The 72089-nt window shown below is 37.3% G+C and overlaps 1 protein-coding gene across 1 annotated transcript; it reads left to right on the top strand.

Moving 5' to 3' along the window:
- The first annotated feature begins 11550 nt into the window (after positions 1–11550).
- On the top strand, positions 11551–50304 carry LOC113352435 (inner centromere protein A-like). Its single transcript, XM_026596253.1, has 6 exons — positions 11551–12120; positions 14944–15237; positions 15532–15768; positions 49020–49163; positions 49482–49950; positions 50000–50304. The coding sequence occupies exons 1-6, from the start codon at positions 11551–11553 to the stop codon at positions 50302–50304; spliced, it is 2019 nt and encodes a 672-aa protein (XP_026452038.1).
- Positions 50305–72089: the final 21785 nt, after the last annotated feature.

Here is a 72089-nt window from a genome sequence, read left to right on the forward strand (position 1 = left end):
GCATTCCGATTAACTTAATCATGGGTGTACTTGTGATTAATTTGATTGAGTTTTTGGATATAGAAAATCATTTATCATGGTTTTGGTGTCCAATAAAAATCCTTTGTTTCTTTCGAAATTAAGGTTGCTCTTGTTGTTCCCTTGGGAATGAAATCTAATGGGGGGGAGTTCTTTTGAACTTGTGCTTCATGGTCATATCTTGAGGGGTGTGCGGCTGTGGAATTTTAGAGGGGTTATATTTTATCTTTAAACTCCTTGATGAATGCTATTAGCTTCGGCTATATGATTTCATCTAAATAAGATGATGTGTATTGTTTTCTTTTAGTCATGAAATGTCTCTTACGGAAATTTCATTATGATCCCGTTCTTGTACCTTTGCCAATTTTATTGACAAAAAGGGGGAGAATTAATATGTAGTTCACACTACAAATACATATGGTTTTCGGATCATTATGTAAGGGGGAGTGGTTTCCATGTGAGATGGAGTATTGACTAAGGGGGGGTGATACATATCAGCATAGTATTATTGTTAAAGTTGCGATACAATTGTTCTTTGACACTGTGTAATAGTACTATGACACTGTATAACAATGATCGAGACCAATGCTTTCTCATTGTTATAGCTACGGATCTTCAAAAACGGTGATGCTAAACTTACAACCTTTGGGGTCATTGGAGTACTTGGAAGGACGAAGATTTCAAGGAATGTTGAAGATTAGACATGTGGAATAGGAACTACTAAAGGTTCATTAAATTTTTTGTATTTCATATGTATTGATAGTTTTGTCACTAAAATTGACAAAGGGGGAGATTGTTAGAGCACTGCTCGGTCGAACTCGCATGCGTTGCTATATCAAGCATGTTTGTCAATGTTAGTGATCAAAATTATAAGTCTTGATTTCTAGTCTATTATAGCCTCGGACTAGGATAGTAAGTGTAGTTGAGATCAAGGACTTCATGGCGATTCATCATACAAGTGGAAGAACTACTCAAGGAGCCGGTGGAACTTCTCGACAAAAAGGTATATGAAGACTTGAACTTATCCGTCACTCAAAAGTCTATCTATTATATCTCCTAATTCTTGAGACAAAAGTCGTATGCTATATATATAGACTTAGATTATACACATTTGGTATTTCGAGATGAGTATACCTCTCCTATCTATATCTCGAAATATGTGTTGGTAAGCATTTCGCTTTGACCATGTTTTTCTTTACCTAGTGATGCAAGTCATGATATGTTTCAGTCATCCTGAAAATTGCTTTGACGAGAAATAGTGTAACAATTATATAACGTTATCTAAGAATGTTTCAATGATTGGAATGAGAGTTTAGATTACATAACCAATGATGGACATAAGTATGTTGTGGAAACACATATGTGCATAAGTCCTATACTGGAAGAATGGCTAGTAACCAAGTCCGCAAACTCAGTACGGGAACTGCCGAAGTTCTCAAATCTGAGAATTTCTGCTGGAGTCAACAAACTGCTTGCGTGAGCCAAGTCCGCGAACTCAGTCCGCGAACCGGTGAAGTTCTCAAAACCGATAATTTCTGCTGGAATTTGTAAACTCTATCTAGTAACTTAAGTCCGCAATCCTAGTCTACGAACTTGAGAAAGGTTATATATCTGAAGATGATTTCTGAACTTAAACTTATAAAGACTAAGGAATGCGTTTGCAAACCGTGGCTATAAAGTTCATGAACCGATTCATGTGAATCAAATCATATTTGCTTCAATTGTGTCTTGTGTAGTACATGAGATTTCCTTGCAATTGAACAACTCTCTAACTAGTTCATATGAGTCATTTGAACTAGTTATGGTGAAGAAGAAAATTGTTGGTATGAAATGCTCAAATGGCTAACCTTGATTTTATATCAAAAGAAGAAACAAAAACTTTAGGGTTTTTCTGTGGGAGACAGATTGATCCTTTGATAGACTTGTCTGTGTGAGACAAATTTGTTTATTGTCAAAGCCTGTGATTTTGGGTCGTAGCAAATCTTAGTTGTGGGTGAGATCAACTAAGAGAATCAAGTGCGTAGTATCCTGCTGGGATCAAAGGCGTATGGGTGCAACTGTACCTTGGTCAGTGAGAGACTGATTGGAGTTCAACTACACTCCAGTCCGAAGTTAGCTTGGAGTAGGCTAGTGTTTGTAGCGAATTAATACAGTGTGTATTCAATCTGGACTAGGTCCTGGGGTTTTTCTGCATTTGCGGTTTCCTAGTTAACAAAACTTCTGGTGTCTGTGTTATTTCTTTTCTGCATTATATTTGTTATATAATTGAAATAATACAGGTTGTGCGTTTATATCAATCAATTGGAGAGTCCTACCTAACGGTTGTTGATTGATATTGATTGATCCTTGGATATTGGTCTTTGGTACCATCCAAGTTTATCTCTCTTTAATCGAGACTCGCAGTTTGCTTGAGTAAGATTAAATCGAGAGATTGAGATATAAACTCTTTGATATATCTTTTTATTGATTGAGTCTAACTGTCTAGTTGATTCTCATAAAAAGTATATTGGAGTTTGTCCATACAGATTGCTAAGCAAAATATTGGGTGGTGTTGTTAGACCCCCGCTTTTTCAATTGGTATCAGAGCAGGCAAACACGTTTAAGACGTTACAAGTCTGTGTTTTTAGCGATCTGACTCTATGGACAAGAGTACTATCTCTGATAAACATTTTACCAGAAATAAAAGTTTTATCTCGTCTAACTCTAATAAAGAGAAGGGTTCTACAATCTCGAATATAGATGAACCTTTTGTACTGACGAGACAGACTAACACTGACATGTGTACTTCCTATTACCCTTCAAATGTGAGCCTCTCCATCAATGAACGGAATTCGGCTGAAGAGAGTGAATTGATTCTACAAGAGAAAGAAGACAGGTTAGCTATTTTTTTTACCATGATTGAAAAAATATCAACCCAGATGGATTTAGTTTTAAAGCATGTCAAAAATATTGATGCTAAGCTCATGAATTTTTTCAAGAATAATAACCAAATCATCGGTAACTTGGAAACAATTGAGGCTAGACTCGTTCCGCTTGAAAATTATTCAGCTGAAGACGCTGCTCAGCCAGGTGATGTGCCCCAAAAATTTTCGGAATCTAAAGCCAGTACTGCGTAGTTTAATCCTCGTTAGTTGATTTTCAGTTGAATTACTTTGAATGGATCTCTAGTGATGCAATTGTTTCATTTTTTATTTTTTTTATAAACCTTTTGTCCATTCTATGTTTTAATGAACAAAGTGTTTTTTTTCATCTTTCTTTTACAAGAGGATTGTTCTTCTTTTTCATCTTACATTGTTTATGTATTAAAATTACTTTTAAGTATTTAATTATTGGGTATCTTGGGATGGCCGAGAGCGAGAATTTCTCAAGCTCACTCTAAAAAATTACAGTTTTACCTCTCAAGGGTATTTCTGCAAAGTTAACAAAAACGGAGGGAATTTCTAGCACTCCCAGTTTCTGGATAGGAAAAGCAAATGTCTTTTCATAAGCAGACGTCTGGTGACTCTAGTATGGTCTTGTTCTCGAAATTTTCGTTTAGTCTAGAGTGTGTATAGACCAGCTAAACTCTAGTCCATAGAAACCTAGAATTCGTCGAGCAATGAGATGTAACCAGGGGTACCAGACACCACACGTTAGCAGCTTTGCAATTGTAGTTTTGAAAGAAGGAATATTCAAATACATTTATCATCAAAAGCAAAACATTTGTCAACTATTCTATGGTTTCTAGACAGACTCTTCAATGGCCGAGAAAAACAAACCCCCTTTCACAAACGCGTGAAGGAAAAAAACAAAGAAGATGAGCAAAGCTGGATATCCTAAAATTCGTTCTTGTTTTGGAATTTACAATTCTCCTCGATATCTTAAAATTCATGGAAATTAGAGTTTAATGGTTTCTAAAAGAGCCGATCAAAGCTCGGGAATATTGTGCATAAATCTAGGTGTATATGTTTATCTAGAAATAGACATTTCCCCAGCAAAAAAGGTTTCAAAGATATGATGTGGTGTTTCAAACCGCAAGCGCACGTTAATATATTCTTCGTCGCACTTATATTATGACTTTTACGCTTTAAAATATGGTGCACAAAAATTAATTACGTGAAATGTGGTGCAACCTACAATTTTCACTTTATTCACTATCTAAACCTATGATTTTCAGTCCTCTATGATAATTTATATTCAGTCCTCTATGCACGTTAATATTCAGTCCTCGTATGTATATATAACTCGGGAAATATCAGAACAAGATGTACATGTTCTTCCTATTTTACTCACAAAGTATACATATGTACACACTGCTTATAATACTGATGTTATCATAAGCACCACAATTATCAATGAAAGCTCGTTTTTATCATCTTTTGAAAGAAAGTTACTAAACTCTATTCATACAACAAGCACCACAGTTTTGGTAAGGTTCCTTTTGATCGTAATAAGTGAAGTGAAATTCTGTAAACATCCATTCTAAGATGATCAGTACAAACGTGACCTGAAGTTCTTCTAGTTGGTTGTTTCCGACCTTGGTTAATTGCAAAGATTGCTGACCTCGGTCATTGCGGAATAAGGTCAAGTGGTTGTGAATCCATTTACGAATAAATATCGACAAATGTGATTGGTAGGCAGAAAATCCAAATTATGTTGAATTAAAATCTCTTCAGTAGTGTAATATTAGTGTAATATTTGGATCCAAAATATCATTCAAATTAAGTAAGGCTAAAAAGTTAAAAATGAAAACAAATCAGAACTCATAAAAAGAATAGAGGGAAAACGCCTTAACCGATAACGTGTGCGGGGTCCCATGAAGGTAAAAACAAAAGAACGTGCGGAAATACTTGTATACTATAATAATAACGTTACTTACTGTGATTCACCATTTTTATAACGTTTGTGTGTGGAAAATTCTTTTTCCACCTATGTTTCAGGTGAAGAATTGCATTTCCACCTTCATTCGACTATTATAAAGGTTAAGAGAAAGGCTACGGAGTGAGGGTTCTTATTCAATATGAATGAGTCTTGTTGAAATTTAAGCTCAAACATGTTGGTAAATAGGCGTGGTTGAATAGTTTGTGGCTGAAATTTGGTATACCTACAAAGTGTGACAGACTTTGTAAAAAAAGGTTATAGCTTGTGGCAGAAGCATAACAAGAGAAAGATCTATGGAGATTTGGTGATGGATTGATCCGGGGCGGAACTACAGACAGGATTCCCCTGGCTGGAACCACCCCCAAAAGCCCAATCATCCATATTTTGACTACCTAATTTTTGGTGGACCTTAAAATCTATGGAAATTTAGGCTTAAGATCGGGGTCAAATGACAGTCAATTCTTATCACTCTTATTCTAATTCTACTATACTTCGATATTAGCCTCTGAAACTGTATACTACCCGCGGGTACCAGACGGGTAAGACCCGGTTGGAACCGTTTACAATCGGGTCTATACGGGTCTACCCGTCTGGGACCCGAAATCACTGATGGGTCTGGTTTGGGACCCAGAACCGGAACCGATTCACCCGGTTCCGGACGGAGGGTACGGGTATTCGGAAACCCATTGACAACCATAAGTTGCACATCACAATAGTTATAATGTTCCAATATTTGAGGTGCAAAACAGAAACATCATAGGAACTAACATACTAGTTCGTGTGAAGAAAGGAAACATCTGTTCATGTGAATTATATAATCTGCACATCACATTAACTAACAGTAATATATGTCGAATTGAGGGTGTTTGTCAGACAAATTCTTTGTACCCATTTTTTGTATTGATGGACGATGTTGTTTTGATCTTTCTGATTCTTAAATACGCTGTAAACCAAAGGTAACTGTCAACTACTCACTCCACTGTAGACTTGAAACTCTCGAATTCCTTCGTTATCATGGTTTTCCATAGTTTCCCTTATAGTTAACAATGTATTCAAGAATCTGAAAGATCAAATGGAAATTTCTCCAGGGCTTTTAAGTGTTCATCCGTCATTAACTTCTTCAAGTCTCTTGCAACACCGCAAAATGGTTCAAGAGAACTCTTATAATAATACTTGGTATTTGAGTTGCTTTTTTTATCCTAATTCAAACAACAATGTAAAAGTGTTAAATTTCGGATACTTTCATAAATTCAACTATTCTTAACAATGTAAGAGACAAAATTCTAACCATTCAGAAACTTTCTCAATCCTCCATGTGAAACTATAAGGTGAAGTGAGGTTGTGGACGAGGTTAACTGCGTGCCCATTGAAGAAATTAGTAAAACAATACTTCATTAAAACAGCATGCTTGCAAAATAAAAAGACCAAAGCAGAAAATGTATACCTTCCATTGGAGGCATTGTACTGTTGCCAGAGATGCGAGGAAGAAAGATAAATATACTGAAGTTTTTGACAATTATTAACAAGTATTAAGATAGAATTTGAACGATTGATGGGTATCCGCAAAGTTGGAAGTTTTGTGTGCTTTCTACCTCTATTGATTAAGAGTAATACATTGGACACCAAGCATTAGTATTGAGAATTCGGAAACTTAGGGGTTTTGTGCGTTTGCTGATGTTTTTTTTGTCTGTGTGGGATTTATGATACAATTCAGTTGACGAATATTGAATTGAACATGAGGGAAATAAAGTAGTAAATAAAAAATTCGACAAGTACGTAACGTGGTTTAACATCAACTACCTACATCCACGCATACGTGAAAGGTAAGCAACAATATGATGAGTAGGTCAGTGAGGGTATTAAGAGGGTATTGAGAGGGGATCACTCACCTCCATGGTTGCTGACCTCTTTCGTTTTATAGGAAAAAAGAGTTTGGATGGTAACTAAAATAACCTTATTTTAACTCTGAAAAACAGAGTCTTATCTGCCCCAAAAGTTTCTTAGGACCCACACATATCCAGCAAATGAAATTAAATATAATAATAAACAATAATTTTCTTGATATGTCTCGTCCCGTCTCGTCAATTGAGAGTGAAGGCCGAGTAGTTCTATACGAACAACCAAAAAAACAACACTAAAATAATTAAAACCGCAAAATAACCCCCATAGTGGAAATGTTGAACCCTTTTTAGGGAAATGGTGGGTCGCAAGCTGAATGCCACGGGACCCAGAGAAAAGTTCTTTGAGTGGTTGTTTTATGGTTGTTCGGTGAGCGGTACATTAAGAATTTTTGGAGAAGGCCATACCGGGGAAAATTATTTGGGACAACTGTTATTGTCCAGATATGGGATAATAAATCCAGACCTTTGATCATTCCTCTCTTCACCCCATTACGAATCCCAATGCTAGAATCATTCTCCTCTCCACCGCTCAGATTGTGCCACGTATTGTCCCATATCTGGAAATCAATCATTAGCAAGGCTGGGAGTACTCACTTACCTTTACATCCGAACTCTCTCAGCATCCATAAAAACGTCTTCGTCTTCAGCCTTCGGTATTCAACTGTTGATGATGAAATTTTAAACTTCGTAGAACCTGGACAATTTCTGATTTTTCTCCAATTTATTGTTGCTTGAATTTTCCTCTTGCTTTTCTTCTTTACCATGGTTTTTTTAAACAAAACTAAAAAACAAACTATAATAACTTTTCTTTCTGATTTTTTTTAATAAACACCACAGTAAAGAAGAAAAACAAAATAATAATTCAAGCAATCCATGGCTTTAGTAATTTCAGTATTTACTTTAAGTTTATATTTGATGATTTTTTCATGTTTGATACTCTTCACACTTGTAGTTGAGTTAGTATTAGATATGAAGAGCGGAGCAAGATTGTTTTCTCTGAAACTAGCTGTTATATTGATGTTACAAACCATGGCTATTTACATCCATCATTCCTCTCTTCACCCCATTATCAATCCCAATGCAAGAATCGTTCTCCTCTTCACCGCTTAGATTGTGCCACATATTGTCCCATATCTGGACAAATCCCCATTGTCCCAGCTGTAGCAAGGTCCCCCATGGAAAATACTGTAGAGTATAGACCTGCGAAACTCAATAGAGTAGACTGTCGAGTCTATCGATCCAATTTTCGCCGTGGGAAGATGGGTTCCCCACACCACATTAGTTGTTGCGGTTTTTTATGACATATGATAAGAATTTCAACTACAAGGAGGAACTGTTGACACTTTTATTCTCACATCATCCTACATATGATATCGAATTTAAATTTAATATTTTGAGGATATTTTCCTCTTGTAAAACTTTACATTGCTAACAAGAATAAGTGCACTGCGTAATGTATAACACCACCATAAGACTTAGATGGGTATCCTAGCTGCCAATCTAGATGCTAGATTAGAACACCATAGGACTTTGCCATGCTAGTTTGAGAATAGTTTTTGGTCATCGGTCATTAAGAGTGTAGAGTCTATGCATAATTCAGTTTCCAACCATCAGACTTCTCACGGATGCTTTTCTCTAGTCTAGGGACAAAACCCTTCTATGGCACGTTCGGCATGCGGAGAGAGTGGCGGAAAGGTCTTGTCAGCAACATTTAATATACTACTTTGTTGTTTTTTTTGAAACATTGTTGTTTAGTATCCTACTTGGTACAAAAAAAAGTCTTAATGTACCGCATAAGAAACAATACATAAACCGCTCTCTCACATAAATTTTTTTACTGGGTCCCACGACATTCAGCGGGGACCCACCATTACCCTTTAAGGGTTCAACATGTGCACTTTGGGGGTTAGTTTGGGAAAACCACAGTATCTGTGTGGTTAATTGAACGGTATGTGTAGACAGACAAAAAGTCTTAATGTACCAAATTAAAAAAACAATACATAAACCGCCCTCTCACATGGAAGCGTAGCTAGGTTAACATTTGCCTTCTTTTTTTTTCCTTAAATGCTAATTACAATGTGGTTTTGGCAGGGGAGGAGCCAGGTTTTAAGAATTGGGTGCGCAAGTTATAAATGGGCGGACATTTAAGGAGGTGCAAAATGGGTAAAAACTGGTAAATTGGGCTAAAATATAAAAAGAAAATTGGCTTGGAAACCAGATGGGCTGGGTGGGCAAGTCCACACCCACCCTTCCATATGGATCCGCGCCCTGGGTTTTGGAATCGTTCTAAAAACCAGAAACCGTGGTTTTCCCGAACAAACCCCTAAAGTACACATGTTGAACCCTTATAGGTTAACGGTGGGTTCCGGCTGAATTCCATGGGACCCAGTAAAAAAATTCATGTGAAAGAGCGGTTTATGTATTGTTTCCTATGCGGTACATTAAAACCTTTGTTTTCTTTCTGAGTGAAGAATTTTTTCTCTCTCACATTTTCTGAACATGTTCTGAGTGCAAGATTTGGGTTTCACCTTGATTTCTTCAATAAAAGTTTAAGATTCATCCGTAAGAAGGATTGCTGGTTTATTTAATTTCAGAATTCTCATTTTAGGTCCTCTGATAATCTCTGTAAATACATTATGAATTTCTTACTTTTTTATTTAATTTCAGTTTCCAATTTTGGTTCTTTCTTATGGACCGTTGTTCTAATGTCTTGCTTGTCTTTGTTTGTAACCTTTATTATAAGTTTCATTTTTATACTCTAATTAAAACTTTAGGTTTTGATTTTTATTTAGTTTAATAGGGAGTTGGACAAAGAGGGACAGAGGACATGGTGACGATGAAACAACACCAGAAAACCCTAGGAAAAAGAAAATAAAAAAGGCGGAAGTTGTCAAGCAAAAGAAAAAAGAAAAATCACATGGAGAAACTCCAAGCAAAGAACCTGAAATAGGTAAATAATATTTTATTTTTTACATAAGATGTAAGTGAAGAAAGATTATTCCACTGAATTTGATTTACTGATAACAAAATTAGCAATAAAATAATTCGGGGTACAAAGACTAAAGGTTGATCAGAAAGAATTATACCAATGAATTTTTGAGCTAGAAAAACTTTATTTATGATGGTGCAAAAACTTTCTTTCATCTTCTGATGGTGCAAAAACCTTTTTTCATCCTATGAGGCACTGTGAAAAAACTATTCACAACTGAATGCAATTTTCTTTTTACTGGTTGTAATTTAAAATTTACATTCTGTTCTGGTACAAAAATCATGCTAACTATAATTTGCACAAAATATTTTTATTAAGAAGATTTGCGGTGGAAAACCACTTTTCAATCCTTCTCTGATAAGTATATTTTTCTGACTGTTGTTAATGTTTGATCTTTGATAACACATCACATCAGTAGCCGAGAATGAGGATACAGTAAAAAGTAGCAGACAGTGGGTATTTAGAGCAGGCTTGGGTCACTTGATCGATCTCTTCGTTAGGAAGGAGGAGGAGATATTAGTGTTGAATGATGTACAACGGGATCTATTAGCTACAACTACTTTTTGGAATTTACTACAAGTGTTTATCAACAACCAAATAACTAAAGATGAGTTGAAAATACAACTCCCTGGGCTAAAGAAATTGACCGAATCGTATATAAAGTCAGAAGACGGAAAAGGAGAATTCCTAGCAAGGAAAGAAGAAGGATATGAATCAACCCCTCAAGAAATGGCTCTGGTCTTTGGAATGCAAATATTGCAGAATGGTAAACAAGACTTGCTAGAGACACAAGCAGTGTGTCCAGGACTTGTGCAAGAAGTATTTTTGTGGAGCTAAAGCCAGTCAAATATCTAATGTTCAAGTGAAAGAATCAATTCTAAAAAGTGCAAAGGCGAACGAAAATGAAGAACTGGTTAGGCTTTTAGTGCTTTACATGTGTTTTACAGTTTTCTCTACCAAAACTGGAGGATCGAGGATGTCTTGCCGCTACCTAACCTTGGTAGAAAGCATAGATGTTATAAACAACATCAGCTGGCCTCATCTTATCCACAAACACATGATGCATGGTATTGAGAAGTCGAGCGGTGATTATATAAAGATAGATGGATGCGCTTTTTATCTCTTGGTGAGTTAAAAACTCTCGATTCACTAAGATTCAGTTGTAACTGATTATTAATATTCGTGTGTTTATTTCTCAGTATTGGTACGCGGAGAGAAGTAATCAGAAAATCAATACAAGAGATGGTTGCACCGAAAGGTTCCCAAAATTCACAAAATGGAGTACAAAGATGATATCAAAGACTATCCACACTCTTGACAGTTCAAAATTTAAAGATATAAAGGTAATATAAAGTTTTATTTGTTAGTTTTATCTTGTTCTTTAATTATGGTGCCAGTAATGATTTGCAAACAGGAAATTTGCTTTCCGATAAACCTGACAAAGGAAAGTAAGTCATTAATACATAGATGCATAGGGTGCAAAAACAATGTTAGAGAATGTGTATGAAAATAGAAAAACAGGTGCAGAAAGAAATATTGACAAAAAATTACCTCTGATTTTTATCTTTACTGTAGCCAAATTTTAGTTGTCAAGTTCTGAATGGTTTGGAGAATAACCTGATAATTGCACTTCGCGTGATGTCCCAAGTGGAAAAGCTGAATGAGAGGATCAAACAACTTCAAGCTTAAGTAGATGATCAGAAACAAAATACAAGTATAATAAATGTAAAGCTTCGTGAAATCAAGAAGTGTTTAAGAGAGGATCCAAAAGAGTTCGAAATAATGCGGAAGATTTTAGAAGATATCTTGGGACAAGACAAAGGGAAGTCACATAGAGAAAAAGAAAATGAAGATAGTGATCCACACAGAGAACAAGAGCATCATATCCATAAACAAGAGAATAACCTAAAAGATATGCAAAATAGTGAATCTGGTTCACACATCGAACATGATCCTATCTTAAGCCAACCGACCCAACAGAGTAAAGAAACACACATCTCGCTGGAGGACACACAAAATGAGGAAGAGGAGAATAAAAAAAAGCTGGAAGAATTGGCTAAAGAAAGGGAGAAGGAAGAAGAGGAACAAAAAAAGCGCAAAATGCGGGAAAAACAAAGAAAGAAAGAGGAGGCACAAAGAAACCGTGAATTACTGGAGCAACAAAAAAGAGAAGAAGAGGAAAAAAGACAACGTTCTATGGAAATACAACAAAGGGAACAAGAAGAACGTGAAGCGTATCGTCAACGGGTTTGGAGTCGGTATAACCTCGAAAAGCTGACTACATGTAAAAAATTTACCACTATACTTCGGAGATTGTGGGCGAGTGTACCTCCGGGGCTCAATATAAAACAAGTAAGTCGCTTCCAAAATATTTACCATAAGAGATAAAGTTGGTGCATTTTTTATTCTAATGCTATTTTGACATGCAGGTTAAACACCTAGTGAGAAAAATATCGGCCGAATGACATCCTGATAAAACCATGAAATTGTCAGTAATGAAACAAAATGAAGCATCAGTGAAACTACGGGTTCTTAATACTTTAAAGTATAGATTGTCTGAGCCTGGTATTATAACCTTGATACTGAAAATTTGGAGAGAGTTTTTAAGCTACCAGAAGAAAATCCGTAGGAAGGAGAGGAAAAAGTTGGAGCCGTAGCTGTAATTGAAGTACATGTTTCAAGAAAAACTAAAGCACATTGCTAAATTGTTAGTCACAGATGATACATGTATTCCAACTTAATCTACATTATCAATCTTCAAATGAATAAATAAGATTTCTTTTGTCCTAAAATACTTGCTACACATCATATTTTCAACCTTTTATCCTAATCTACCCCTAAGCATCTCCAATATTAGGAGTGAATTCATCCCATGTGAAGGTCATATTAACATCTATTTGTTGTGGGTTAAGCATCTCTGGTAAATGCATGTTCTGTTTTTTCATCGGCATTAGTCTTCCCCTAAACAACAAATGCAAAGTAACCCCAAATTTTGTTTCACCAATTCGACTAATTAAAATTAAATTCGAAACAGAAAATCATATTGACACAAAAACGAGAAGAATTACTAAATAAAATCAATGGAAAATGTAATAAATTAATTGCAAATTAAGAGTAATGTTAAAAATAAGGAATCAAATTACATAGCTAAGTTTTTTTTTTTAAAGCATACATAGCTAAAATGGTTCTACTCTCAAAATAATATAGCCCATAATTCAATTCCAAATCAAAATCCCAGGAATCACTAAAAGTGACTTGGTTAAAAATTGATATGAAACCAAAATATTTGGCTTACAAAAAACGGGGATCACATTCATATTTTATAGATTTTTAACACTAAAAATCTAATAGAAATCAGCTAAATCAATGATTTAATCAACTCATGGTAGCTAAGATTTATTTTTGCAGTAGAGAAGGGGAAGAACAACTGATAGAGGAAAGGTCAGTAAAATATCAAAATAGATTTTCACTTTTCACTTTTCAACTCGGGTCGCGGCGCAGCTTGTTGCTCGCTTGCGGCTTGCCTGCTATGTAATTTTGTTCTTTTTTTTTTAGAAAATAATAAAATCAGTTAATGATAAAGGCAAATAAATTTTAACTTTTCAATTCGGGTCGTGTACCCATCTGCTAAACCCGCGTATTTGATGTTAAAATCTTAGCCATCCGTAGTTATGAAATCCGTCGGCTGTATGAGTTTGTGGGAGACTCTATGAGACTTAAGTCTGTCACCCGATCACGCCCCTTCTCCTTTACCCCTTCCTTTCAGATGGAAGCCATGTCATAATTGTCTTTTTCTTAACCACCTGTAGCATTGGAGATGCTCTAATATGGAATCAGGCCCTAAAAAGGAAACCATATAAAAACTAGGAACCTTAACTACTAGCCTAGGGTAATTGTGGGAAAAAAACTATCATTAATTGTGGAAAAAGAAAAATTGTGGAACAAAAACTATCTTCTTTGTGTTTCTTAATGTTCGTTCAAAATCCTATTTTAGCATCTAAACAGTGGAAGTAGGGAGTACAAAAAGAGATACTGAGAATTGAGAATAGACACAAAATTAAAGAGCTAACAATAGAAACACAACGCAATTACTAATAAAAAGCAATTGCAGTATCATTCAACCAACCAACTGAAACTGTGAAACTATTAATCTAATCGTAAATTACAATTTTTAATGGTAGATCTTGTACTTTGGGCTACACATATATACCATCTTGATGATGGGTTTACAAAAGAGAGAGGAACCAAACTTGGGCTCCTCAGAAATTTCCACATTTTCAAATACTTTTTCTTATTTTTAATTTACATCAGGTTGCATCCAATTACACCCTCGATATTTTTAAATTTAAGCCTGGATGAATCCAGGTTCATTCTCGCTATTTTGTTGGTGTCCATTTCACCCATATTAGTTTTTACTCGTCCATTATAACCATGTTTTAAGAATATTTGGGCAATTGACCAAATTTCTCTTATTATTATGATTGTTAAAACAATATATTTTACTTAACCAATATTTAAATTATCATGATTTTTAGCAAGATTGTTAAACATGTCATGACGACGTACCTACTGCCAATAAAAATTGTCTTTAAAATTTTGTATCCTATACTGACAATAAAAAGACATTGAACTTCGTGAAGAGGATGAACTTACACAGATGAAAACATAAATTTTCATTCAACACACGGGTGCAAAACGTACTTTTCAAAGTAAAAAATTCCACTTCGGACAAATCGTCAGTCAAAGGAAAAAAGGCGACGTTCCACTATATTCGGTCAAATACTAATGTATAATAGTTGGAAAGGCATTAGACAAATTCGAGAAATTTCTTCTACTAGTTGAAGTTAGGAACTTGGGTGGTAATAGATTTGCTACTTTGTAAACCGGGGGTGCTATTTAGCTCCCTATTCTCCACCTCCCTGTTCTCTTAATAAAATCGGTGGAGACTTGAGTGGACAAAATTTCAAGAATAAAATGGCTTAGGTACCACTATGTAATAACATAGTATAAACAGAGTTTTGGACTGTTCAGTGATAGAAGGACCTTACTACCTTAGAAAGAAATGGAAGATTGAGAAGCAGGGAAGCAATGGATCAGTTGGATTAGGATCCAAAGAAAGATTGGTCCGAGGTGTTGAGATCCAGAATAAACCGAGTGTTCCATGTTTTACCACAGAGACCTCATTATGCTCCATTCTCAAAGTATCAAAGTTTAACTAGTGATTCAATTAAAAAGGGTCTTGATTTTGGTTTTTATAGTCTTACTCGTATTGTAACTGGTGATTCCATTCATCCATGTACTTTTCTCCAAAATTTAGAAGATTATAGATCAGATGTGTCTGATTTTGAAGAATTTGGTTTCGAAGTCACTAAGTTAAGGGAGATTTTAAGCGCTCGTGAAGATATAGCAGATGACATGAACGAATTAGAGGCCAAAAAAGGGAGGCAAAAGAGATTGAATCTCGTAAACGTGAGTGTGAGAAGAATATTAAAAAGTTGAAGAATAAACTTATTTTTATTGAGAGAAGAAAAACTAAGATCAAGAAGGATTCCCGCGAGATCAGGAAGCAATTTGTAGCACTGGCTAAGGCACCGTGGAATTGAGGAGCAATGATCTCTCTTTATTTGTTTTTCGGAAAAGGACCTATATTTTATTTGTATTTCAGTTTTCGGTGGTATTTCAAGATTTTGATTCTGGTTAAGGTTCAAGTGATTTTGGGTTGTGGATCTTGTTTGTTCGGTTATGTTATTGGTTCTGGTTAAGGCCCAAAGAAGAAACCAGCCGTTACCTTCATCAATACAGCTATTCTTTGATGAAAAAATAGAAGAAGCATCCATTGTATTTCCTTCAGCACCAGCAGCATCTCTACCTAAGCTTTGCAGTTTGGGTCTTTTGTCAAATGGTTGTTTTGATCGGATTTTAGTCGGTAATGTTTTAGATTTATGTGATCCGGTTGTAATAGTTTTGGGTTATTCATACTTGGCAACTGTGTCGGTCTTGGTAAATGTGTTCTTAGTTTTGGGTCTTGGTCTGTTGAATGTTGTTTCAAGATCCTTGGTGATCATCTCTGGCAGGTGAAGGAAATCTGACATCTTTCCGGCGAATTTGTTTACCAACTGAAGATTCTAATTACTTTTGGTCCTTCAGATCTTCTTCCATGAAAGAGGATGTTTTTGAGATTAATTTAAAAATTCCTTAAAAAAATGTAACTAGGGTTTGAATCATGCTCCAAGTCTCCAACGTTTCAAGTTGTACGTAAGCAGACGATACTGTTATTGGTTACTAGAGATTCTGTTACCGGAGATCCTATTACCTGAGATTCTATCATCTAAGATTCGTCACTGGGTCCTGTATGATTCTATACAGTCGGTCATGTTGTATTTGGTTTGTGTCATGTAACTTTCGGGCCTATCACCAATCCTGTTTATTTATTAAAAGAAAAAATCTTTCACTACTTGTTTCCCTAGTCCCTCACAGTCACAGGGATTTTTATGATCTGTCTATAGATTGATCATATATGAGTGTGTTCTTATCGTTAATAATTACGATTTAAAGTTGGCTTGTGGTTACATTTGCTTCAAGATTAGTCTTATTTAAATAAATATCCAACAGTAACACGACAAAACAAAAAATCCACCAAAACATATTTGGAAGAACCCAAATCACAAGACTTCACAATATGTCAATACTCCATCCATGACGCTCTTTTGGTAAACAGGTCATTTATAAATAGTGTGCATCTGAGTGTCCAGTGATCTTCCCTCTATATCTTGGACTGAGGGAGATTATTTATACAGAGTATTATTATTAATTTAATATATTTTACGAGGAGAAAATAGAACCCCGGGGATGGGACCAATGGGTGGAAGTTGGTTTTTCACATCTTTCAGTGCAAAATTCCTTTTCCACCTGTTTTTAAAATGTTATCTTTAAAATGTTTGCTGCTTTATCCTAATAGGCAATATCCTTGTAATTGTATCTTGTACTTTTATTGTGAGGAAGAGTTAACACTGGACTAGACTATTTCAACAATTTATTAGCTGCTTTAAAATTTTCACGATACATTTCTCAAGTCGACTCTCAGGCTATCTTTATTCATTTCTTATCCCAACGTTAAGTTATCTGCTTTATCGGCCAATACTATACATGAAAAACAGTTTTTGGTCAATTAGGCCTTAGATTTAAGTTTCTGGTCTTAATGAATGAGGATAATTTTCTAAATATTTTTAAAACATGGTTCTAATGAACAAGTAAAAATTGGTATTGGTGAAATGGACACCCAAATAATAGAAAGAATGAAATTGGATTCATCCTGACTTAAGCTTATAAAATAACAAGGATAAAACTACATGTCAGGGGCTTATCCAAATCTTGGGACATGATGTGGCACAATCTAAACGGTAGAGAGGGGAATGACTCTAGCTTTGAGATTAATAGTGGGATGGATATGGGGATGACTCTAGCATTCACATGATGTCCCAGCTTAAGAGTTTTCCTTTCGCGTGTTAACTGTCAAGAGTAAAGAGGCTGAAAAGAGACTGACAGTCAGAAAAGCAAATGTCAGTTACACGTCTTTTCGAGATTGGAACTAAGAGTAGAGGCTAGAGGGTAGAATATGTTTTTCACCGTATATTTAAGTAAGGTGCTTCATGCTTGTGTTTGTGGTTAGGGTATAAACGTACTGGAAAGAGAATGTGTTTTTCACCGTAGTCGAAAAGACTTCTGAATTCTACTCGAGAATACTTGGGTACATTAAGACTTTTTGTTATTACTAAGGGTAAAATAGGTCGAGAGTCCAGGATTAGTAGTAAAGAATAGGATAAATAAAGCAAACATATTTTCATACGGACTAGTGAGGATGGGGTTATGGGGTAGAGTGATATTGGATGAAAAAGCAAACGTCTCGTCTTGTCACATAGTGGTGTAGGGTGTAGCAACAGTGAAGGGTGGTTATCAATGCCACATAGGGGTGTATCTATCCGGTGTATAAAACCGGTAGAAGGAAGTGGGGGAAGGCTAGAGTAGAGAGTAGAGGCTAGAGAAAGAGAATGTGTTTTTCAACGTATATTTAACGTGGGAAATCGTTCATCGCATGACAATGAGTTGGACAGACAGATACTACGTTCCCCACGGAAAACTCTATAACTTGGACAATTAACATAATCCGGATATAGGACAACTAATCCAGACCTTTGACTATTCCCATCTTCACCCCATTACCAATCCCAGTGCTAGAATCATTCCCTTCTTCACCATTAAGATCGTGACACGTATTGTCCAATTTAACAAATGAATGAAAGTTCACAAATTAACAAAGGTGAAAGAAGAAGTTTCCAAACAGAAACTTTATGTGGATGGTGAAAACCTTATTTTTCACCAGATAAACTTACACAAATGTAAACAGAAAGTTTCATTCCGGAGTCCAGAATAACTCAATTTTTCACTTAAAAACAGGTGACAAACGAATGTGATAGTACTGACGATAGTTTCCTTCTACATTACAAAACATTCCTTCTACAAACATGGAAAGAACCCGCTAAACCCAATAAAAAGGAGAAGAAAATTTGACTCTGCCGCTTAGATCTAAAGGTACAGGTATGTTTCTAAATGGTTCCTTTTCAAGTTTAACAAAGAAAAAGCCTCATAAATCTAAAGCTCCTAACAAAGTGTCCGCAGATAAACTCGTGGGGTTTGGTTCTTCATTGGGATTAGAATTTCCTCCTTTGAAGACTTATCGTGAAGAAATGTTTAGGAAACTAGAAAAAAACCACGATGATTTAATTTTAGAAGAAATTGACAAGTATGCTATATGACTTTAGGCGGTGGTCCTTTTTGTAGTTTGCAAGTTGCTCTTTTCACAAGTTGTGTCTTCTTTTGTTGAAACTCTTTGTTCTCTTAGAGTTTTCTTTGTATTCTACGTTTCTATGGGCTTTTCGCTCTTGGCTTTTGTATTCGGCCGCGAACGGCTTGTGTGCATTTTAATCTATCCTCTTTGATCGATCAAATTTTTGTTTGACTTTTCCGCCATTATCCGCACCCCCAAAGACAATCCAATAATGGTTTCATCCTTTGCTTCCTCTGGTTAATGTAATTCACATATACCAACAACATAAGTACCATAGCCTAGGGAAACCATGGTTTTCAAATAATTGCTTAGCCCTGTTGATAAAAAATGATCTCCCGCATATTTATTTTTTTACTTTTTGGTGCTTTAGATCATATAAAATACCCTCCCCAGGTATCCAGAATAAAATCTCACCACTTTCAAAAATTAACGCCACGCGTAGGGGTAAAAGTAGTGATTCCAACCTATGTAACGAGGATAACCAACAATGGTTTCATGGGTAATGGCGTGAAACTTACACCAAGAATACCCAGATCCATATCACCCACACATCAACGAGATTCATTGGAACATGTACTGACAGTACAATTACACAAAGGTGCAAATCCATTACTCCTATACCCTTCAACACATGGCCTTGACCCCAAGATATATTTGGTAGTTGCATCTCTCTGAATACCTCTTCATTGATATCCCACGATAAAACAAACTTAGAGTCTTTGTTATACATTCTAGACTCCCAATAGAAAGAGCCATTAAGAAACACCCCACTACGAGGAGATTGGATGATAACATATGGGACGATTTGAGCGCTCCATGAATTTGCCGTAAGTTGAAGATGCAGAAGTTGGAACCATCATCTTGGTCGAACCTGAGCAGAAATAATACCAGTTTAAAATTATCAGTCTTGTGATCATAACCGAAACTACGAGCCCTGAAGTCACTGTCGTTGTACTCATAATCTGATTGCAAATCGGGTAACTTCATATACTCTGTTGTAGTGGGTTTCCAAAGAGAGAAGAAATGTTAAGAAGGGATATCTTCTTCTCTATCCACTGAAAGGATATTTGTAAACAACAGGCAAACCAGACCTTGTGATGAACCCAACATGGTGACTTTAAACTCTGAATTTATGTAAGGGACATCAGATAAAATAGTATACTCCATAATATTTGTGGATGCCAATACCCAATCGTAAGCTACTGAGAAATTTTTTTTTGATATTAAAAATCCAGTATGAGCTGATATATTCGGTTCAGCGGTAGTAAAAAGAATTTTTTGGTTGTTTTTCTGGACGACATGAGCCGTGTGTAATCTAGCAAAGTTAGTATGTGAAATAAAATCACGCATAAACTTGCACACACACTTGCAAACGAATGTTGTTTTTACTGGAACCTTTACAAGGATCTCAAACCATAGAGTTCCGGGTAAGGAAGACATCGCTGCTACTGCTGCTTCTGAATCTGCTTCTACGATTTACAGACAAAATCTGTTGGTGATATCGTGTCTATCGGCCTTTCTAATTCTCCGTAGGAGTAACTGGAGATGGCTAGAAGATGAGCATATGTAAAAGTTTTTGTATAACCTCGCCAAATGAATAACGTTAGTTTTTGTATAAGCTCAAGATGAAATGGAAGACTCAAGATTCAATCTATATATCTATTTGTTATATGTATTTTGACTTTTAGTTGTTCCAATGTGCCACATTCTCTCTTTGATCTATGGCTATGAATAATTATGCATTATGATCTAAGTGGCGAGAGAGCATTACCATAGCTAATAAGAAAATCGAAAAGTTTTTTATACATATCAAAATTAAATTGTAAAATCAACGGTTTTAATATACAGTATTACTTTGGTTGTCCCATGTTTCACTTTGGGTTTGGAAAAAAGTTACTCATAACTTCAGCAAGAATTAAAACAATTCTTCTACTTCATCAGTCACAACCACTGTTGCCAAGACTCCTAAGACGATTCAGTTCGTTTTGTCCGGATCCAAACCGCTAAAAATCGATTCAGGTGACCTTTGTTACGTTGGAAATTGCCCCAGTTACTGCTCTTGTTACTTAGATTTAGGTATATATTGTCACTTTAAATACATATCATGTTACTTGATTGTACATGATTTTCAGAATTTTGGGTTGTCTTTAATCAAGTCACTGCTTTATGCAGTAACACAAATTGATTTTGTTAAAAAATCAATTTGGCCCTTTGTTGAGGCTTGGACCTCTTAGGATTCTGAAATGATTGGTATGTCTGGATGGATAAGATTGTTCAAGAATTGGGGGGAGACACTATAATCCTGATAAATGTATGATGAACTTGAAAGATCTCTGTAATGTTTCCGATTTTCACAATCGGTATTATCAATATATTGTATGAGCTTCGCCTCTTTTCTGGAAAAAAAAGGTTAATTAGGGTTTATAGATACATTGTAAGTATGTGATAGACACATTTTTTTGTCTGAATTGTCCTCAGTGTCTCTATTGCTTGTGCTTGATTTTGTACTTATTATGGTGTTTTTATGTTTGTGTAGGTGTTTTTGGAGAAATACACTTGTGTGGAAAAAGTTGCTCAAAAAGTGCTATTTGGACCCCAGGAGGACACATGTTATTCGGACTCTCAGTTTTCGACAAGGGGCACCTAACTGATAAGGGGCACCCCAGGGAACCAACTGCTAATCGCACCCCATTACTGGTTAAGGAAGCTCCACCTTCTTCCTTGATTTGAAAAGAAAAAATTGGCGGGAAATTTGGTTTCAACGGTAAAGGATTTATTATCTTTAAGATAAGAATATTTTCTTGCCTTACAAACATGAAGTTTTGAAGAAAAATGAAGTTATCTTGTATTAAACAAGAAAGATATCCTTAGAAAATTTATCTTATTTTATTCTGCGAATTAAAGAAGATATGGGTTTAGTAAAGAAATATATAGAATAAAGAGAAGGAAAAATTCTGAAGATATTTTTAATTAAAAAGAAGAAGATTTTGGAGTTATGGAAGAATATATTTGAGTGATGTGTATTTGTGTGTATAAATAGAGAGCTAGAGAGCACATTTGGGGAGAGTTTTTGGGAGAGAAAAGAAAATCACTGTTTTATCATTGTTTCTCCCATTTCATCTTTGTAAACACCTTTTGAGCAATAAAAATGAATTTTGAGCGTGTTTCCATGATGATGAGCTAATTCTCGCGCAACCAAGGCAATGGATGAAGCTATTCATGCATGAATGATTGGTAACAATTTTATTTTCTCTAATTTACAATTGATAATTCATTCAATCACCGCTTTTGCGGAGTTCAAAATGTTCATATAATTTTCTTAATTACTTGTGATTCAATTTGATAGATTATACTTTGTTTAATTGATTGATAGTCTATTCTTAGGGAATACAATTAATATTGTTTGATTATGTGTGAATTAAGAAATAAAGGACTTAAAGGATAGTTAGAGTTTTGAAACATATTTGGTATCGTTCATTCATGTGTAATAGTGGAATCTAGTGTCTTGGTTACTTTTAATATCTTGAAATCAATTTTGCAATAAGTTTTCTATTTTTAAGTTTTATAAGTATAAAATCTTTTGCTTTCACAAGTCTCAACGAACTTATTACTACAACATCATTGAAAAACATATCAATTTTTGGCGCCGCCGACGCGGACTTGTCTTTAGGCTAGAATTTTTAGATTTTTTTTAGGTTTTTATTTGTTTTTCATTTTTATTTTATTTGTTCTTCTTTACGTTTTTGAGTTTTTGTGTTTTCCTTACAGATTTTGGAATTTGGAGCGAAAGAAAAATTTTCCAAAGCTTTTGGTGAATACCTAAAGATTTGGAGTAAAATCAAAGCGAAAGGAGCGAAAGAAAAGGAGAATAAAAATTAATTAAAAAAAGAGAGATAGAGAGACAATTTATTTATTTATTTTAGAATTTTTTTTTAGATTATCTTTTTCTTTTGCACTTTATTTTTGGACTTTGGACTGTGGACTTTGGGACTTTATTTTTTTAAACCCTACGGAAGGGTAGTTTAAATATAAACTGTTTGCAAAGAAGGACGGCGATTACGATATCGCCTCGGCCCCTCGGGTTCGTACATGACATAGGAGTCGTGGCCCGAGTCGACTTCAACGGTTCATCCCCCGTCTGGTACGGGAGGTAAGTTTTTCGAAACACTCGCGAATCTCCTGTCAGTGAGTTACTGTATTCCTTCGTTTGCATATATATGTCGAGGATTTGAAAACGGATGCTTTAATTTCCTAGTAAAGGGAAAGGACTTGCCATACAAGATAAGGGTTCGGATTTCATCATCGTTCCCTTCTTGCCCTCTTTAGGAAAACGAAACCAAACGCGAACCTAAGCCTAAAATTTGACTAGAACGATACCTATAGGGTAACGCACCTAATAGGAAAGTCATTCGAAAAATATTGGTTATTCTTTTAAGCATGCTTCAAAGTTCATGATGGTTTCTGCGAGTTGAATACGCCACCTGGTAACGCCGGTGAGGCCTCGGGTATCAAAGCTCCATTGAGCTTCCCTCGTCTCGATTCAACTTACTTAAACTCGGATTGATTCCAGAGGGGTTTTCTTAAATTGTAACGAATTCCCTTTCGAAGGATTAGAAGCAGGTCTAGAAACAATCTAAGTGGAGCCATCATGCTTTTTATTTGCTATAAATCTTTAGGTTTGCTTTGGTGGAGTCAGCCTGCTTTGTGTTTGCATAGAACTTCTCTTCCTTTTAGGATTTCTTTCTTTATCTTTTGTTTTTCTAGTGTATGCCCAAGGTTATTAAAGAGCGGTCTTGGAAAAGAAACACTCTAGGTCGTTTGATTAGTGATAAACCTAGTAGTTATTCTTGTGAAGGCGGGGAGCTCGAAGACTCTTCTTTTGAGATCCCTGTTTTTGGAAACTTCGGTTTTGAGAATCTGTCTCTTCGTGAGGAAAATACCCTTAGTAGTTCAGCTGTGCCAGCAATGACAACTTTGAAAGATTACATGTTCCCAACTAGGTCCACCCGAGCTTCGTGCATCAAATTGCCAGCCACTACGGCTAATTTCGAGATAAAACCTAGTATTCTGCAGATGATCCCTATATTCTTAGGAAAAGATGATGAGAACCCTTATTTTCATATTAGGGACTTTGAGGAAATTTGTGGGACAATTAGAATAAAAGACTTTACTGATGAAGTCTTGAAACTTAAGATGTTTCCTTTTTCCTTGAGAGATAAATCCAAGACCTGGCTGAACAACCTACCATCTGAATCCATTGAAACATGGCAGGAACTTATTGCTTCTTTCTATATGAAATTCTACCTTAAGCATAAAACTGTGTCTGTTAGGCAGAAAATTAGTGCTAGTGTACAACAAGAGGGAGAGTCTCTTTATAGGTTCTTAGAGAGATTCAATGATCTCCTATCCCAGTGTCCTCACCATGGATTTGATAAAATGAAACTCGTAGAGATTATTTATGAGGGTTTAGACTATTCAACCAAAGCCATGGTTGAGTCTATGTGTGCTGGTGAGTTCACTAGTAAAATTGCTGATGATGCTTTCACCTTCTTAGGAGATGTCGCTGAAAAATCCCAACAGTGGGAGTCTTGTGTTGAATCCCCCAAAAGACTCTTGGTCAGTAGAAGTAGCACCAATGTGGTAGATACAAACTTCGGGTCTAATGCTAAGTTTGCTGCTTTGTCTAGAAGGTAAGAGTCTTTGGAATTGAATCATCCTAAACATAAGTCTCTTGTTGAAGCTGATGATGGGTTTAGAGCCTCTCAAGTGTCTAATTGTGGATTAGAACCCAATAACTCGTTTTGGGAAGGTCAGGTTAGTGAAGAGCAATCCCATGTTGTATATAACAATGCTAGGTTTGAGAACCGTCATAAGTTTGACCCATACTCAGAGATTTACAACTCTGGTTGGAGAAACCATCCTAATTTTTCTTGGTCTAAGGGTCAGAATCAAGGACATCCTAGTAATTCTCAACCTCCCCCAGGTTTTGGTTATGCTAAGAACTCTTCAGGTCAACCCTAGTTTCAGAATGAGAAAAATATCTCCACTTTAGAAGAAACCCTTACTATGTTAGCAAAGAACCATGAGATGTTATCAAAGAACCACTGTGGTTTTCAAGAAGAAACCAGGAAGAATTTTAAGAATAATTCCCAGTCTCTTTCTAACTTAGAACTTCAAGTCGTCCAAATAGCTAAGTTTATTAGTGAAAGAGAAGATGGAAGATTCCCTAGCCAAACTGATCCTAACCCTAAAGGAGAGAAATCGTATAATCATGTGAATTCTATAACAACCCTTAGGAGTGGAAAGAAAGTTGACAATAAGGTTGCAATGCCTGATAGTGAACATGTTGTAGTTCACCCTTCTGAGCCAGAAAAGGAGCAGACTGATAGAGTCTCTAAAGAGACCGACGAGGGTCCTGCTGAGCCCGGCTTTGTTCCCAGAGCCCCGTTCCCCTGGCTGCTAGTTCCAACTAAGAGGGAGTCCAACGTTAATGATATATTAGAGGTTTTTAAGAAGGTTACTATCAACCTCCCAGTGTTAGATGTGATTAAGCAGATTCCCGCTTATGCCAAGTTTCTTAAGGATATGTGTACGCGGAAGCGAAAAATTAGAGTCCAGAATGATAACAATGAGTTAATCCCAACCCGGATGACCACGGGTTGGCGTGTCTGTATTGACTATAGGAAATTGAACAAGGTCACTAGGAAGGACCACTTTCCCCTTCCCTTCATCGACCAAATGCTAGAGAGATTAGCTGGACGTAGCCATTATTGATTTTTAGATGGATACTGCGGTTATAATCAGATTGTCATAGTCCCAGAAGACCAAGAGAAAACCACTTTTACCTGTCCATTTGGTACCTTTACGTATAAACGTATGCCTTTCGGGCTATGTAATTCCCCTGCGACCTTTCAGCGTTGTATGTTGAGCATATTTTCTGACATGGTAGAACGGTTCTAGAGGTCTTTATGGATGATTTTTCAGTGTTTGGTTCGTCTTTCGATGAGTGCTTGCATCATTTGTCATTAGTTTTGACTAGGTGTAAGGAAAAGAATTTAGTGCTTAATTGGGAGAAATGTAACTTCATGGTTCGTTCAGGAATTGTTCTAGGGCATATCGTATCTTCGAAGGGTATAGAGGTAGATAGAGCCAAAGTTGACCTCATTAAAACTTTACAGGTCCCAAAAACCGTAAGAGATATTAGGTCATTCTTAGGGCATGCAGGTTTTTATCGTCGATTCATTAAGGATTTTAGCTTAATTTCTAGACCTCTTTGCAATTTGCTTGCAAAAGACGTTAAGTTTGTATTTGATGATGCTTGTTTAGAGGCTTTTGAGAATCTTAATAATTTACTCACTACCGCCCCCATAGTCCAGGCACCCAACTGGAACCTACCCTTTGAGATCATGTGTGATGCTTCAGATTATGTTATTGGTGTTGTTCTAGGTCAGCGAGAAAATAAGTTACTTCATGTGATTTATTATGCTAGCAAAACTCTGAATGATGTCCAGTTGAAGTATACCACTACGGAGAAGGAACTATTAGCTATTGTGTTTGCCTTAGATAAGTTAGATCCTACCTCTTAGGTTCTAAGGTCATAATCTTTACTGATCATGATGCTTTGAAGTATCTTCTTTCCAAGAAGGATACTAAACCTAGATTTATTAGATGGATCCTATTGTTGCAGGAATTTTCCTTAGACATTAGAGATAAAAAAAGGTGCAGAAAATGTAGTAGCAGACCACTTGTCTAGGCATGTTGTGGATACCCTTAATGATTCTCCTCCTGTTAGGGATAGTTTTCCTGATGAACAACTGTTCTTTGTTACCCAAGCACCTTGGTATGCGAATATAATAAATTATCTTGTTACCGGTCGAATGCCCCAACATTGGGGTAAACAAGATCGTTTTAGGTTTTTAGCCGAGGTGAAGCACTTCTTTTGGGATGATCCTTATTTGTTTAAGTATTGTCCAGACCAGATTATTGGGAGATGTATACCTAAGAGTGACCAGTCCAGTATTATTTCCTTTTGTCATGATCATGCTTGTGGGGGTCACTTTAGTGCTAAGAAGACTGCTGCTAAGATATTGCAGTGTGGATTCTATTGGCCTTCGTTGTTTAAAGACTCCCATAGTCACTGTGTTATTTGTGAGCGTTGCCAGAAATTAGGAAGAATTTCCCGTAGGAACATGATTCCCTTGAACCCTATTTTAGTTGTTGGTGTCTTTGATGTGTGGGGTATTGACTTATGGGTCCGTTTTCTAATTCTTTTGGTAACTTATACATCCTTGTCGCTGTAGACTATGTCTCTAAGTGGATTGAGGCGATTGCGTGTAAGACTAATGACCATAGGGTTGTGATTGAGTTCTTGAAAAATAATATACTTACACGTTTTGGTACACCGCGAGCTATAATTAGTGATGGAGGGTCGCACTTTTGTAATGGACCTTTTAGGCTTTTGATGAAGAAATATGGTATTACACATAAGATAGCTACTCCGTATCATCTACATACTAGTGGTCAGGTAGAGGTTTCCAATAGGGAGATAAAGCGTATATTATAGAAAACAGTTAATACTAATCGGAAAGATTGGTCGTCTAGGCTTACTGATGCCTTATGGGCTTACCGTACTGCGTTTAAGACCCCCATTGGAATGTCGCCTTATCGGCTTGTGTATGGCAAGGAATGTCATTTACCTGTTGAGTTAGATCATAAAGCTTATTGGGCTGTTAAGCAGCTAAATTTTTCACTTGACAAGGTAGGAGCCCATAGGAAACTCCAGCTCAATGAGTTGGAAGAGATTCGTATAGATGCTTACGATAGTGCAAAGGAGTATAAGAACAAAATGAAACTTGTGCATGATAAGAATATTTTAAGAAAGTAATTTTCTCCAGGTCAAAAAGTTCTTCTGTATGATACCCGCTTGCATCTTTTCCCTGGGAAGTTACGTTCTCGGTGGACGGGTCCTTTTATTATTCGCACTGTCTTTCCTCATGGAGCTGTTGAGATCGAGACACCAGATGGTAGTAGTTCTTCGAAGGTTAACGGTCAGAGATTGAAACCATTTTTAGAGCTCTTTCCTACAGGTGATGTTGAGGAGGTCCCTTTGGAGGACCCTGTTTACCCTTGATTGACCATCGAGGCGATTGTATGTTGTATATTAGTTTTCGATTTCTCTCTTCACCCAGGTACTATCTTTCCGACTTCTCTCTTTACTGATTCCTCATGTTACTTTGCTTTTTGGTATTGCTCTTTCATTAGAAACATTGAGGACAATGTTAGATTTAAATTTGGGGGTGGGGAAGAAACTTTTTGTTAGCTTTTAGTTGCAATAAATAAACTCCAGAGCCTATAAATGTATGCTTATTAAGGTTGGCACTAACCAATCTAAGTGGATGGGAACATCTTGGTTGTAGGAGTTGAGGAACCAATCTGATTAGATGGAAACATCTAAAGAGTCTATTCACAAAAGCACAGAGCTCAGGTGTTAGAATCAAAAAAAAAAAAAACATGGTAGTTTCGCCATAACTCGTTGAATCCTAATCCCTTCTGTTTTTATTTCTTAAGTGATTTGGTGGGGAACACGACTCAAGTTGTTACCATTGCTAGGTGAAATAGGGTGATTGAGATACCAAAAAAAAAGAAGTTTGAGACCAGACCATCAGACCAACCGGAATAAATTCAATAAAGTCGACCACTGGTGCCCTTGTACATGCCAGTTGTGTTGACCTAGAGGTAGGTTTATCGACTACTGGTCCCCTTGTATATGCCAGTTGTGTTGATATTAGTCAGACTGGTATCTCAGTCCATTAGGATAGGCTCATCTTGGCAAAGGCCTTCAGAAAAATATGGGAAACACCGTTCACTTTTACCATCTATTTTCTCTTTATCCATCTTGTTAATCTTTCCATATGATTGGTTGACTCCGTTTATGATGTCTAGAAACTATCTGAGTAGAGCTCTGTCACTTATATATGAATTTTAGTATGATGAGTGCAAACTCGTGTACAACAATTGGAATTTCGCATCAGGGTACTTCCTCCTATAGTCAATGATTGTATGCCAACCAAGGAGATTCTTTAGTGCCTTCCAAGGTTCAGCGTAGATAGCTAGGGTCTGGAGTAAAGGTTTTGTGGGTACACCTCTGGTAAACCCTCCGGAGACAACACTCCGCCGCTAGGGCCACCTAGAGGTTTAACGGCTTGCTGCACGTGCTAAGTGTAGACATTTTATATTAATTTGCTCGAGGACTAGCAAATAATAAGTTTGGGGGTATTTGATGGACACATTTTTGTGTCTGAATTGTCCTCAGTGTCTCTATTGCTAGTACTTGATTTTGTACTTATTATGGTGTTTTTATGTTTGTGTAGGTGTTTTTGGAGAAATACACTTGTGTGGAAAAAGTTGCTCAAAAAGTGCTATTTGGACCCTCGGAGGACACATGTTATTCGGACTCTCAGTTTTGGACAAGGGGCACCGCAGGGAACCAACTGCTAATCGCACCCCATTACTGGTTAAGGGGGCTCCATCTTCTTCCTTGATTTGAAAAGAAAAAATTGGCGGGAAATTTGGTTTCAACGGTAAAGGATTTATTATCTTTAAGATAAGAATATCTTCTTACCTTACAAACATGAATTTTTGAAGAAAAAGGAAGTTATCTTGTATTAAACAAGAAAGATATCCTTAGAAGATTTTATCTTGGATTTTATTCTGCGAATTGAAGAAGATATGGATTTAGCAAAGAAATATAAAGAATAAAGAGAAGGAAAAATTCTGAAGATATTTTTAATTAAAAAGAAGAAGATTTGGAGTTATGGAAGAATATATTTGAGTGATGTGTATTTGTGTGTATAAATAGAGAGCTAGAGAGCACATTTGGGGAGAGTTTTTGGGAGAGAAAAGAAAATCACTGTTTTATCATTGTTTCTCCCATTTCATCTTTGTAAACACCTTTTGAGCAATAAAAATGAATTTTGAGCGTGTTTCCATGATGATGAGCTAATTCTAGCGCAACCAAGGCAATGGATGAATCTATCTATGCATGAATGATTGGTAACAATTTTATTTTCTCTAATTTAAAATTTATAATTCATTCAATCACCGCTTGTGCGGAGTTCTAAATGTTCACATAATTTTGTTAATTACTTGTGATTCAATTTGATAGATTATACTTTGTTTAATTGATTGATAGTCTATTCTTAGGTAATACAATTAATATTTGAGAATATGTTTGATTATGTGTGAATTAAGAAATAAAGGACTTAAAGGATAGTTAGAGTTTTGAAACATATTTGGTATCGTTCATTCATGTGTAATAGTGGAATCTAGTGTCTTGGTTACTTTTAATATCTTGAAATCAATTTTGCAATAAGTTTTCTATTTTTAAGTGTTATAAGTCTGAAATCTTTTGCTTTCACAAGTCTCAACGAACTTATTACTACAACATCATTGAAAAACATATCAGTATGTTTTTAATTAAAGTTATTGATCGACCAAATATTTAAAGGAAAAGAATTCGTTGACATGGTTATCATTTTTTCTACCAAATTCAACCGTCAAGGAATTTAAAGGTAATATTTTTGCGACATGTTCCTCGCATAAAACTCTACATTCCTAGTAAAAATGAGAGAATTCTGAAATACGAAATTTCATCATCCAAAAATTTTAATTTCAACCGTTAATCTTAAATGGTTGATATTCAAAATGGTATATGGTGGTCTTATACATCTCGGAATGCTCTCATTTTTGATGGGAGTGTAGAGACTTATAAGAAGAAAATGTCATCAAAAAATTAGCCTCAAATTCATTGCCCGTTGGATATAGTAGAGAAAATGGCGCTAAAATATCAAGATTATGTCATTATAACCATGTCAACGGATCCTACCCCATATTTAAATGGTTTAAATACGGTTATTGACCAACATTTTCCAATGGATGAATATCTAACTTTTAGTCCATATTCAGTAGTGGAACACTTCAGTTTAAATTCCAAATCGTTCAAATTAAATGAGTCAAATTTAATTTATTGACCAACAATTTCTAGGTAATTTATGATGTTTTCTATTTGTATGCTTTTTTCCTATAGATATACTATCTCCGTTCCATTTTACTTGACATTGTAGAGTTTTTTAAGCAATCCGTTGACATGGTTATAATGACATAATCTGTTGACATGGTTATCATTTTCTCTACCAAACCCTACCGATAATGAATTTAAATCTAATTTTCTGGCAGCATGTTCCTTATATAAAACTCTACATTCCTATTAAAAATGATAAAATTCCTAAATACAGAACTTCACCATCCACAAATTTTAACTGCAGCCGTTAATCTTCAACGGTTGATATTCAAAACGGTAGATGGTGGTCTCATATATCTCGAAATGCTCTCATTTTTAGTGGAAGTGTAGAGCCTTATAAGAACAACATGTCATCAAAAATTTAGCCTCAAATTCATTGCCCGTTGGGTTTGGTAGAGAAATGACTCTAAAATGTCAAGATTATGTCATTATAACCATGTCAACGGATCCTAACCTATTAAGAAAGGGGAAGGATACATTGACATGGTTATAATGACATTATCTATTGACATGGTTATCATTTTTTCGGCTTTTGTTAACTTGTATACCCGTATACATGTTAAGGTTAAATAAAGAATTATTTTACTTCATTGGAAATTGTGTTTTTTTTGTCTTATTCTACTAGAAATTGGTTTTTCTTGTCTTAAAAACAATAAATCTTGTTTCCAGTGTAAAGAATTGTTGTTTTTATTGCAACAAAACAAACAAATCTTCTTTCCAATGCAAAAAATTGTTATTTTAATGAATCTTAACATGTATACGGGTATACAAGTTAACATGACCCCATTTTTTCTACCAAACGCAACCGGCAATGAATTTAAAGCTTATATTTTGACGACATGTTCCTCTTATAAAACTCCACATTCCTACTAAAAATGAGAGAATTCCGAAATACGAAACTTCACCATCCACAAATTTTAATTTCAACCGTTAATCTTCAACGGTGGATATTCAAAATGGCAGATGGTGTTCTTATACATCTCGGAATGCTCTCATTTTGGTGGGAGTGTAGAGACTTATAAGAAGAACATGCCGTCAAAAAATTGGCCTCAAATTCATTGCCCGTCGGATTTGGTAGAAAAAATGATAACCATGTCAACAGATTATGTCATTATAACCATGTCAATGGATCCTACCCCATTAAGAAATAACCCAGATCTACCCATATTGATAGCTTCCTAAAAATTTAAAGCACATAGTTTTTAGTATCTATATTTAGTGTATATTACGGATTCCGTTACAATTTACTTGGGATAGAGTATTTATCCTCCATGGAGTGGATTTAAAAATTAGATTAATTATCCATTTACTAATTTCAATGAAAATTAATGGTATGGTATGATTCTAAAGCAAGGGCAAACTAGTGAGAATTTGGGAAAAATATCTAAACACTCGTCTATTTTGGAACATAAAAAAAACCCTAAAAAATAAAGCAAAATGGAACGGAAGGAGTATAACAGAAGAAAAAAATCGGGAACGAACCGAACCACGTTTTATTCGCGTATGACCGCAACCCCGACCCTAGTACGCGGTTTTTTGGGATTTCTGAATTATTCGCGTACTATTCGGATCCGCGGATAATGCGCCTAATTAGTTCGGTCGTCAATTTACCTAGTTGGGGTGAGTTCAAATTGCAATACCTTCAAATAATCTGTAGTTTTTTTTGAAAAGGAATAAAATATGTATTAATAATGTCTTAACATACTAATTAATGTACGCCGAATTTTGTATGACGAATTCATATCTCTAAAAAGATGTATAAATGTATGTGTGCCTTTCCTGAACTATTGTCGAATCACGAACCGTTGACCGAATAATGGACATAATTTAGAATACGTAAAAGCGAATAATACACGTATGTATGCCGTCCCGAACTTTCCCCATCCACCGGATTGCTAACTAGGGCCCCGACTCCCAAGGCTATTAGACCTGGATACATCATGGTATCATACTTTTGGATTGGGTTCAAAACCCAAGAAAAAGTTTATTTTTCCACTAGGAAGTCAAACATGTTATGTTGAGAAAGGCAAAATATTCCAAAAATATATTGGTGAAAACAAAATTTTCACTCAATTCAAAGTGAAAGGGAATGGAAAAAAACATAACAAAATTTTATATATTCAAGAGAAATATGAAATTTTCACATAAAAGGGGTGGAAAACAAAATCTTCACCTAACATGGCAATGGAAGATTAAACAATACAGGTCTATAGGACATGATCGTTTGTCTTTTTGCTATAATTTTTATTCATGCAAATGCTGAATTCATGAATATATATGTTGTACAGTGAGAATAACGCTTGCTTTTCCCTAACCTATGCAAACTGGTCATTGACAGGCTCAATACTTTGGGAGTTGGAATTACTAACATTTAACCTCGGTTGATGATTTTTTCAAGTAATATTTATTTTTTTCATGCGTGATGCCTATTTAATGCAACGGTTTAAGTGATTCCCATTTAATGTTCTGCAAAGTGCTTTGCAAGAGAGATACTGCCTACTCTATGCTTTACCTTTCCCCCTCCATTCATCTAACTCCGCCAGAAACCAGATCTATTACACTAGAAGATTCCAGCGTATATTCTATTTTCATCAACAGGCTTCCTTGTTTATTAATATCGCATTTTAGATCTTCAGGTAATTTATAAGTTCAAATTGTTCAATTCGATTGTTCTTCCCTTTCTTCTACGTGATTGTTCTGCTGTCTCAAGGTTCTTTTTTGTTCTTTGTCGTTTGGATGTTTTAAGATTTTCTATATTCGCTCACTGTAAACTAAATTACAGCGTCATTTCTGATTTAGTTTGATGGGGAATAATAAGAGGCGCAGAGGAGGTTCCAAAGATACAACAGTAGAAAACTCACGGAAGAAGAAAAAAACAGTAGAAAGCTCTCGGAAGAAGGAAAAAACAGTAGAAAGATCCAGGAAGAAGGATACATCAAACAGAGAAAGAGGTAGTCCACTAAACTGTATTTACTATTTATTAACTTAGCAAAGAAAGTATTTTTGGCGTAAGGATTATCACGAAAATATTGTGCTAACTAGGTGTTGCACTTGAGAATTTCATTCTGCATTGGTGCAATATAAATATTGCATTTGCACAGGCAGTGCAGCAAATATGTTTCACCATTTTAATTTTATATTGAAATCAAAATTCATTAGAAAGGGTAAATCACACGGCGAAGGCAGTTTCCTCTGAAATTACATCAGAAGGAAACACACACCATTTCTTAGTTGCATGATTTCTTCGCGCTAGTTTCGCTAGAGCATTTACCTGTATATTACATTACTATTTACAAACACACAACGAGATATTACGAGGAAATCCAATTCTACACCTACTTCGAAATTATGAACAAGAGAAAATTCTGTCCAATGCAGTGACACCTTGCTACTCCAAATTGTTGATTAGATTTTTATCAAATGATTCTGCACCATGCAATAATAGAATTATCCGACATAGATGAATCAACAAACATTAAATCACAATCTGCTTTAGTACTTAACATATCTTTTGATAAAATATATTGAAGTGACTGGAGTCTTTTTAAGAATATGAAACATAGTACTTAACATCAATTTGGGAATGTATTCTTTCTACAAATAAAAATTGACACAATTAACACCATCACTCGATTATTTGTGCCATTATGGCATTCTGACCTAATTGATGCTTAGCAAGTTTTTTCACATTTTGTTGATTTTTAAATTTTAATGGTACAACTTAATCATGCCCTGCAACCATGGTACAGAAAACGAAGTCAGCCGTTTTGCATTTAGGGCAGGCTTTGGTCTGTTGCACGAACTCTTTGTTGGTGACAAGAAATTAGTGCTGAATGATAAACAACGGGGTCTGTTATCGACAACTCCTTTCTGGAACTTACTACAGGTGTTCATCAACAACCAAATAACTACAAACGAGTTGGGAAGACCAAACGCTGAGATTAAGAAATTGACTGACACTTATAAACACTTAAAAGATGGAAAAGGTGGATTCCTAGTGCGTGAAGAAGAAGGATATGAACCAACTCCTGAAGAAATGACTCTTATTTTTGGAATGCAAATATTAAAGAACGGTAAAAAAGACTTGCTAAAGACACGATTAGTGTGTCCAGGTGTTTGAGGGTGAAAACGATTCCTGCTGATTTTGGTAATTTCGGGTGTGTGGGTGAGAAACGAGTTTAAACCATAAACAATGTACTGCAAGGGAGTACTTTAGATTCGGGAGATCAATCTGTAGAAATCCAGCCTAAACTAAGAAATGTTCATTCCAGACTTGCTTCGGTCACAAAGTGAAGGAGAAGGGTTGGTTTTTGGGAGGGAAGCGAAGAGAGTGTTGAGACCAGAATAGTTGATTCTGGAAGAGTAGTTGTTTCACGACTTGTATCATAAAGTGGGAAGCTAACAGATGGAAAGCTAACAGATGGAAAGCTAGCAAATATTTTCTGAGTGTTGTATCCTCCTGACCTGAACTTGTAGTTCGGTGGAAATAGGTAAGACCTATTTATACAAGTCGAAGTGAAACGTACTCTGGTCTCGTAAGAAATGGAAAACATATGAGTAAATGGGAGGAGGTGGTAACCGGTAACGCCTGGAATTGATGTTCCATAAAAGAAAGCGTTTCACCATTACTCCCTGTATTTACTAACCGCCTCATCCTTATGACACTGTCTTATAACGGCCGTAGTGTACACCGCACGCTGTAAACTTCCAAACCAATACCCAATGAGCATCCCCCAGTTTTTGACATGTGTTGATGTCTCGAGTGTTTTCGTGGAAAACATGTAGCATGTTTTTGTTCGGCAAGTTGAGCTTGGGAGACTTTCCGGCTCAGTGGTGACCTTCGACGGTCGAGATTTTGCATCTTGAGAGGAAGGGTAGCCGTTGATTATTGCAACCCTTCATTTGGTAGACAGTGGCATGAAAGCATGGACGGTACGGCATTAATATGGCCTAGTTTAGGCGCGGCCAAAAGTTAGGGTTTTGGCTTTGTTTGGGCGCGACCAATGTTGAAGTAATTTTCGTGAGGTAAATAAGAGTTCGTTGCTCGGACTTGTAAAGATTTAAAAACATAAAAATATATACAAACTTTTGTCACAGGATCAAGAGACACTAGGACTCAGGATTCCACCATTAATCATTCACACGATTCATATATTTATTCGAAACAATTATAGCTCAAATCATAAGGACTCTCATTCTTGCCAAGGTAGATTTTTAGAATATTTATTGTATATCACTAGCATGATGCATCAAAAGCACTACGACCAAGCATACATCATCATACGATATCACAACCAATTAAGAAAAATCATAAATCGATTAATAAAAAGTGCAAGTAGTCAAAAAAAGAATTAATATAATTATCATATGCGTAAAGAACGGCTTCCTCCATCATCCCAGTGTTGGGGTTTAGTTAATCATAATAATCATGTTTTTAAAATATATAGTTGATGCTCAAAGTATGATTAAAAGAGTGAAAAATATAATACAGTGAAACTACGACCCTCTTTAAGCGTCCAGAGAAGAACGATAAAACACCACTGCTGTAAATAACGATACCTCACTCCTGCTGTTGACGTTGTTCTTTTAAGACCCTCAGAAGCAAGTCGTTGTCACTGTTGATAAACGACTGTCTTATGCAGTCTGTTCTTCGTGTTCTTCGTGCTCTTTAATGGCAGCAGCAACAGCAAAACTCCTCCTTCCTGCAGCTCCCGTTCTTCGCTCCTCTAGCCTCTCTCTGGTCTCTGCTCGACCCCAAACCTCTTGATAAACCTTCTCTAACTTCTATCCACCTCTTATATACTTCACAGCTCAAAGAAATCCCGATAAAATCTCTTTTTTTTCTTTCTTCCAAAGTCTCGGAAAATATTTCTCAAAGCTTCTCAAAGCTATTCGTACGCGTCTGTTAGCTACAATCTTTCCACCAAACTCTTATCAAGACTTGAACATGACCTAGTACGTAACTATCTAGCGTAGAACTCTCACAAAATCTTTCATAGAAATCCTTGAAACTGGACAGAACAATACGTATCCTGTTTGGACTTTGATCGCTTCTCCCAGCCATTCCAGACCAAGTTGATCGATAAAATCACTTGCATACGGTCTGTTTAGTCTTAACATGCCTAGACCAATTGATTTCAGGGATTTAATCTCCCTCAAAACTGCCCAGAAATCCAACAGCAAATTATCAGACGTGAAATTTAGTTTTCCCGCCAAATTCCATTATTTGAACTTTGAATGTGGTGTCCCCTTAACCAGACTGGGAGTCTCTTTAGCATATGCCTTGAAATGGGGTGTCCCTTATCCAAATTAGGGATGCATTTAGCAATTCTTTTGGGATGTTTTCCGCACTTTTTCAGGGTTCCTCCGGGGTATTTCCGGTACACTTCTGGGACATTTCCGGTACACTATCAACGGCAATCCAAGGGCCACATTTTTAGCCAATTTTTGCCGCAAAGCCTTATTTATCCGAAAACACCTACAAAGAGATTAAAAACCAAAATAAGTACAAAATGGGCACTAACAATATACACAATTGAGATAAATTAGACACATAAATGCGTCTATCAAATACCCCCAAACTTATTATTTGCTAGTCCCGAGCAAATCAAATAAAAAATAAAATCCTAACTCACTGTCGCAGGCATCGTCGATTGCATTTAGCGTATGCAATAAGCCTTTAAACCCCTAGGTGGCCCTAGTGGCCGAGTTATAGTCTCGGGAGGGCTTACCAGAGATATACCCACAAAACCTGTACTCCAGACCTTAGCTATCTACGCAGAACCTTGGAAGGCACTAAAGAATCTCCTTGGTTGGCATACTTATTGACTACAGGAAGAAGTACCCTGATGCGAAATTCCAATTGATGTACACGAGTTTGCACTCAAGCATACTAAAATTCATATAAAGTGACAGAGCTCTACTCAGATAGTTGCACTATGGACATCATATTCGGAGTCAAACTAATCACATGGAAAGATTAAGAGATGGATATAGAAAAACATAGATGGTTTTGATGTTTACTAAGTGAACGGCGTTTCCCATATCTGTCTGAAGGCCTCCGCCAAAATGAACCTATCATAATGGATTGAGATACTAGTCTGACTAATATCAACACACTGGCATATACAAGGGTATCAGTAGTCGATAACCTAACTCTAGGTCAACAAAACTGGCATATACAAGGGTACCAGTGGTCGACTTTATTGAATTTTCCTTTTGGTCGAATGGTCTGGTCTCAAATTTTTTTTTTCAACTTTTTTTTTTTCAACTTTTTTTTTTCATGGTATCTCAATCACTCTAATTCACCCTAGCATTGGTAACAACTTGAATCGTGGGCCCCACCTATCACTTAGAGAAACATAGTTTAAAAACAAAATAAAATAAAAATAGAAGTGAAAAGGACTCAACGAGATATGGTGAAACTATCATGTTATTTCTAACACCTGAGCTCTGTGCTTTTATGAATAGACTCTTCTAGATGTTGCCATCTAATCAGATTGGTTCCTCAACTCCTACAACCAAAATGCTTCCATCCACTTAGATTGGTTAGTGCAATCCTAAATAGGCATAAATTTCTAAGCTCTGGAGTTTATTTATTGCAACTAAAAAGTTTCTCCCATACCCCCAAACTTAAATCTAACATTGTCCTCAATGTTCTAAAGATGAAATTAAAAGTATGAACAAGGAGAAACTGTTACCATTTGAAGCAAAAGAGATAAGGAAAGATATTACCGTGTCGCATGAATATTGGGTTACCTCCCAAGAAGTGCTAAGTTTAAAGTCTTCAGCCAGACTAAGCAAGGATTAGTCAACTCGAATCATATAGTAACATTCGAAATAACTGTGGGTCTTCAAAACCAAATAGAGATGACCAAAGGAAACTGCAATAAACCAAGAAAATGAACAAGACTAGCAAACCCTTACCTAGTTTCCTGATTAAGATATCTATATCTAATTGTGGTTCAGGTTCAGGTTCTATAAAAGGGTCTAAATATATTTCTTTAGGCTGCAGCTCCTCAAAATAGAGATCCGAATTATTAGGTCCTAGAGTCTGTAAATACTCAAATAAGAACTTAGAAGCACATAATAATAACCTAAAAAAATTGAGGATCCTCTAAGTCAATCAGGTTTGACTTACATAATTGACCACAGTGAGAGTAGTGGTCATTCTTAAGAAAATGTGTCGATTCTAATATCCTAAAGCATTTAGGTTTAGTCTCACAACTTAATATTCGATACATTTGGAATATAAACGTTCCCACAGTTGGAAGAAAACTATTTGGTGGGAAAACAAAGTCAATCTGGGGATCATAGCCTGGGCAAACCACATCAACCAGAGGATGGGTTTCTAACGACTGAACTTCTTCCTGGACATCATTAGGCTCGGGAAAACGAGTATGAAGGTAATCTTGTAAAATGGTCGAGGCACAGATATCAAGTCCTAAGTGTGGAGACTTTCTGAGAGTTAAAGGTAAGGCACTAGGGAAGTGATAATCACCCCCAAACTTAGAGTTTTCAGTGTCTCTAGATAGACCTCTAATTATTTCTTGAACTTCCGTATCTTCAGAGTCCTTAAAATATTCAAGAGATTCTTCTAAGTTATTATCAAGTAGTGCATCTTTACTCATCTCTACGGGTCTATCTTCTTCTTCCAAGACTATTGTTTCTAAGTCGCTAGACTCTAAAACAGTATTTTCGAAATGAACCCGTTCCTCTAAACCACTATCGTCTTCGTAATCAAAAGGAAAAACTACATCGTCTAAAACGGTGGTATCCCTAATCAAATCCTCGTCCTTTTGAATAGGTGAATAATCATAAAAATTATTTGGATTTGAACTAGAAATAATATAATCACTATACAGTTCAATTGGATTACTAGACTCCTGATCACTATGCCTACATATTTCAGATTCTTCATTACTGCTATCCTCATCATCATAGTACGAAGATGATTGAACCTTATCTAAATAAGTAGTGTTACCAATTATAACCTCGTTATCTTGATTATGTGAAAAACTATCTTCATTCTCAAGGGTATTATTGGATACACTATATTGGAAATTCAAGTTATTTCGAGCAATACTTTTGTTCGTTTCTAACTCAAGTCTACGTGTCGACTCAGCTATCCTCTCAAGGGTCTCTTCCAAAGAAAGTTCCCTTAGTGTAGGATCTAAGTTTTGAGTTAATCTATTGAGGATATCTTTTACAGATTCAGTTGTTGTTGCAGTTCTTTCGTCCATAACTACATTATTCACCTCATCTAATTTATACGTCGATTCAGCTAACTGACGTGATGACTCAGCTAAATTCCTGAGAGTCTCTTCTAGAGAAGGAATAGGAACTGAAGGATCATAATAAGGACTACTTTTCAATAGTTTGATTGTATCCTCTAAAGACGAAGAACTAGTATTATAATCTTCTTGCTCGTATGACTGATGTGCGTGCGGATAGTAATTGGGCTCACCATGGTATGAACCATAACCTTGAAAAGGTTGGCGTCCCCAGCCACTATTCTCACTATGGTCATAATACTGATGATGTCCATATTCAAATTCAGGTCGATATTCATTGTATTGGCTTCTATCATACCAGTTCGACATTCTTAATTGCATGGGAATTCTACGCAACCACAAACAAGGCCGACTCGACTCCACCAAAACAAACCTAAAGATTTCTAGCAAAAAAAAAGCATGATGACTCCACTTAGATTGTTTCTAGACCAGCTTCTATCTTTCGAAAGGGAATTCGTTGCAATTTGAGAAAACCCCTCTGGAATCAATCCGAGTCAAAGTAAGTTGAATTGAGGCGAGGGAAGCTCAGTGGAGCTTTGATACCCAAGGCCTCTCCGCTATCACAAGGCGGCGCAGTCACGCATTCAACTCACAGAAACCATCATGAACTTTGGAGTGTGCTTAAAGAGCAACCAATATTTTTCGAACGAGTTTCCTATTAAGCTCGTTACCCTATCGGTCTCGTTCTATTCCAAATTTTAAGCTTGGGTTCGCGTTAGGTTTCGTTTTCCTAAGGCGGGCAAGAAGGGAGCGGTGATGAAATCCGAACCCTTATCTTATATTGGCCAGGCCTTGCCCTTTACTAGGAATTTAAAAACAGTCCAAATTCGTCCTCAATCAATGAATCACCTTAAGGAATATAGTAACTCGCTTACAGGAGATTCGCGAGTGTTTCGATGGACTTACCTCTCGTACCAGACGGGGGATGAACCGTTGAAGTCGACTCGGGCCACGACTCCTATGTCATGTACGAACCCGAGGGGCCGAGACGATATCGTAATCGTCGTCCTTCCATGCAAACAGTTTGTATTTAAGGATACCCTTCCGTAGGGTTTAAAAATAAAAATAAAAATGTCCAAAAGTCCAGAATAAAGTCCAAATAAAAAGTCCAAAAATTAGAAAAATTATGAAAAATAAAGCCTATTTACAAATTCTAAAAAAAATAAATAAAAGCTATATACAAAAAAAAATAATAATAATAAAAATTAAATCCTAAAAAAAAATTATGTCTTCTTTTTTTTTCTTCTCTTTTAGCTTTTAGCTTTTAGCTTTAAGCTTTTTGTTCCCAAGTCCTTAGTATTCCACTTCGAACCTGTAAATCAAAGACATAAAAAGAAACGTAAAAAGGAACAAATAATAATAAATAAATAAATAAAAATTAAACCTAAAAACAAATCTATAAACAAGTCCGCGTCGGCGGCGCCATTTTGTTGAAGTAATTTTCGTGCGGTAAATAAGAGTTCGTTGCTCGGACTTGTAAAGATTTAAAAACATAAAAATATATACAAACGTTTGTCACAGGATCAAGAGACACTAGGATTCAGGATTCCACCATTAATCATTCACACAATTCATATATTTATTCGAAACAATTATAGCTCAAATCATAAGGACTCTCATTCTTGCCAAGGTAGATTTTTAGAATATTTATTGTATATCACTAGCATGATGCATCAAAAGCACTACGACCAAGCATACATCATCATACGATATCACAACCAATTAAGAAAAATCATAAATCGATTAATAAAAAGTGCAAGTAGTCAAAAAAAGAATTAATATAATTATCATATGCGTAAAGAACGGCTTCCTCCATCATCCCAGTGTTGGGGTTTAGTTAATCATAATAATCATGTTTTTAAAATATATAGTTGATGCTCAAAGTATGATTAAAAGAGTGAAAAATATAATACAGTGAAACTACGACCCTCTTTAAGCGTCCAGAGAAGAACGATAAAACACCACTGCTTTAAATAACGATACCTCACTCCTGCTGTTGACGCTGTTCTTTTAAGACCCTCAGAAGCAAGTCGTTGTCACTGTTGATAAACGACTGTCTTATGCAGTCTGTTCTTCGTGTTCTTCGTGCTCTTTAATGGCAGCAGCATCAGAACTCCTCCTTCCTGCAGCTCCCGTTCTTCGCTCCTCTAGCCTCTCTCTGGTCTCTGCTCGACCCCAAACCTCTTGATAAACCTTCTCTAACTTCTCTCCACCTCTTATATACTTCACAGCTCAAAGAAATCCCGATAAAATCTCTTTTTTTTTCTTTCTTCCAAAGTCTCGGAAAATATTTCTCAAAGCTTCTCAAAGCTATTCGTACGCGTCTGTTAGCTATAATCTTTCCACCAAACTCTTATCAAGACTTGAACAGGACCTAGTACGTAACTATCCAGCGTAGAACTCTCACAAAATCTTTCATAGAAATCCTTGAAACTGGACAGAATAATATGTATCATGTTTGGACTTTGATCGCTTCTCCTAACCATTCCAGCCCAAGTTGATCGATAAAATCACTTGCATACGGTCTGTTTAGTCTTAACAGGCCTAGACCAATTGATTTCAGGGATTTAATCTCCCTCAAAACTGCCCAGAAATCCAACAACAAATTATCAGACGTGAACTTTAGTTTTCCCTCCAAATTCCATTATTTGAACTTTGAATGTGGTGTCCCCTTAACCAGACTGGGAGTCCCTTTAGCATATGCCTTGAAATGGGGTGCCCCTTATCCAAATTAGGGATGCCTTTAGCAATTCTTTTGGGATGTTTTCCGCACTTTTTCAGGGTTCCTCCGGGGTATTTCCGGTACACTTCTGGGGCATTTCCGGTACACTATCAACGGCAATCCAAGGGCCACATTTTTAGCCAATTTTTGCCGCAAAGCCTTATTTATCCGAAAACACCTACAAAGAGATTAAAAACCAAAATAAGTACAAAAATGGGCACTAACAATATACACAATTGAGATAAATTAGACACATAAATGCGTCTATCAACCAAACTAGAGCTTGGCGTTGGGTCAAAGGTTGTCATGCGTTAGCTGGTAACCTTGGACGGCTAAGATCTGCATCTTAGATGGAAAAGTGGACATTGATCTTCGCAAGCCTTTGTTTTGGTATCCGCATAGGGAAGGCCGACATGGTTTGGCGCGGCAGGTGGTTGGCATGCCATTGGCACATGTGGCATGGCTGGCATGCCTTGGCGCGGTTTGGGCGTGGCCAAAACAAAGGTTTTGGCGTTGGGCCAAAGGTTACCATGCATTGGTTGGCGACCTTGGACGGCTAAGATTTGCATCTTAGATGGAAGGATGGTCGTTGATCGTCTCCAGCCTTTGTTTTGGTAACTGCAAAGGAAAGGACGGCATGGTATGGCGCGGCAAGGTGTCTAGCATGCCATTGGCACATGTGGCGTGTCCGGCATGCCTTGGCGCGGTTTGGACGTGACAAAACTAAGGATTTGTGCCAAAGGTTACTATGTGTTGGTTGGCGACCTTGGACGGCTAAGATTTGCATCTTAGATGGAAGGATGACCGTTGATCGTCGCAAGCCTTTGGTTTGGTAACCGCATAGGGAAAGCCGGCATGGTATGGCGCGACAAGGTGGCTGGCATGCCATTGGCACATGTGGCATGGCCGGCATGCCTTGGCGCGGTTTGGGCGTGAAAAAAATTAGGGTTTTGGCATTGGGCCAAAGGTTACCATGTGTTGGTTGGTGACCTAGGAGGCTGAAATTTGCATCTAAGATGGAAGGGTGCCTGTTGATTGTCTCACATCTTCGTTTTGACAACCGTGAAGGGAAGGCCGACATGTCATGGCTTAGGCGTGGCAAGGTGGATGATGCGACATGCCATTGGCACATGTGGAATGGTCGGCGGCATGCCTTGGCGTGGTTTTGGCGCAGCCAAACTAGGGTTTTTGCGTTGGGCCAAAGGTTACCATGGGTTGTTTGGAGACCTTGGATGTCTAAGATTTGCATCTAAGATGGAAGGGTGGTCGTTGATTGTCGCACACCTTCGTTTTGGCAGCCGTGAAGGGAAGGCCGACATGGCATGGTTTAGGCACGGCAAGGTGGATGGCGCGCCATGCCATTGGCACATGTGGCATGGTCGGCATGCCTTGGCGTGGTTTAGGCGCGACCAAACTAGGGTTTCAGAGTTGAACCAAAGGTTACCATGGGTTGTTTTGCGACCTTGGACGACTAAGATTTGCATCTAAGATGGAAGGGTGGCCGTTGATCATCGCACGCCTTCGTTTTGGTAGCCACATAGGGAAGGCCGGCATGGTATGGCGCGACAAGGTGGTTGGCATGCCATTGGAACATGTGGCATGGCATGCCTCAACGCGGTTTGGCGTGTCCAAAACTAGGGTTTGGGACAAAGGTTACCATGTGTTGTTTGGCGACCTTGGATGGCTAAGATTTGCATCTAAGATGGAAGGGTGGCCTTTGATCATCGCACTCCTTCATTTTGGTAGCCGCATATCGAAGGCCGGCATGGTATGGCGCAGCAAGGTGGTTGGCATGCCATTGGCACATGTGGTGCGGCTGGCATGGTTGGCATGCCTTGGCGCGGAGGTGCGGCTGACATGGTTAGCATGCCTTGGCGCAGGGGTGCGGCTGGCATGGCATGCCATTGGCGCAGTGGTGCAGCTGGAATGGTTGGCATGCCTTGGCGCGGAGATGTGGCTGGCATGGTATGCCATTGGCACAGTGGTATGGATGGCATGGTTGGCATGCCTTGGCGCGGTAACGTGGCTGGCATGGTCTTCCATTGGCACAGTGGTGCGGCTGGCATGTTTGGCATGCCTTGGCGCGGTAGCATGAGAATTAGGATTTGGCATAGATGATGTCAGTCAGTGTTAAGGGTTTTGCCGTGGAACATGACCAATGTAAAAAAAAAGGTACCCCGGTAGTTCTTACGTAGGAATGATGATTGATTCAATAAATGTGTTAATGGTCATAGTGACGTCATGTCAGATGTACAGTTTTACGATTTTGACCACGACTTCAACCCTCCATATCTGGTTCCTCATCCGGATCATGTGTTGATCGGGGGATTTAACGTGCCAGCCAAATACGCGGCGCTATACACCAAGATATGGGAAAGCTACGGACATATCGCCACGACCAAGAAAATTACTAGTTGATTTGTGTTGGTTAAGCGTGTGGAGGAAGCTTTGTCTTCGATTGGCGACATGTGCAACGTGACTGGTAATACTGTTTCTGAGGATGTAGTCTCGAGCTGGAGGTTCCATCGTGACACGTGTGTAAACTTCGAGTTCAATGTTCCTTGGTTCGTTGAAGGTTTCTCTGAGGCTGAAAAGTTGTTGGCCGAAACATTCGAAGGTCCTTCTGCGGGTATGGTGAAGAAGCAGAAAGCGGAAGTCGAAAAGTTGTCCAGAAAGCTGAAGTTGAAGAGGGCGGCTCTCCAAAGCAAGAAAGAGGTTTTTGCCAAGAAGAGCAAGCCATTGTTGAAAAACTTTCCTTGAACGCATTTCTGTCTTCTGAACTTCTTATTTTAGGTTTTTTTTTGAAAGGCAAATGAAACGCCTAGTTTACGGTTTTGATTTCCTGGATTTTTGGTTTGACAGACAAATGTTACCTTGAGGGTTTTGGATTATTATTTAGAACGAAGTGTTTTTAGAATAACGATGCTTTTTGTTTATGATTGTGAATGGTGCAAACATCCCAGGAAAGCCACTGAATCGCGAGCATTGCTTGTCGACAGAGAGCATGAGATGAAACATAACATGGCTATTGGTTTCATTATTCCCATGAAAACCTGAAGTAGTAAACCACGTATTTTGTCTAGGAAAGACTTACTCGGTTCTTGGATCTTTTGGTGAAAAAGGAATCTCCCGGATGTAAGACCGAGTTTTGTGGGAAACATCGTCGTGACTGTGGAAAGTCCCCAGTCATTCCTTATCGTGCTGCCGATCCCTGATCGGATCGTTTTCTTATAACCACTCGGAAGTCCCCAGTCGTCCCTTGTCGTGTCACGTCTGGTAATCGAGCCGCCTCGTAGATGAGTCGTTGATTCCTGAACGGATCGTTTGATTATACTGTCCTGACGTCTGGGTCGAGGTATGAGATCGAGGATTGAAAATTGACATCGTGACCGAAAGATCAACCTCCCACTGTGGTCGCCAATTGTTTGAGGGTGAAAACGATTTCTGCTGATTTTGGTAATTTCGAGTGTGTGGGTGAGAAACGAGTTTAAACCCTAAACAATGTACTGCAAGAGAGTACTTTAGATTCGAGATATCAATCTTTACAAATCAGGCCTAAACCAAGAAATGGCCGTTCCAGACTTGCTTCGGTTACAAAGTGAAGGAGAAGGGTTGGTTTTTGGGAGGGAAGCGAAGAGAGTGTTGAGACCAGAATAGTTGATTCTGGAAGAGTAGTTGTTTCACGACATGTATCATAAAGTGGGAATCTAACAGATAGAAATCTAGCAAATATTTTATGAGTGTTGTATCCTCCTAACCTGAACTTGTAGTTCGGTAGAAATAGGTAAGACCTATTTATACAAGTCGAAGTGAAACTTACTCTGGTCTCGTAAGAAACGGAAAACAGATGAGTAAATGGGAGGAGGCGGTAACCGGTAACGCCTTGAATTGATGTTCCATAAAAGAAAGCGTTTCACCATTACTCCCTGTATTTACTAACCGCCTCATCCTTATGACACTATCTTACAACGGGCGTAGTGTACGCCGCACGCTGTAAACCGAGAAACCAATACCCAATGAGCATCCCCCAGTTTGTGACATGTGTTGATGTCTCGAGTGTTTTTGTGGAAAACATGTAGCATGTTTTTATTCGGCAAGTTGAGCTTGGGAGACTTGCCGGCTCGGTGGTGACCTTCGACAGTCGAGATTTTGCATCTTGAGAGGAAGGGTAGCCGTTGATTATTGCAACCCTTCGTTTGGTAGCCAGTGGCATGAAAGCATGGCTGGTTACGGCTTTAATATGGCTTAGTTTAGGCGCGGCCAAAAGTTAGGGTTTTGGCTTTGTTTGGGCGCGACCAAACTAGGGCTTGGCGCCGGGCCAAAGGTTTCCATGCGTTAGCTGGTAACCTTGGACGGCTAAGATCTGCATCTTAGATGGAAAAGTAGCTGTTGATCTTCGCAAGCCTTTGTTTTGGTAGCCGCATAGGGAAGGCTGACATGGTATGGCGCGGCAAGGTGGTTGGCATGCCATTGGCACATGTGGCATGGCTGGCATGCCTTGGCGCGGTTTGGGCGTGACCAAAACAAAGGTTTTGGCGTTGGGCCAAAGGTTACCATGCGTCGGTTGGAGACCTTGGACGGCTAAGATTTGCATCTTAGATGGAAGGATGGCTGTTGATCGTCGCCAGCCTTTGTTTTGGTAACCGCATAGGGAAGGTTGGCATGGTATGGCGCGGCACAGTTGCTGGCATGACATTGGCACATGTGGCATGGGCGGCATGCCTTGGCGCGGTTTGGGCGTGAACAAAACTAGGATTTTGGGCCAAAGTTTACCAAGCGTTGGTTGGTGACCTTGGACGGCTAATATTTGCATCTTAGATGGAAGGATGGTTACCTTTGTTTTGGTAACCGCATAGGAAAGGCCGGCATGGTATGGCGCGGTAAGGTGGTTGGCATGCCATTGGCACATGTGGCATGGCCGGCATGCCTTGGCGCGGTTTGGGCGTGACCAAAACTAGGATTTTGGCGTTGGGACAAAGGTTACCATGTGTTGGTTGGTGACCTTGGACGACTGATATTTGCATCTAAGATGGAAGGGTGGCCTTTGATTGTCGCACGCTTTCGTTTTGGCAGCCGTGAAGGGAAGGCCTGCATGGCATGGCTTAGGCGCGGCAAGGTGGATGGCGCGGGTGGCCGTTGATCATCGCATGCCTTCGTTTTGGTAGCCGCATAGGGAAGTCCGGCATGGTATGGCGCGACAAGGTGGTTGGCATGCCATTGGCACATGTGGCATGGCATGCCTTGGCGCGGTTTGGCGTGGCTAAAACTAGGGTTTGGGCCAAAGGTTTCCATGCGTTGTTTGGCGACCTTGGACTGCTAAGATTTGCATCTAATATCGAAGGGTGGCCGTTGATCATCGCACGCCTTCGTTTTGGTAGCCGCATAGGGAAGGCCGGCATGGTATGGCGCAGCAAGGCGGTTGGCATGCCATTGGCACATGTGGTGTGGCTGGCATGGTTGGCATGCCTTGGCGCGGAGGTGCGGCTGGCATGTTTGGCATGCCTTGGCGCGGAGGTGTGGCTGGCATGGTTGGCATGCCTTGGCGCGGAGATATGGCTGGCATGGTATGCCATTGGCACAGTGGTTTGGCTGGCATGGTTGGCATGCCTTGGCGCGGTGACATGGCTGGCATGGTCTGCCATTGGCACAGTGGTGCGGCTGGCATGGTTGGCATGCCTTGGCGCGGTAGCATGGGAATTAGGGTTTGGCATAGATGATGTCAGTCAGTGTTAAGGGTTCTGCCGTGGAACATGACCCATGTAAAAAAAAAGGGTACCCCGGTAATTCTTACGTAGGCATGCTGATTGATTCAATAAATGTGCTAATGGTCATAGTGACGTCACGTCAGATGTACAGTTTTACGATTTTGAACCTAAGATAAAAACCACCATCAACACCAGGAAAAAATAACTTGTGCAAGAAGTACTTCGGCGGAGCTCAAGCCAAAGAATTGACAAATATTCAAGTGAAAAGAGCAATTGTTATAAGCGCACTGGGAAACTATGAAGAGGAATTTTTTCGGCTTTTGGGGCTTTACTTGTGTTGTACTGTCTTCTTTACAAAAACCGGAGGATCGAGTTTTCCTTGTAGCTACCCAGTATAGTAGAAAGCATAGATGTTATAAACAACATTAGCTGGCCTCATTTAATCCACAAACACTTGATGGATAGTATTGAAAAATCTGAAGGGGATTATAAGAAGATAAATGGATCCGCTTTTTATTGTTTGGTGAGATAAAAATTCTCATTCATTAAAATCATTTGATTTTATTTGAGATAAATAGATAGTAACATTCTTGTGCTTGTTTTACAGTATTGGTATGCCGAGAGAAGTAATAATTTGATCGAGAAAAGAGAAAACCATGAAACAAGCTTCCCAAGATTCATGAGGTGGAGTCCACATAAAATATCAGGAAGTATCCAGACTTTTAAGAGTTCTTCTTTTAGAAATATCAAGGTAAATTCCAGTTTCATTCTGCACCTCACGATTATTAAAATATTTACCGTGGAAAAAGTACTTATGTATTAACCAAACCTAATGACGTATCTATTTCATATTTTTAAATTCCAAGTAGGATTTGCGTGATTATTATTGAGAACATACTAGGAAATGCTCCTGCTCGTGTTTCACTCCTTCAAGATCACAAATTTGAAAACAACAAAATATTATATTTTGATGTACAGTTTATTTCACCGTATCTTGTAACTCCATTGTTTGAAAATTGACGAACCCTTATATCCTTATTTACTTTTATATTAATTTTTCTTGTTGTAGTCAAATTTTGGTTCTCAAGTGGAAAATGATTTGGAGAAAACCATGATAACTCCATTTTACATGAAATCACAAGTGGAAAAGCTCCAAGAGAAGATCACAGAGCTTCAAAATGAGGTAAATGATCAACGACAAAAACAAATGGTTGTAAATGTAAAGCTGTGTGAGATCCAGGAGTCTCTAAATGAGGATCCGGAAGGTATGGAAGTTGTGAGGAAGATTTTGGAAGATCTCTTGAAACAAAGCAAAGAACAGCCACAGAGAGAACAAGAAAAAGAAGATAGTCATCCACACACAGAGAAGGAGCATTCCAATATATATGGATCACAAAATGCACAGCATCCTAACTCAAGGCAACCAGCACAAGGAAATAATGATACAAATCAGCATCACCAGAATAACCAACAAAATGAACCACACCTGCAGCAGGAAAATAACCAGAAAAAGAGGGATTTTTTAGACACGGAGTTGGGTACAAATAATGAAATGGAAGAGAAAAACAAAAGAGTCGTGAAATGCAGGAAAAACAAAAAAAGAAGAGGACGAACGAGTAAAGCAGGATCTGTTAGCCAAAGAGTTGGCTAGAAAGGAGAAGGAAGAGAAGGAACAAAAAATTCGTGAAATGCATGAAAAACGAATAAAGGAAGAGGAACAAGTAAAGCAGGAAAAGTTAGCGAAAGAAGAGTTGGATAGAAAAGAGGAAGAGGAACAAAAACTACGTGAAATACTGGAAAAGCAAAATGAGAAAGAGGAACGAGTAAAGCAGGATCTGTTAGCGAAAAAAGAGTTGGCTGGAAAAGAGGAAGAGGAACAAAAACAACGTTAATTGCAGGAAGATATGGAACGAGCAAAGCAGGATCGGTTAGCCAGAATAAAGGAAAAGCAGAAACAAGAAATACGTGAACGTCAGGAAAAACGAGTAAAGGAAGAGCGTGAACGACAAAAGCGGATACCGGAAGATGCCGCCGAAAGATAAGGAATTCAGGATGAAGTGGGAACCACAATCCTAGAAAGAATACGGGGCGGTAATGATTTAGCCTCAGTACTTCGTCGATTTGGATTCAGCGTTCAACATGACGCAACAAAGCAAGAGGTAAGTCACTGCCAAAATACCATGATAGAGATCTAACCGTCCACTGTAGTTCCATGTTTTGCTTTCAATAATTTTTTCTAGGTTTTACTCTAATGAAAATTGATGATTTATGCATGCAAATACTAAAAATAGTAAAGCGAGTAGCATATAGGAAGCTCCATCCTGATAAAACGATTAACCTTCCACTCTGTGAAAGAATTGAAGCACAAGAGAAAATGAAGATTATTGAAGGTATGCCAAAGCTTGAAAGTAGTGACTGCCGAAGCACAAGAGAAAATGAACATTATTAAAGATATGACAGGATTGAAAGTGGTGACTGAACAGTACTGTTTGAAGTAGGGAAGCATATGGTGACATATTTTTTTGCTCATTAGAAAAAATGTAAAAGCCACTTGTTATATTGCTCATTAGAAAAAATATAATGTGCATGTGGGATTTCTTTTTAAAAATTTTATTTTTTTGCATGAAGGGCATTACATTTTTGTGTGACATACATTTTTTTTCCAAATATCAGGAATGGCCATTACATCAATATATATAGGCTTAATAATTCACACATTTGTTTGTTTATAAACAATTCACTATTAATGTTGTTTTCGTCTTCTACCGGTTATTATTTCCTGAAGGGCTTGGATCAGCTTGTACTTCATTTATAAATATCTCTTTTTTGATACATTTCTAACATCACAGAAGAAAAAAAGAAAGCTCATAATTGGAAATAGTGTTGGGTGTTTTTAATCATGTAAATGATGTATAATATTTAGATAGAATATATGCAAATTCTGATTTCTCTATATTTGGAGGATTTTTCAAGGAAATATGTTTTGTTTGAGTTACAAGAATTTATTTGCATGACTAAAACATCCGATGTCTAGAAACAATACTCTAGAAATTCATTGAGCACCGGGTTGCATATTTTGCGTGACTGATCATTTTAAAGTCCACTTCCACTTGAGCTTATATTGGTGATTAGTGTGATTAGTCGCCTAAAACCATCAAGAATAGCAGGTATGCTGTAACAGTGTATTTAACGAATACAAAAGGAGAAACGGAAATTAATAAATAAAGTATAAGTATTGGCATCGTACCTTTCAGTAACAATTAGCTTTTCCGTTTTTCTACTAAATTGACACGGTCATATGCATTTCATGAGCAGATGTAACAAAGATGGAGAAAAAACATACTTAGAGCTTTTAGCCTGGTGAGAACTCTAAAAAGAAGTAACAACCAATCTTTCACTTTCACCCCAATACGAAAAAAAATATATTGTATGATATAACCATATCAGCACTAGTATTAGGAATTTGTACAAGCTTGATTGGATCGATCAAAAAAAGAAGTAAAATCTTGATTGAAAAAGGTGTGAACAGAAAACCGGTCACACTTTCGTGTTTATCAAAGTAACGAAAGAAAACTAGACAACAAGACTTGAGCAAGAAACTGGTGCACGTGTTTTATGGAAAAAAGTTATTAATTTGTAATCCATTTTCGATTGTTGCTCACCTGGAAAATAGATGTGCGATCCTAAGATCTTGTAAACTCTTACTGGTAAAAAACAAAACCAGAAACAAAACCCGAAAACAGAAAGAATTTAAACCAAGCTGTTATTCTCCGAACATAACTCTGTCTTGCCTTAATGGAGACAAAGTGACAAATCATTGAATGAATGAGGATTTCGCCTGTAACTAAAGAAAGGGTGCAAGCCCGAGTTAGAAGCCAACAAACATATATAAAAACTGCAAAATAAAACTAACCAATACATGAGTATATTGTTACCGCTCGAAATTGGGCAACTGATATATGTTTTGTTGTAACGGATTCTTGTGTTGATTGTGAGACAATCGAAATAACAAACGTAAAAAGATTCTTTTGTGAAAATGAAACGTAAAAGAATCAAGAGAAACCTAATACAAAATCATACTGTTAGTGTTTATAAAAAAAAATAAATCTAATTACTGTGATTAGAGCTACGTTATGATGAAATGGTGTAAACCAGAGAAAGAGAAGCAGATAACACGTTAATAGAGGTGAAGAGAAGAGAGAAACTCTTATTAACGTGTAGAAACTGAAAAATAAAATTAATAACCGTATTAAGTTGTCTAACACTGCCTATAATTTTATTACACTGACATCTAGGATTTATAAAAAAAACATCTAAAGAAAACAAATAAAATATACTCCACCTCCTTACTTTGCTCCCTCCCATGACTTATTATACGGAGGAATAGAATTGGGAAGTGAATAAAAACTTTCACTAAAATTACGTCTTATTATAATTGTATCTTTATTTTCTAAAATTCTCGTTCTTTTTTTATTTTCACGTCAATTTACCTATAGCAATGGGAGTCGGTCCTATCACTCTGGTTCTTCCACTCCCCTAATCCAAAATCCCTCTTCCTGTAACAAAAGTGTTTCCCAACAGCAACTCCCCACCCTACTGAGTTTTGTTTTTCTCTCTAGTTGAATAAACAAAGTTCTATAATGGTAGAGTATTTTTCTCCCCATAGGTGGAAAGTGAAAGAAAAAGCTTATTATTTTTGTATTTTAATTTATTTTTTGAACAGAAACAATAATGAATTGTCCAGACACAAACTTTCTAGACCAGGGATGGAGCCAGGATTTCTCAGTCCTGGGTCGAAATGAAAAATCTTAACATTCACCAAAATTTTTTTTGAACGATACGTAAATCGTTTAGAGTATTTACCTGTTGATACAAACACTAGTCCAAATTTAGTGTCACCACCTGGAGTGTCTTAAAATTCAGCCTCTTGTCACCTCCTGTGAACGAAAAACAGGCTAGAGTGAGGTTTGGTTTATATACCAATACATTGACACATCATTGTAATTAACAGAAGTGCAAAATAATAATGCAGTCTATATCATATTACTGCAATCCAGTGAATATGTAAAGCTTACGAATAAACAAAGATATAAAAAGCTTACCGTTTTTGCAGAACTTGATGAAGTCGTCCCGACCACCAGACCATTTGGTCTCCGGAGGGAGCATGCCAACCACCAGACCACTTGGTTATTGGCGCCCTAACCAGATTATTGTGGGATGTATATCATTTTCGCGAGTTATCTATTCATTAACTGAACATACCCAAAAGAAGGTTTTCTCCTTAAAGAAAAGCATTTTCAGTAAAAACCCCGTGGAATTATTCCATTCGAGACGCTGTAGTCTATAGACTCTATACTGAATCATAGCTAATCTATGATATCGATCTGCTAGAGTTAAACTCTAAACAGTTGAGATTGATAAATAAGTGTAGAGGGGAATGATCAAAAGTCTGGATTTGTTGTCCCAAATTTGGCTTATATTATTTATCCTATTTCTAGAGTTTTCATATCCTAGGGCCCTAGACTATATTAGTTATCCTAGTTTTAGAGTTTTCCAATCAGCTACCCCATTAGTTTATTACTCTACTCATTCTATGACCCTAGAGTTCAGCTAGTCTACCCTCTAGACAAAACGATAACAAGACGTGACGGGACGAGAGTCACGAGACGTATCGAATAGTCATAGACCTCTAGGGACGTCACCCTTCTTTACTCTACGAACTAGAATAGCCTCTAAGGATAAGACCCTTCTTTACTCTACGAACTAGAATAGCCTCTAGGGATAAGACCCTTATTAATTTGGTATGAACAGAGTGTGGAGTGTTTTCCGTGGAATGTATACAGAGAGACTGAAAGGTCTTGTCCGCAACATTTTATGGGTAAATATCATTTCAGATTAATTTACCTTAACTTGTTGGGTTTCCATGAATAGAAAGTTGTAGGTTAACTTTGATACTTATGTAGTATTTGATTTTTGTATTTCTAAACCTAGATAGAGATAGAGAAACCCATTTCCCCATGTATATTACAACAATAAAGAATTTGTTTATATAATGGACTAGTACAACTTAAAAAGAGGAACTTCCCAGTGTGGGACTAAAAAGTTTCATTCACAAAAGAAAAAAATCAATTTTTTTCCATAATCAATTGTTTTAAAGATCAATTCACAAAAGAAAACAATAAGTTATTATTTTTAAAAACAATAAGTTATATTATTGTTTCCAACAATGTTTGTGTGGGTTTGCCTTTCAGTTACACTGAACATTAAAACTCTATCAAGTTTCAACATTTACATTTGTTCCCAAAACCGGATAAAATTGCGATATCCGATAGCTTATCCTTAACCCTATCGATATAGAATTCTTGGATTCCGCCGGATATTATTGCATACCGAATATACGATAAGCCTTAACCTTAACCTTAACCTTATCAGTATTGTCAATATCCGGCGGATTTTATCCGTTGCCAGTGCTACCATCACCCCACGTCGGTACCAGGCTTCGGTTGATCTAGAAATAGCAAAGTTGTTTTATTAATCTAACAAACCTTTTTTTTTATTTTACATTTTTGAACGAACGAACTATACATATATGATGATAATAAATACAATATAATATGGATTGTGGTGCAGGGCTAAGGTTTGGTTTGGTAATGCTTTTTCTTTCCCAAGGACTTCAAAACCTATATATGTTAATTATTTTTGAAATGGGTGTTTGGTAAAAAAAATCAAAGTAAATATCCTCATGGAAATCCAATGAATTGGGTCAAGCCTGATGGAACGACAACATTTCAGTGAAACACAATTGACGGACAAAATCGGTTGTCCATTCTTATTTCTTAAGTTACAGTTTTTCCTTTCAATTTTACCCCTCAACTATAGTTAAGAACTCAACCATAGTTATCTGTATCCACATTTTTCCCGACTGAAGCGTGCTTACCCATGTATATTTCCTTAAAGAGCTGCAAATCACCGGTCTTCACAGAAGTCCAAAGTTAAGTATCATCAACAATTGATGGAGAAATCCTAATTGAATTTTTTACTACTGCAATCTTGTATGGACGACGACAAACGGTTCTGTATGATTGATAAAGTATCCAGATTTCAAATTGTTTCTTGCAGGTTACAGATTTAAGTGAAGTTTATTACTGATGAGTTGATGTATCCGCTGAAGGAAACAATACTAGTATCTGTAAAATTTCTGATTCATTTCAAAGCTCCACAATTCAAGCTTCCACTAATGTAAGTTTTTGTCTTTATTTTTTTTTTTTTTTTATCCACTCTTCTTGTCCAAACTAAAACCTTCAATTAATAGTTATAGATATGAGTCTTATTACAGGGATTAACATACAATTACAAGATGATCATGTGTGGTTCATATACTGGGATTTTCGTAGAATCATGGTTATGGATAAATTTGAAACACATAAGAATAACTGTCCATTGCTCAAGAAGTGTTTGATAAAATTCCTGAAAGAAGTTCCTTGAAATTGATTATAGTTTTAGGATTTTTAAGAGATTTTGATCAGTGGGTATTTGTTTATATGCGATTTTAGAGTAATGGGTCCTTGTAATATGTCCTTTACATACGGTTTTCAGATATTTATTGTATTTCTACTTTATGTTACAGCCAACATTTCTAGAATCTTTATGGAGTGTGCTTGTAATGTGTAGTAAAAGTCATACTAGTGCAATTTATACAAGGAATGAGATGATGAATTAGTTAAGGTATGAACCGTATATTAACTGGATAAGAAAGGAAAATTGATGTTATATGTGTACTACGGGTGAAATAACTTTGGTATTGTGTGTTTGGGTGTTCCTGAAATAAGTGTCTTGCTAGATTGTGGTATGTTTTGTGTAACAAGTGAAACCTGTTGCTATGTACTAACCAATTTAATGATGGTAAAGATGGGTTTTTCTTCTTTCGTTTTAATGCTTTATGAAATCAGTCTCAAACTTATTTTAGATTAGCTTAGTACCATGTTCATGTCATACACACTTTCATAAACTGAACTGAAATGTTTGTGATATACATGGTTGGAAGGGAGTTTATGTATTGTAATGCCGAAAGGATGATTCTTTTTGGTACATATGTTGTCTAGCCGAAAGGATGATTTTTTTTAGCCTGTGTATGAATAAAATTAAGTGCAGATGATGTTATTCAACTGTTTGTGGTGTACGAGATCTTTTCGCTGTTGGTACGTCAAGGCTGATTATACATATTGAATTTGAAATGGTGATGGTGATGGTGCTTGTTGCAATAAATGTGGTTCATATGAATTTTTAATAATCAGGTTCATTTTTGCCAAGGGTGTGAACATTTTTATCTGCTAGTCTTTCTTTGCTAATGGAAATGATACCTAATCAGTAATCATCTAACACTGTCTAATGTAGGTGATGCTGGGACCATTGAAAAGGATAAGAGAGAAATTGATGGTTACATTTAGGTACATACACCTATATGAGTGACCAGCAGAAGATGTGCTTGGATTGAAGAAAGGCCCAATGAAAAATCGCCTGAATAATGCTCTATCAGGACCCGGAACATACATTAGTAGGATATTATTTCAAGATGTGTGGGAATTTGTTTCCCCTTCTTACAAATTAGGAGAGCATGAGACAGATGTTTTAGACTTGGAACTGATAAATCAAAGTTATAATATTACATTAGTTTTGTACAAGGAAACAACCTTGCTTAATTTCAACACAACCTTACTGAATTTTAACACTCTGAGAATGAATTACTCAAAAGCTTCACCCAAATACTTTGAGCAGTTAAACGTCTCACACAAGAAATAACTCCAACTACTTACAAACTTTAGTTTAGGCAATAAAGATATATTATTCCACCAAATACTAAGGGTGCACAGGAACCGAGTTGGACCGAGGAACCGTCCCGGAACCGGCGAAACCGAGCCGATATTTGTTCCGAACCGAGGAACGGGGTACAGGTACCGGTCCAGAAAATAGGAACCGAGGCTGATGAGGTATAGGTACACGGTCATGTATAAGTTTCGTACCGTCCGGACCGAAAGAACCGACCATTCGTAGCCATTAGATTTAGGGGTACTGAACAAATATAGCCGTTAGATTAAGAGGGGGTATATATAGTACCTTAATGATAGGGTTTCTCTCTTTCTCATTTTCGTTTTTCTTTTCCGTCTTCGAGTTCGACTCTTCCCTCTGAGAGACTGATATAGAGAGAGAACTGAGTTCTTGAGTCTCTGATTCTCCGAAGTCTGAAAGTGAACTCCATTAATCAGTGAACACGGAACACCGAACAACACCTCTCGATCCAGAAGAAGAAGGAGAAAAAGTCAGTGATTTCAATGATTTGATTTGTGTAAGTTTTTTTACTTTTTTTGCTTTTTTTCTTCTCCAATTTTAATCCTAGGACTATGGATTTCTATATGCAGTCGAGTTCTGGATGATCCTAGGACTTTTGATTAATTTAATTTAGGGTTTCAGTTTCACAGGGTAAGTTATCAATCATGTCAGGGAGAAGACGAAGGGAAAGGATTCAAGGAAGAAGCTGAAGGAAACCCATTAAGGTACTTTGTATTTCTTTAGGCTTTTTATAATTTTTTTAATTAATACTGTTTGAGTGTTCTTTTAACTTCTTTGAGATCTTTGGAGCTAACCAATTTTGTTGTTTTCAGTTTTTAATTTTATGATGTTTTGAGTTTTTAGTTTTATGATGGTTGAAATGTTTCTCATATTTGTCTGTGTAAAAAGTTACACAACTTTCATTCTTTCACATTAACATGCATATATAGTGCTTCCTACTTAATCTAGCAGCTTGCTTGTGTAATGTGTGTGTGATAGTAATTATGGGCTATGCCATTTACTTCATAAGTTGTTCGATGAACCAAATGTGTCTAAATTTTATCTCAATGCTCCTTGAATTGCTATGTTGCATACTCAGTTTTGAGTAATTTTTGCTGTATCTTTTTGTTATCATTAAAAGTCTTTTCTCTTGTCAGTGATGGAAATATGGCGCCATTTCACTCGGAGAAATGTTGAAGAAGCCACTTGCAATTATTGTGGAAGGACTTATAGGGCTAACATGTTCAGAAATGGAACTTTTGCCTTGTGGAAGCACTTTAAAAGACGCCCCATCAATCCTAATCATAACAGAGCTCACATAAATAATGCTTAGAATTTGTAACTTATGCAGTTATGCTTAATGAAATTATGCTTAGAACTTATGCAGTTATGCTTAGAACAATGTCCAGTTCTTATGTTTTATAACAGAGCTCAATGCTCCTTGAACAATGTCCAGTTATGAAGTTCTTATTTCTTCTTCATTTTATAAGTATGGAATATGGATGGATCAAGTTTCTTATTTAATTTTTCAGTTGAGTTCTTATTTCATTTCAGTTTCATTTCAGTTCTTATTTAATTTTTCAGCACTTAAATTTGTTGCTGCTTTGAATGAGAATTTGTTATATAGAAAAAACAGATAAAAAACAGGTAAAAGAAAAGGCAGTCAGTTTTTTCGCTGAAAAGGTACCGACTGGTACCGAAACCGAGGTACACGGTACCGGTACCGGTCCAAAAGTTCAGTACCGACCTCTGGGGATACAGGTAGTCGGCAAGAATCGAGCCGAACCGCACCGTGTGCACCCTTACCAAATACTGGAGTCTGGAGAATGAAATGTATAATTGTCAGAACCAGTCTTCTCTGCTTTGAAAACTTACAAATAAACACTACCGTAAATTTCCAAGATTTCGCATTATATCTTTATATTCATATACATTGAAGAGGTTGGTGATCACAATCTGCTGCCTTCATATTTTTACTCAACTCTCTTACCAAGGAATAATGACAGGAGATGCCTTTATATTTCCCATATACCGGGTTTCCCTTCCTCACAGCAGACCTGCCTATATATAAGAAAAGAAATGAGTTGCAATGCGCGAAGAGATAACACTATAACACGGTGATAAACATATACAAGCTGATGTTGAGACAAATGGTTTGGCATGCTTGTCGATTTTAAGGTTCGTATATATTCTACATAGAGATTCACTTGATACCGCTAGGAAAATATCAAAAAAGCTAGTTACTAAATAGAACTCCAGAAAAATAGCAAAGACACGGGACTGAGACCATTGAATGACAGCCCAATTTATAGAACTATAGTCTGACCACAATTATAATGACACATAATAAGTCGGAGCATCCAAAAAACACAAATGCAGAAACCATTCAAGCCTAGGCTTCATCAATGTATCTATCTTTCATGTTTCATCAATGTATCTATCTTTCATGTTTGTACATGATGAGTGCCAAATATTGTATATATTTATCCCTTTTTGTTGGCATTTTAACTCATCTTTTATGCATTAATTCTAAATTTTATCCCATATTCTGTATTTTCATTGTTTTCAAGAATAAATATTTTTATTAATTAATTTTGCATTTTTAGGTAATAAATAAAGTTCGGATGAGTCGCGGAGCGAAAAGAGCAGAAAAGTAGTGAAAAGCCGGGAGAATTTACGCAAGGAAGCCGCGAAGAATGGTGCGCACAACCTCATTTTCTACACACAAAAGCGCCTCCGTTCTCAGCCATCAGATCAGTTCTCAGAAACATCCGACGGTCGCTCCTTCATAGAGCATCAAAATCGGAAGTCTCTGCCAAGCACCACAGCGCTGAAATTCCAAGCCTTCAGATTAGATGGTAGTTGAATCCAGCGGTCACCTCATCACTGTGCATCAAATCCCGATGATTCCGCCTTACACTACAGTACCTAACTCCATCTGGTGCCGTTAACTTCGTTGCACCTCAGAATCCGACGGTCGCTTCACACATCCTTCCATCTATCCGTTCGATTCCACTCAGATCTAATGATCCAACATCTAAGCTTCGCAAATATCGAACTCGATGCAGCCGCTTCACACCCTAGCACCGAACCCATCCACCCCAAACAAACAGACCCTTCTCCCATTCTTCTCCCGAGCTCTTCTTCCCCTTCTTCCCAAAAAAATTGCAGAGCTCTGCAACACCACCTCCTCCTCTGTCTCCTCTGCCGCAACCATTCCCTCACCACCACCGGTTCCATCACTGCCACCACCATCTCCAACACCCGACAACACCCTAGCCTAGCTATTTTCTTCATCTCACAACCTCTGAAACCCTAGGTTTTGGGGTGAGTAAAATAGCTAGAAATTAGGGGACAATAGGAGCAGGAAGAGCATCAGAGGGACATCAAGAAGCATGGGTCGAGCAATTTTTGGAGTTTGGAAGCCAAATTTTGGGTAATAATTTAAACCCTAATTGTACTGTGTATTGATATTTTTGGGGAAATGTGTTTAAACCCTAATTTGTTAATTTGGGTATAAATAGGACTGATGTATGAGATGTAAAACTTGTTCTTGGACTAGCCAAGTTTCCACCCAATTTGGGTTAGGTTAATTCCAATGTTAAATTGCACTGTTAGTTTTTGATGCTCCTGTTAACTTTCATTGCCCCTGTTAGTTGCATTTTCACTCTTAATTGCATTTGTTGTTATGTTAGTTTGCAATGTTATGTTAGTTTACTCACTGTTAATCACTGTTATGCTCAATGTTAGTTTGCCTTGTTACTCACTGTTACTCACTGTTATGTTGTTTGTCATGTTCTAAACTATCATGCTAGGGACTTGATGAATCTCTAATGTCTTATTGTGTAGTACACTGATCACATTGCTTTAGAAGGTTAAGCAGGTTTAGGAAAAACTTGAACTTAGTTCATCATCACCTCACTTTCACAATGTATGCCAAGTATACTTTGTAGTTAGGTTCATGAGCTGTTGAGAAGCTGCAACTCAAGCTGAATTCATAATCCCTTGACTAGTTGTGCTGTAGAAAGACAATTAGTGCTTTGGAAAGAATACCATAGTTGTGTTTAACTTTCTATAGGAGAATACATAATAAAAGTCAGAGTGAATTCAACCCCTAGTTCCCATCCATAATCAACCTTCCCTGTCATCCATAAATCCATCTTCAACTGTTAGTCTTGTTTTCTTTCACTTGTTTGTTTTACCTGCATTTTCTGTTTTGCATTTTCTTTACTACTTGCTTCCCCTCCTGCCACTTCTGTTGCATTTCTTCTACTGTTGCAATTGCTGCTGCAGCACTTGTGCTGCTGTGCTTTCCCTTGCTGCTGCCAATCCACTTCTGTGGCTGTTGCATTGCTGCTGCTTGCTTTGCTCTCCAAGGCTCACTTCACAACTGAGTCCAAGGCCCTAAGCCCAAATCACAGTTGAACTGTTGAGCCCAAAGCTCAAATCAGTTCACTGAAACAAAGCCCAGCTTTCAAAGATCAAGCCCAGTTTCTAAAACCAAAGCCCAATTACTGTGAAAGACCATTTCACTGTTAAGGTGAAATTGAGCCCAAAGCTCAATCAAAGGACCAAAGCCCATTTGCACTTCAAAGATAACTGAGCCCAAGCTCAGTTCATTTTATCTTTAACAAACTCACTAAGCCCAATTCATTCAAAGGGCATTCAAACCCATTAGCACTCAAAGCCCAATCTAAGCCAAAAGGCTTCTAAGCCCAAAGCAAACTAGAAACCCAATTAGCTAAAACACTTCCGAAACACACCCGATCTCTGTGGATCGACCCGTACTTGCACGAGCTACAACTGACGACCGTGCACTTGCGGTATTACTGTAGGCCCGCGTTTCATTACGCTCAATTTTATACACATCTCCGGGCCCACCAAGTTTTTGGCGCCGCTGCCGGGGATTGGTGCTGTGTTTTATCTGTGTTTTTTAGCTATTTTGTATTTCATTTCATAGCATTTGCATCTGCATCTGCTTCATTTCATTTGCTGTTGGACCTGCTGTTCTGAACCTGTTTTTCCTCTGCTGGGACGCCACCAAGGAAAAGAACCAAAACCCAACTGGGTTTTTGCAACAATATCAGAGCAGCTGGGCTGTGCTAAAAAGGTAAGCCTAAACCCATTCATTGAGAGAACCCAACCTGTGGGCTTCCAAATTTTTTAATTGTGGGCTTGTAATAATTAACCCAATTTTTTGGGCTTTTTATTTTTCTATTTTGGGTTTGTAATAATTTATTTTTGGGCTTGTTGTTTAATTTGTGGGCTTGTATTTATTTTGTGTGGGCTTGTTTAAATTTTTCCATTGGACTTGTATTTTGGACTCTGGGTTTAAACCCAGCTGATAACCGATTGTGGGCCGCAGCCTTCCATTTCATTAGAGGCTTGCACAGTGGGCTTGCTCCCATTCAAAAACCAAATTTTATTTTCTTCTTTTATTTAAAAAAAAAAAAAAAAAAAAAAAAAAAAAAAAAAAATTTTCTTTTGCTCCCATTTTAAACCAAATTTCTTTTATATCCCACCAAAACCAAATTTTTCCCAAAAATCCAAACCCATCAAAAACCAAATTTTTAAAACCCATTAAAACCAAATAGTGGGCTTTGTGTCATTTCAAAATGGGCCAACCTCGTGCTCTCCATGAATACATGTATCCATCAATACAAATTCCATTATCATGTATTGTCTTACCTCAAACCAATAACCCTTTTAAAATAAATGCAACATGATACAAATACTTCCTATATTTCGAGGGTTCGATTCTGAGAACCCCTATACTCATGTAAGGAGTTTGAACAAATTTGTCGGACTATGCAACCTGATCATTTGTCCGAAGACTCTCTGAAATTGCGTTTGTTTACATTTTCTTTAAAGGAAAGGGCCAAAACATGGTTTTACGGTTTGAGACCACAATCAATCACCACTTGGGAACAACTCACTAATCAATTTTTCCAAAAATTTTTCCACATCATAGGACCATCGCTATTCGTCAAAGTATCAATTGTTTTGTCCAATTGGATGAGGAAACTGTTTTTCACTATTTTGAACGTTTTAATGATTTGTTGAGTGAATGTCCGCACCATGGAATTGAGAAGTGGAGACTTGTCGTCATCCTCTATGAGGGACTAGACTTTAAATCTCGAACCATGGTTGAGTCTATGTGTAATGGTGAGTTTATTGATAAATCTGTGGATGATGCATGGAATTTTTTAGCCGAGATTGCAGAGAAAACCCATCAATGGGAATCCGTTAGGGAAACAGGAACAACACCACATGATATGAGTCATCCCCATGAATTAGAGTTTTATTCTTGTAATAGCTCCGACCTTAGGATTGAAAATTATCCTAGATTGCAAAATGCCTATCATGATGATGATGATGATTATGATGTTATGTTAGAAGAACATGTCTATACTGAAAATGTTATGGAACCTTTGGGTTCAAATACATTAGGCTTCTCTGCCCCGACCTTAATGCATGATATTTCTTCTAGTATTCCATGTGATGTTTCCCCTGATGTGCCGATACACGAGAATAAATCTGTTGATGATGTTGATAATTCTGATTGTAATCTTGCCAATTTGATTGATGATTGTGAGCATGATGTGACATGTGTAGATGAGTTAGAGATTTTGATTTGATTGATAATGATGCCTATCTTCTACCTAAGTCACAATCTGATGGCCTTCCACCCAACCTAGATTTGGTTTGTACCAATATTGTAAAACCAATTTTTCTGAAAATTCCTAATCTAGGATTGGAACTGTGTGCTTCCCAAGTCCTCTTGGACTATTTTGCTTCAAAATATAACACTTTTAAAGAGCCACAGTTGGAAATTGCATGTTTGCCCATCCCGAAAACAGTCCATTATGAGTTAGACCTTTTGAATCCTGAACCCTAAAATTAAAAGATTTTGTGCTTAAAAGTAAACCTGTTGAACAATTTAGGTTTAGGGGTGATTCATTCGGTTTTTCACTCTCACTCCCATTTAAGTCCAATTTTAGTGTTTTGAAACTTTCTTTGTCTCTACACTTTTTCTTTTGGGTTGATCCTCAACTCTTTAGATTGTTAGTGTATGGTGAATTTTTTGTATATAATCCAGTAGATAAAATTTTTAAAAACCCTTTTGTTCCTTTTGTATATATTTTGCTAATCCAATATGATCTCGGCTGAAATATGTTGGATTTTTGCCTTGAATAACGGAGTTTTAATTCTGCTTTCGCCGAAATCGGGTATTCTCTCTCCTTTTACTCTACTCAGCATGTCCCTTTCCATATGTTGCATTTTAATTCTTTCCATATTTTGAAACATTGAGGACAATGTTTAGTTTAGGTTTGGGGGTATAGAGTAGATACCACGATAATTGCTATAATTGAAAACAAAACTCCTTCTTTTTGAAAAAATTGAAAAATTCCAAAAAAATTAAAAAATCAAAATTAAAAAAAAAATTAAAAAATGAAAAAATCATAAAAATGGAGCTCATTTACCTTGAAATGTTGACTCTTGTGCAAATATGTATTTTTATTAGGAGTCTTAGTCTAGATATTTAGGCACCCTGATTCTAGCACAATTCACATAGTGATAAGAAATTTGCACGCGCACGATCTACCAATACATGTATGGCCTCGATCTTCAAGGTGTTGATAGGAAGTTACGATTGCCAATCACTTTAGAATACTGAACGAAACTTGACTAGCTTGTTCTTTGGTTGGTTGGGATAGAAGTGGAGGTTACATTAAGAAAAACAACCATCGAATTTAACTGGGTGCATCAAAAAGGGCTACCTCTTGCAAAGTGTCATGTAATTTTTGTTTCTTTTTGTTATGTATCAAAAGTGTCCATGAAAAAAAAAAAAAAAAAAAAAAAAAAAAAAAAAAAAAAAAATCAAGTATTTATCAATTCCATCATCTCTTGTTCCAAAAATAAAAAGAGATGTCAATGTAAATAAGAGTCATGTAAATAGTCATTTTGTTGTTTCATTGTAATAAGCAAGGAGGGTGTATGCCATTGATGTACAACGCGAGAATTGTGAAATACCTCCAACTCATTCACAATTCTCGTAAAGTCCGGACAGCTAGCTAGATTTCGACCTCAGTTCTTAGCCTGAGAAACTATCTCTTGGTGATTAGTAGTCATAACTTCAGATCTTTCTTTACACATGTGTAGATACACTTTACACTCTTATCACATGTCCTTATTTGTTATCAGTGCTAGGATTGTGCCTTCGATAGCTAGATTGACATCTCCATTTTGCTGTGAGCTTAACTGTTTTGCACATGTCACGTTTGATGGAATATGAGCTTATATTTTGTCCTTAGGTTTTGTAGGCACACCTCTGGTAAACCTTCACGAGACTTCAACTCGTCCACTAGGGACACTTAGTGGTTTAAAAGGCTTAGTGCATACGCTAAATGCATTCGAGAGACCAGCGACAGTGGTATAGTTAGGATTTCCTTAGTTTTGTTTTACTTGAGGACAAGTAAAATTCAGGTTTGGGGGTATTTGATGAGTGCCAAATATTGTATATATTTATCCCTTTTTGTTGGCATTTTAACTCATCTTTTGCATTAATTCTACATTTTATCCCATATTCTGTATTTTCATTGTTTTCAAGAATAAATATTTTTTATTAATTTTGCATTTTTAGGTAATAAATAAAGTTCGGATGAGTCGCGGAGCGAAAAGAGCAGAAAAGTAGTGAAAAGCCGGGAAATTACGCAAGGAAGCCGCGAAGAATGGTGCGCACAACCTCATTTTCTACACACAAAAGCGCCTCCGTTCTCAGCCATCAGATCAGTTCTCAGAAGCATCCGACGGTCGCTCCTTCATAGAGCATCAAAATCTGAAGTCTCTGCCAAGCACCACAGCGCTGAAATTCCAAGCCTTCAGATTAGATGGTAGTTGAATCCAGCGGTCACCTCATCACTGTGCATCAAATCCCGATGATTCCGCCTTACACTACAGTACCTAACTCCATCTGGTGCCGTTAACTTCGTTGCACCTCAGAATCCGACAGTCGCTTCACACATCCTTCCATCTATCCGTTCGATTCCACTCAGATCTAATGATCCAACATCTAAGCTTCGCAAATATCGAACTCGATGCAGCCGCTTCACACCCTAGCACCGAACCCATCCACCCCAAACAAACAGACCCTTCTCCCATTCTTCTCCCGAGCTCTTCTTCCCCTTTTCCCAAAAAATTGCAGAGCTCTGCAACACCACCTCCTCCTCTGTCTCCTCTGCCGCAACCATTCCCTCACCACCACCGGTTCCATCACTGCCACCACCATCTCCAACACCCGACAACACCCTAGCCTAGCTATTTTCTTCATCTCACAACCTCTGAAACCCTAGGTTTTGGGGTGAGTAAAATAGCTAGAAATTAGGGGACAATAGGAGCAGGAAGAGCATCAGAGGGACATCAAGAAGCATGGGTCGAGCAATTTTTGGAGTTTGGAAGCCAAATTTTGGGTAATAATTTAAACCCTAATTGTACTGTGTATTGATATTTTTGGGGAAATGTGTTTAAACCCTAATTTGTTAATTTGGGTATAAATAGGACTGATGTATGAGATGTAAAACTTGTTCTTGGACTAGCCAAGTTTCCACCCAATTTGGGTTAGGTTAATTCCAATGTTAAATTGCACTGTTAGTTTTTGATGCTCCTGTTAACTTTCATTGCCCCTGTTAGTTGCATTTTCACTCTTAATTGCATTTGTTGTTATGTTAGTTTGCAATGTTATGTTAGTTTACTCACTGTTAATCACTGTTATGCTCAATGTTAGTTTGCCTTGTTACTCACTGTTACTCATTGTTATGCTGTTTGTCATGTTCTAAACTATCATGCTAGGGACTTGATGAATCTCTAATGTCTTATTGTGTAGTACACTGATCACATTGCTTTAGAAGGTTAAGCAGGTTTAGGAAAAACTTGAACTTAGCTCATCATCACCTCACTTTCACAATGTATGCCAAGTATACTTTGTAGTTAGGTTCATGAGCTGCTGATAAGCTGCAACTCAAGCTGAATTCATAATCCCTTGACTAGTTGTGCTGTAGAAAGACAATTAGTGCTTTGGAAATAATACCATAGTTGTGTTTAACTTTCTATAGGAGAATACATAGTAAAAGTTAGAGTGAATTCAACCCCTAGTTCCCATCCATAATCAACCTTCCCTGTCATCCATAAATCCATCTTCAACTGTTAGTCTTGTTTTCTTTCACTTGTTTGTTTCATCTGCATTTTCTGTTTTGCATTTTCTTTACTACTTGCTTCCCCTCCTGCCACTTCTGTTGCATTTCTTCTACTGTTGCAATTGCTGCTGCAGCACTTGTGCTGCTGTGCTTTCCCTTGCTGCTGCCACTCCTTGCCCTGTAGCTGCTGTTGCCTCCTGCATCTGAGCCTCTGCAGCTGCTGCTGCCAATCCACTTCTGTGGCTGTTGCATTGCTGCTGCTTGCTTTGCTCTCCAAGGCTCACTTCACAACTGAGTCCAAGGCCCTAAGCCCAATTCACAGTTGAACTGTTGAGCCCAAAGCTCAAATCAGTTCACTGAAACAAAGCCCAGCTTTCAAAGATCAAGCCCAGTTTCTAAAACCAAAGCCCAATTACTGTGAAAGACCATTTCACTGTTAAGGTGAAATTGAGCCCAAAGCTCAATCAAAGGACCAAAGCCCATTTGCACTTCAAAGATAACTGAGCCCAAGCTCAGTTCATTTTATCTTTAACAAACTCACTAAGCCCAATTCATTCAAAGGGCATTCAAACCCATTAGCACTCAAAGCCCAATCTAAGCCAAAAGGCTTCTAAGCCCAAAGCAAACTAGAAACCCAATTAGCTAAAACACTTCCGAAACACACCCGATCTCTGTGGATCGACCCGTACTTGCACGAGCTACAACTGACGACCGTGCACTTGCGGTATTACTGTAGGCCCGCGTTTCCATCGCTCAATTTTATACACATCTCCGGGCCCACCAGTACACCGATCAACAGTACCCAACTAATTTAACGTAACTTCCTAAAACACCTACCTAACTAATTTAACACTATCAGATAAGATATATTCCTAACTAATTTAACATTACTTCGCATATACCTAGATAATTTTAACAATATCGTGAAAAAGAGTTGTGACTAATCCAACATGTTTGCGAAATATTATTCGTTTCTGTTACACACACTGATTCTTTTTATGAGTAACTAAAACTTGTTATTCGTCTAACTTATGATAATTAATGGTTATCGCAGATTCACGTTACTATACCAAAATAGTACCATGCTAAAATAAGACCAAGTTATCTTAAGAAAAGATGGGAATCACTAGTAACCATATGCAACTATACCAACAAACATGCCTAACCTAACATCAATTATATTACTCTCAACACCATATATGAATAGATTGGTCCTAGTTTTACCTCAACCCACAAGTGTCTTACCCTAAGCATTCAAATTGACCACAAAAACGACAAATAGAAGCTCAAACGAAACACACTTCATATCAACATAATCAAATCACAGAATAAGAACATTAATTATATATACGTACCTTACTAACACGGTCATATAAATTAAAATGGGTACCTTACTTTTCAAGATGCTATAAAATATAAAGGGTTACTGACTTTTGAAGTCATATAAATTAAAACAGGTACTTGAGACATGCAGTAAGGTTAGAAAAAATTGTTAAACTGTATACACCAACCAAAAAATATTGGCAATATACCAAAGATTTTACAGTAAGTGAAAAAAATGAGATGAGTACTCAAATAACACGGACCGACAAACTTACAGATAGTGTAGAACTTCATACTAGATAAGTCTAGGTCCAGACAATTCGTATTTCGGTAAAAAAACATATTGAATATTAAATTGACAGGAAATGAAAACTTAGTGAAACTTAGGTCATGTTTGGTATAGTTTCCAAAAACAGTTTTCTGTTTTTAAAAACAGAGAAAACAGAAAACAGGAGAAAACGCGTTTGGTAAGGACATTTTTCAGAAAATGTTTTCTATCTGTTTTCTGTTTTTAAAAACAAAAAAATGAAAACAACAAATTATTGTTTTCTGTGTTTTCTCTTTTTTTCTTTTCTTTATTCTTTTCTTTTTTTCAGAACAAAGTAAGAGATGGGGAATGACTGCAAGTGAGTCATGGCTAATATCACTATCTCTTAGACGAATCTTTACATTTGATCCGATTTAGTTGGTTTTCCTTGTTTTCAAAAACAGTTTACCAAATAATTTTTAGAAAATGAAAACAAGGAAAAAAGGGTATGTTTTTAAAACAGTGAAAAACTATTTTTGAAAACTGTTTTTCAAAACTGTACCAAACAGGCCCTAAGAAATTCATAATGTATTTACAGAGATTATCAGAGGACCTAAAATGAGAATTCTGAAATTAAATAAACCAGCAATCCTTCTTACGGATGAATCTTAAACTTTTATTGAAGAAATCAAGGTGAAACCCAAATCTTGCACTCAGAACATGTTCAGAAAATGTGAGAGAGAAAAAATTCTTCACTCAAGAAAGAAAACAAAGGTTTTAATGTACCGCATAGGAAACAATACATAAACCGCTCTTTCACATGAATTTTTTTACTGGGTCCCATGGAATTCAGCCGGAACCCACCGTTAACCTATAAGGGTTCAACATGTGTACTTTAGGGGTTTGTTCGGGAAAACCACGGTTTCTGGTTTTTAGAACGATTCCAAAACCCAGGGCGCGGATCCATATGGAAGGGTGGGTGTGGACTTGCCCACCCAGCCCATCTGGTTTCCAAGCCAATTTTCTTTTTATATTTTAGCCCAATTTACCAGTTTTTACCCATTTTGCACCTCCTTAAATGTCCGCCCATTTATAACTTGCGCACCCAATTCTTAAAACCTGGCTCCTCCCCTGCCAAAACCACATTGTAATTAGCATTTAAGGAAAAAAAAAGAAGGCAAATGTTAACCTAGCTACGCTTCCATGTGAGAGGGCGGTTTATGTATTGTTTTTTTAATTTGGTACATTAAGACTTTTTGTCTGTCTACACATACCGTTCAATTAACCACACAGATACTGTGGTTTTCCCAAACTAACCCCCAAAGTGCACATGTTGAACCCTTAAAGGGTAATGGTGGGTCCCCGCTGAATGTCGTGGGACCCAGTAAAAAAATTTATGTGAGAGAGCGGTTTATGTATTGTTTCTTATGCGGTACATTAAGACTTTTTTTTGTACCAAGTAGGATACTAAACAACAATGTTTCAAAAAAAACAACAAAGTAGTATATTAAATGTTGCTGACAAGACCTTTCCGCCACTCTCTCCGCATGCCGAACGTGCCATAGAAGGGTTTTGTCCCTAGACTAGAGAAAAGCATCCGTGAGAAGTCTGATGGTTGGAAACTGAATTATGCATAGACTCTACACTCTTAATGACCGATGACCAAAAACTATTCTCAAACTAGCATGGCAAAGTCCTATGGTGTTCTAATCTAGCATCTAGATTGGCAGCTAGGATACCCATCTAAGTCTTATGGTGGTGTTATACATTACGCAGTGCACTTATTCTTGTTAGCAATGTAAAGTTTTACAAGAGGAAAATATCCTCAAAATATTAAATTTAAATTCGATATCATATGTAGGATGATGTGAGAATAAAAGTGTCAACAGTTCCTCCTTGTAGTTGAAATTCTTATCATATGTCATAAAAAACCGCAACAACTAATGTGGTGTGGGGAACCCATCTTCCCACGGCGAAAATTGGATCGATAGACTCGACAGTCTACTCTATTGAGTTTCGCAGGTCTATACTCTACAGTATTTTCCATGGGGGACCTTGCTACAGCTGGGACAATGGGGATTTGTCCAGATATGGGACAATATGTGGCACAATCTAAGCGGTGAAGAGGAGAACGATTCTTGCATTGGGATTGATAATGGGGTGAAGAGAGGAATGATGGATGTAAATAGCCATGGTTTGTAACATCAATATAACAGCTAGTTTCAGAGAAAACAATCTTGCTCCGCTCTTCATATCTAATACTAACTCAACTACAAGTGTGAAGAGTATCAAACATGAAAAAATCATCAAATATAAACTTAAAGTAAATACTGAAATTACTAAAGCCATGGATTGCTTGAATTATTATTTTGTTTTTCTTCTTTACTGTGGTGTTTATTAAAAAAAATCAGAAAGAAAAGTTATTATAGTTTGTTTTTAGTTTTGTTTAATAAAAACCATGGTAAAGAAGAAAAGCAAGAGGAAAATTCAAGCAACAATAAATTGGAGAAAAATCAGAAATTGTCCAGGTTCTACGAAGTTTAAAATTTCATCATCAACAGTTGAATACCGAAGGCTGAAGACGAAGACGTTTTTATGGATGCTGAGAGAGTTCGGATGTAAAGGTAAGTGAGTACTCCCAGCCTTGCTAATGATTGATTTCCAGATATGGGACAATACGTGGCACAATCTGAGCGGTGGAGAGGAGAATGATTCTAGCATTGGGATTCGTAATGGGGTGAAGAGAGGAATGATCAAAGGTCTGGATTTATTATCCCATATCTGGACAATAACAGTTGTCCCAAATAATTTTCCCCGGTATGGCCTTCTCCAAAAATTCTTAATGTACCGCTCACCGAACAACCATAAAACAACCACTCAAAGAACTTTTCTCTGGGTCCCGTGGCATTCAGCTTGCGACCCACCATTTCCCTAAAAAGGGTTCAACATTTCCACTATGGGGGTTATTTTGCGGTTTTAATTATTTTAGTGTTGTTTTTTTGGTTGTTCGTATAGAACTACTCGGCCTTCACTCTCAATTGACGAGACGGGACGAGACATATCAAGAAAATTATTGTTTATTATTATA

The sequence above is a fragment of the Papaver somniferum genome, chromosome 2 (assembly GCF_003573695.1).
Source record: "Papaver somniferum cultivar HN1 chromosome 2, ASM357369v1, whole genome shotgun sequence".
Taxonomy (NCBI): Eukaryota; Viridiplantae; Streptophyta; class Magnoliopsida; order Ranunculales; family Papaveraceae; genus Papaver; species Papaver somniferum.

Coding starts and splice junctions, on each gene's coding strand:
- LOC113352435 (XM_026596253.1), top strand. CDS start 11,551: ATGCGGAAGATTTTAGAAGATATCTTGGGACAAGACAAAGGGAAGTCA. Junction 15,769..49,019: donor TGGCAACTGTGTCGGTCTTG/GTAAATGTGTTC, acceptor CTTGTTTTACAG/TATTGGTATGCCGAGAGAAG. Junction 49,951..49,999: donor TTTTTTAGACACGGAGTTGG/GTACAAATAATG, acceptor CGTGAAATGCAG/GAAAAACAAAAAAAGAAGAG.